The 71,810-nt window shown below is 41.8% G+C and overlaps 2 protein-coding genes across 3 annotated transcripts; one reads left to right on the top strand and one right to left on the bottom strand.

The window, feature by feature from the left end:
* Window positions 1-18,658: 18,658 nt before the first annotated feature.
* CCNE1 (cyclin E1) lies at window positions 18,659-29,955 on the bottom strand. The gene is made up of 11 exons (XM_075715357.1): window positions 29,942-29,955; window positions 29,738-29,828; window positions 29,414-29,482; window positions 22,737-22,879; window positions 22,521-22,656; window positions 21,510-21,656; window positions 20,610-20,705; window positions 20,105-20,239; window positions 19,903-20,014; window positions 19,659-19,816; window positions 18,659-18,831 (listed from the first exon to the last, which is right to left on the bottom strand). Exons 1-11 carry the CDS (start codon window positions 29,953-29,955, stop codon window positions 18,709-18,711), a joined length of 1,224 nt encoding a protein of 407 aa, XP_075571472.1. The 3' UTR covers window positions 18,659-18,708.
* A 918-nt stretch (window positions 29,956-30,873) lies between these two features.
* Window positions 30,874-55,810, top strand: LOC104037990 (uncharacterized protein F13E9.13, mitochondrial). Of its 2 annotated transcripts, none has more exons than XM_075715127.1 (6): window positions 30,874-30,946; window positions 32,116-32,198; window positions 39,337-39,517; window positions 47,136-47,286; window positions 49,473-49,600; window positions 55,600-55,810. In XM_075715127.1, the coding sequence occupies exons 1-6, from the start codon at window positions 30,874-30,876 to the stop codon at window positions 55,788-55,790; spliced, it is 807 nt and encodes a 268-aa protein (XP_075571242.1). In that variant the 3' UTR covers window positions 55,791-55,810. The 2 variants fall into 2 exon arrangements, with proteins under 2 accessions (XP_075571242.1, XP_075571243.1); XM_075715128.1 differs by lacking the exon at window positions 30,874-30,946 and adding an exon at window positions 31,274-31,365.
* The last annotated feature ends 16,000 nt before the right edge of the window (window positions 55,811-71,810 follow it).

Genomic DNA, 71,810 nt, shown 5'->3' with positions numbered 1-71,810 from the left:
CAGAAGCCAGTGGACAATACTTGGAGAATACCACTGCACGCTGGAGTGAACTGCCATGCTGCTAAATGCATTACCTGAAACAACTGGAAAAGCCTGATTCCATCAGAGGCGGGGATTTGCAGGAGGGTGGGTGAGGGGGCTCTTCATTAACACCCCCACGTGCATGCTTGGTGTCACCAAGCCCTCTTACTCACACCACCACCACCGCATCTCCTGGGAAGGTGCCTGGATTTATGGCCTGGAGTCTAAGTGCTTACCGGTTGCACTTCCCCAAAGGTTGGGGTGCTTCACTTGGTGCCTCACCAACCTAATGGCCTTCTGTGATGGAGTGACTACATCAGCGGATAAGGGAAGAGCTATGGATGGCATCTGCCTGGCCTTCTGTAAGGCCTTTGATGCTTTCCCCCACAACACCCTTCTCTCTAAAATGAAGAGATATGGATTTGATGGGTAGACTGTTCAGAGGACGAGGAATTGGTTGGATGATCACGTCCAGAGGGTAGCGATCAACGGCTCTATGTCCAGATGGAGACCAGTGACAAGTGGTGTCCCTCAGGGGTCTGTACTGGGACCAGCACTGTTCCACATCTTCATCGATAACATAGGCAGTGGGATTGAGTGCACCCTCAGCAAGTCTGCAGACAACACCAAGCTGAGCGGTGTGGTTGGCACGCTTGAGGGACGGGATGCCATTCAGAGGGACCTGGACAAGCTCGAGAAGTGAGCCCATGTGAACCTCATGAGGTTCAACAAAGCCAAGTGCAGGGTCCTGCACCTGGGACAGGGCAACCCCTGGTATCAGTACAGGCTGGGGGACAAAGGGATTGAGAGCAGCCCTGTGGAGAAGGACTTGGGGGTACTGGTGGGTGAAAAGCTGGATACAAGCCGGCAATGTGCACTCACAGCCCAGAAGGCCAACTGTATCTGGGCTGCATCAAGGAGCATGGCCAGCAGGTCAAGGGAGGTGATTCTGCCCCTCTACTCTGCTCTTGGTGAGACCTCACCTGCAGTACTGCGTCCAGCTCTGGAGCCCTCAGCACAAAAAGGACATGGGCCTGTTGGAGCAGGTCCAGAGGTGGGCCACAATAATGATCAGAGGGATGGAGCACCTCTCCTATGAAGAAAGGCTGACAGAGTTGGGGTTGTTCAGCCCAGAGAAGAGAAGACGCTGGGGAGACATTATTGCAGCTTTTCAGTACTTAAAGGGGGATTATAAGAAAGATGGGGACAAACTTTTTAGCAGGGCCTGTTGTGATAGGACAAGGGGTAATGGGTTTAAACTGAAAGAGGGTAGATTCAGACTAGACATAAGGAAGAAGTTTTTTATAATGATGGTGGTGAAGCACTGGAACAGGTTGCCCAGAGAGGTAGAGAAGGCTCCATCCCTAGAAACATTCAAGGTCAGGTTGGATGGGGCTCTGAGCAACCTGATCTAAACATGTCCCTTCTCACTGCAGGGGGGTTGGGCTAGATGACCTCTAAAGGTCCCTTCCAACCCAAATTACTCTATGATTTGCAGGTGTTAGCTCAGGAAGCCACGCAGTACCCCATGCATCTGGTGAGCTGAGTGATGTCTGCCTTTGGATACAGTGAACTGCAAAGAATTCAAGCAACTTGTCAGGAGTTATCAGGAGAGCCCAAGGAGCAGCTCAGAACACAGTTGCTGCCCATAGGCTCCTCTGCAGCTATCAAATAATGCCAACCCTCTACGATGCACTAATACTGAAGAGCACATTTCATACACAAATGGATTATTACTGGAATTTTATAGATAAAGCCATTCATCTTCTAAGGCCCTTGGGAGTCTGAGTAGTTAATACACATCACAGCAGAAAGATATATAAAGCACACAATACAAAGACACAGCAAGAAGCGTGTATAGGAGCGTTGAAAGGGAGAGCAGAACTGGAGCAGAAAAGCAAATCTGCACAAGATACGCAGTTCAGCAGATGTGCATGCAAGTTGACCACATAAAACCAGATCTTCAAGCACTTTCAGGTTAGGTCTTCGAAAGTATCAACATGGGCTAAAAACTTCAAAGTCCAGTTGTTCAGCCACCAATTTTCCTAGAAACACTGTCAACAATACAGCAATGATCAGCCCTTATCAGACTTGCACATGTACGGGAGCAGTCACAGGTGGAAGTAGGTGCTGGTGACTCAGGACACCCAGCCCACCTAGCCCTGGTGTTTGTACATCTGTCCCTTTATCCAACCACAGTGACAAAAATCAGAGCAGAAAACCTGATGCCCCATTTTCACCAGCACTCATACCCCATTTTCACCAGCACTCATACCCTGGTGATGAGCCCTCTAAGAATGCATTTCAGGCAGAATAGAAAATTAATGAGGGAATAAAAGAGGTTGAGTCACACATCTTACATCTCAAATATGCCATGCATAAATTGGTCGTGATGAATTGTTGTATGAAGTCTGGGTAAGGCTCCTTGCTGGTCAGAATACAGATAAAGCATGTGTGGGCTTCTCACATGTTAAACAGAGCTCATTAAGGGAAAGATGCTGTTTATCCTTTTAATTCTGACCACATCATTCACTCGTCATCTTATTTAGACCCTATTTTTCCCCAGACTGGCAGGTGATATGATTGCATTGGCCTTGATACAATCACAGCTCGCACTCTGCTCGACAATCCAGCAGCAGTGACCAGAGCTTTTGTGCTGGTGCAGCTGGGAGAGCAGAGTGCCTGCACACGGAGATCCCACCCCATCAAAACCACGCGGCCGGCATAAAAACAAACCCAGGCAACTTTCAGTCCATGAATACACATCTCATTCAAAGGAAAAAGGAGGCTCTCCAGCAGCAATGCCAAACATGCAGATTAATGACAATGCTTTGCCAGTGAAAATGGCCTTGCTGAGTCCAAACACGTTCTCCCAAGATGCCAGATTTTGTAAGTTAGCAAAAATGTTGAGCTGTCTGTTTGTTTTAAACAATTATGTCATCTCTGCAAGTAAAATATGTTCCCTCGCCTGACCTCCCCATGCTGCTAGGTAGGGCAGCATTTGGCTGTCTCTTGCTTTATCACAGCCATCAGGGGGGACAGCTGGAGAGTTTCCTTGGGAAAAGCAGGGCACAGCCAGCGAGGGGACAGGCGGAGGGACCAGAAGCACCGACGGGCTCTTGCAGCAATGTGCTTTATCACCTGTCACCTCACAATGAAGCCCTAATACCCCAACTTAGGTGCAAGCCCTGGTCAGGTGTGGGTTTAAGTCTTAAGTGCCAACTGAAAACTGACCTGTTTTGGGAAGGCTTCCCTTTAAGTAGATGATATCTGGTGCCACGCTTTATTAAAAATATAGCCCTAAAGCAGACAAGATGAAGGTGGCTATTATTGCTGCTCCCACCTCTCTCCCCAAAAAGGGAGCTGCTGCAGAAAGGGAGATTAAATGATTTATCACAGGTCACAGTAGAAGTTTGTGGCAGAACTGGGAATTGCAGAGGCTCCCCTGGGTGCCCGCCCAGTACATTAAGCACAAACTCAACCTTCTTCTCCACAGCACCAGGTCAGAGGCTGGGTCAGGCAGCCTCCGTACTGGAACAGCCTGTCAGCGCCTGGCACTGGGCTGCCCAGCAGAAAAACGCTCCCTGTCAATAGTGGGGGCAGAGCAGCAATATTTATATCGGAGCTAATGGAGGCAAACACCAATTGCTTGCTTGTGATTTACGCTGAACACACCATAGCCAAGCTTAGCCGGAGGAGCCAGTCCCTCCACCACCTTTCCAAAGGATGCTCAGCCGTGCCCAGGGGAGGGAGCTACACCAGCACCCTGTACCAATGGGACTGGGCTAGAGCCAGCCTGCCAGGATATTTTCTCATGTGAGCAAGCACTCACTGGAAATTTTCCCCCATTCAAGTCAAATGAATCACACAAATGTAGTTTACCCTAGGGCTGATACTTGATGTAAGACCACGGCAGGCTCCCAGCCTGGAAGATGCATGGGAGCACTGCACAGACAAACCTGGGCTAGATGGCAACAGCCGTGAGTGAACTGCAATGGAAATAAAACTAGAGGGCAACCTAGTGCCAGTGCTAGCACATACAACATATCCCAGATATTTCATTGTCGTTATCTCCAGAGCCTATCTAGGCAGCCTTCTGGCATGTGGAAGATCAGGTTTGGGAAAGCCAGAAACACTGGGGTTTATGCTGGAACGGTTGATTACAGCACAAGCCGATTTTGAACAAATAGGGGGTAAAAGGAGGAAAAAAAAAGGGGTTCTTCAGTTTTGCCGCTGCGCTGGAGGGACTGTGAGACGGCACATCTGGGAATGCCCAGGCCACACAGCTCCTGGACAATCTGGTATCTCACCTCACGAATGCTCAGCCTGCTCTGCAGGTCTCTGTTCACACAGAGCTGTCTGTCCTGTAGCAGGAACCTCCTGCACCTTTCAACTACTAACCCATAAAAGTGCTTCTCAGGCTACGACTGCATATAAAGCCAATAGCCATCTTGGCTCAAACACAGCAAAAAAAAAATGCGTGCATGAGAGTACACAGTGGTTATAGAAGGTATTTCTCAGGTTATAATCATGTGAAGAGAGAACATAACTGTAACAAATCCAAAAGCTCTGACCCTTTTGTCTCTGATGTTTCCACTTCCAAGCTAGCAGCAGGTGAGAGGACAACACAACTTGCTCTTTCCGATGTTCAGATACAGTTTAGCATCAAAAAATCTTTCAGATTGATCACAATCCAGGAGAATATATCTAATTCCCTCTAAAATAATTTGGAGCTTCACTGGGTAGAAAATTGCTATTTCTGCTCCAATGCTAGAGAATTCTGGTTTTAATTATTGAAATTTCTGTTATGCACAATTATAATATTCTTTCATATTCTCTCTCACTCTTAGTTCAAACATACTATTAGCTTTCTAAACTACTGCTATGCATCGAGCAGACACAGGTCACTCCTGCTGCAGAGGAATGCCGATGTTCATGCCTCTTGAATCAACTCAGACCAAGTAACAGAGGATGAAGCATCTTTTTTGTATGTTCCAGGACAAATTAACCTAACAATCAATGACTGTTTGGATGCAACCTTCAGTCAGATGAAATTAGAACAGAAAAATGTTAAATGCCTTCTCCAAGCATGGATAAATTCTCATGTCCCAAACCAATAAACACAAAATTATCTTTACATAATAATTAATCATCCTGTAGAATTAATCAGCTGAACCAAAAAAACCCCAACCTGTTTCTGAGGAGACAGCTATTCAAGGGCAACAGTTGGAGATTCGCAGCTCAAATTTGTCCCGGTCGGACAAAATGAGAAGGCTCCAAACACAGAGGAGTTGGTCCAGACCCACGGACTGAGGATTAGCATTTGTAAAGATATGAAGATGATAAATCAGTTGCTTTAATCCACGCCTGCATTAAACAGATTGTCTCTGTAAGTTTAGTACCTGCTTTTTCAGTTCTGACTGGAATTTAGTACCTTTGCTCATCAGAATTGATAACTTTAACTGGTAGTTTAGAGTTAGGTGCAAGGTGCATTGACACTAATGAAAATTAGTTGCTTAATTTGCTGGCCACGCAGGGGAGCATGCCAGGGAAGGTGGTGGGAAAACAGAGGAAGGCTGCAGCTCTCTGCACCCCGTTCCTTGGGGCATGGAGGGATGGGATGGGGGCTGACGCAGACAGGCAGCAGCAGGAGGGTGTGCAGGCAGCTGGCTGTGCGTGCCCAGAAGCACAGGCAGTAGCCGCATCACTGCATGAGCGGAGGCAAGGGCACAGAGAAATTACTCACGTGCAAGTGCAGGGGAGAGCCATGTCCCTGCCTGCTGCCCAGGAAGGTCAGAGCACACGGCACAGCCAGGCTGCTCTGTAAGCATCGGGGCTTTAAATGCACCAAGCAGGTCTCTCGCTCCTCGAGGAGGAAACTTTTCCTCGATACCGATCAAACACAAACCACAGCTCCGCAGGCAGGAGAGGAGGCAGGGCTGCACCTGCCTGCACTGGGGGAGTCCAGCAGCGAGCTCCCTGCTGCTGGGACACCCACCCCATCATGCTGGAGACCACCTTTGGTGTCTGCTCTAACAGCGGCCTCTGCTCGCTGAATTGAAGAGGCTGTAGGCATCAAAACCCCCAGTATCTTCCAATTAAGCTCTTTTGGTATGGATCAAAGTTAACACACAGTCACCATGCAGGCACATTTGAAGCCCTCGCTAGCCAGCAACGAAAGGGTCCAGGCTGGCCCTGTTTCCTTTGAAGCATGCCTGCTGGCTGTAGGTTTCTATACTGCTCACTCGCAATTACAGCTCTTTTCAACTTCTCTCTCTGTTTTTTTTTAATTTAAAGAGATTGAGAGGAATTAAAAAACCCTCATCAATCAGATTTATCAAATAAAACTGTAGCGGTAGGGCCAGCTGCAGCTACACATGTCAAACTCAGCTGCAGATATGAAAGGAAAGGCTGTAATTCATAGTTAGGATGCTCAGCTTTTTGAGGGCTTAGCAGCGAATTGCTATATTCCTAAACCTCCAGAGATGTCTGACTCTGAGCTAGGCGAGGACACCCCAGGATAGGTCCCTGCATACGTGGGTTGGGACTCAGTACCCTGTGAAATGGGGTATCTGCGCTGCACTTGCTGCCTGGGCACGCTCCTTCACATTCTGCTGCAATGTCCCCATTCTCAGGGCTCAAGAAGGACTCGAGAGTCATTTGGTTTCTTTCCCTCTCCTTGCACAACATGTGTGGCTGAGCAGCGTGGATACGTTATTTAAGACAGCATGCACAGGTTACTCTGGTCATGAGTTCAAATGAAAGAAGATAATAACGGCAAAAGTTCTCATTGATTTACATGGGTCAGTATTTTATCAGCCTTATCAAGTTTCGCCTCACCAAGGTCTGCTGTTGTTGAACGCTGTTAGCTGAGTTACAATGCAGCCCAAAAAATTCAAAAGCCAGTAACATTTCCAGATGCTCACACAAGGATCTTCAGGGGTGGATGAGAGGTGCCTTGAGGGGGCAGGAGCTGGAAATGATGATGAGGAATAGATGTCACGGGAAGGGATAAAGTCAGAGGTGGAGCAGTCTTCCTTCTTCTGCCTATAATTGCTGTTATGACGTTGTAACCCCCCGAGCGCCACAGTTCTGGGACACAAGCGATGCCCATGATTTTCCTGCAGACCCTGATGACCGCTAAGTCCCTGATCACGACCCTCCTTCTGCTATGGCAAAGTGTCAGGGGAGCACTCAGAAAACACAGGTATCCTCTGTTCTCCCTCTGCTTTGCCACACTGCTGCCCGAATGGCCAGCTCTGTGCAAAGAACATCCCAGCGATCTCTGACACTTGCAAATAACAATCCTCTTCCGGTTAAAAACCCCAGGAAATTCAGGGACAAAGATGTCTGTTTGTGCATAATGAGAGACACTCAGGGATGCAAAAGTGCGGAGGTGCTTCATGATTTTCCTCATAATTATTTTAACAAAGAAGTTGTAACAACTGAGAAGGGATAAGGGGCTTTCCCACCCCACCTGACTGCATGCACAAGCCTCGCACCTGGGCTCTGCCCTGGCCTTTCCTGCATCCAAGCTTCCACGGAGATGCTCTCCGACACAAAACATCGCAGCCTGCCTTTAGACAGACATTATAGCACTGAGCAGTGTCTTGTGTGAAGAGATAAGAGCATGACATTCATTTTCCCTTCAGACCACCCCAGCAGCTTTGCCCTGCAGTGTGGCTGTGCTGCAGGGTGGCTCCCGGAGCCCTCCTGCACCCCAAAACCACCGCCCTGCTCCACCAGGCCGGCAATGCTTGCCCAGCAAGGCTACAGCTTCTGCAAGGCCCAGGGCAGCTGCCGCGCCGGAACCCACCTGCCTGCACCCCGTCGGACGTCCTGGCTCCTGCATTTCTGTGCAGTCGAATGCAAAGCCACTAATGCTGAAAAATACCAGTTGGCTGTGCTGAAGCCGAAGCCTGTTGGTTTTTCCACCATCTAGCACAAAGCGACAGCAATGGTACAAGCAGTCTTTGACTGCTCCCAGCCAAATCCCTTCTACCAGGGGCACAGGATCCATACCGACTCACCCAGGTTCCCAGCAAAGCTGCTTTCCACAAATGCAGATGCTTCGGCATCAACCAACTTCTTCAGCAGAGGTTTCCAGACTGCATCTCACATAGTAAAGGTTTTCAGTCATCACTCGGTTACGAAATTGAGGTGGTTTCTTAGGCTACTGCCAGACCCTCGTGTCCTCCAGCAGTCTCCATCTGCTGGTTTTTTAGACAAGCAACTCCTGCAAGCACAAAAATATATTGAGTTAAACAATATATACTTCATCTTTTGTTTCTCTCAGCAAAACTGTGCAATTTTGGAGATATTTTGTAAATTCAGATTTATGATCATTATTTTTCATACTATGGCTACCACAGTGACCATAGAGAATTATTAAGGTAATAATGTATTTAAATAGCCAATTTTCAAAAAATGGAACCATTGCAATGCATCAACTTTCAACCCATTAATATTCAAACATATTAAGTTACTTAAAGGATTTTTTTGTGTGTACGCACATTTTGGGGTATATTCTCCTCATAATACATGAAGAGAAGATATGCTTTACTGTTGACATTTAGCACATTTTCTTTATTGCTTTTCATTTCATTATGAGTAAAAGTGTTATTTGTCCACCCAGCCTTCCCTAGGACGAATGCCATTATTTCTGTTTGCAGAGGCAACCAAAAATTAAAGGAAATATTTTAGATGTCAACATTAAATGTCAAAAACTGATTTTAAGTAATTACTAATACCCTGGCACATATGCATTTTATTCAGAAAATCCCTGTTAAAAAAATTCATCTGGGGATATTCAAATTTATTATGTAGAACAACACAGCGTTAACGCACTAGCTTCTATTTAATGCTTTGGTTCATAGCAACAAAGATACCAATGGGAAATCATTAAACAAATATGCGATTTTTGCAGCATAATAGGTCTATGTTTGGTATCATTTGAAAAAAACTCACCGAGCTCAAACCAACAGAAAAAATGCAATGATCAGGCAAAGTACAGCAACATTATAAATGTTAACAGATTTCAGAAAGTGATTTTATGTTAATTCAAATGTTAATGCTGTCCGAGGCTGCTGAAAGGAGCGCGGGGCTGAGGGAAGAGATAGATGTTGCTGGCAGGGGAAAGCACAGGGAACACAAAGGGCTGCCTCTTGGTGTGGGTGGGGGAGTTTTATTAATTATATTTTCTTTAGAGCCCTAACAATAACATGTCAGTAATCTACACATTCTGTACTTAATTGACGTTAATAATTTGGCCAGTTCCTGGTTGTTGCCAGCGAGCCTCCCCACGCCGTGAGAATCCCAGCCATCTTGCTTTCCTCCAGCCCCGCAGCGCAGCCCCAATTAAGTCAATGAGCACGGGGAGCCGCTGAGCTGCTCCCGCTATCTTCACAGCTCCTCTCCCAGCCAGGTCCCACCCGGACATCTTCCAGCCCACTCTGCATCCCTGAAGGAGTACACGGCCCCCCCGTGCAGCCCCGCACAAAGGGATGCATTCATGCTCCCCCCACGCCCCAGAAAGATGAACACCCAGCAGAGATGGCTCCCCTGGCTGCAGCGGGCAGAGGCGGAGGTGGAAGAGGTCCACCCGGTTCCCCTCGGGCACCAACAGCTGGGGGAGAGTCGGGGATTTCTCTCACGCTCGTGAGCAACAGGTACCAGAACACACACAGCCATCCCAAACCCAGTGTCCGATGTGCCTGCAGCTGCCCTCGAGGTGACGACCTATCTGTAAGCACACAGCGGAGTCAGATACACAGTTATAAGTGGTGAATTGATGCCTCTCAAAACAACCCCCCAGCTGGGTTGCTCTGGTATCTCTACCCTTGGTGCCAGCCAGCGACGTGTCCCAGACTCCCGTGATTTACATTCTCCAGAGTCGAACCTCTCCGTTACGTCAGTCCCAGGAAATGGGGTTTCGGTTCGGTCAGGCTGCTGGGGAGTAAAGTCCACTGGGCAGCAGGAGGATCCAAACCCGCTGCAGCTGCCAGCACACCCCAGCCCTGTTGCCGCCAGCAGGCATCCCTTAGAAACTGCAGGAGAAACCTGTGGTCTTACCATAGTTCAAGACCACATGCAAGTTATAGCAATGACAAAACCAGGTTGTTCTGGGCTGACACGCAATGGCTTCTTGGTACACTCAACCAATGCATTTCTTGCATCATCCCAGTGCGATGGTACGTACAGAAGTCAACAAATTTCTCCATGAGCACCAGACTAACGGACCTGCTCTTGTGCATGGCATTTCTTCCCTCTTTGGAGCTACTCAGCCTCCAGTCAGCCCCCTTCAATGCCAGATGTACATCACGGCTGCCAGTGCTACACCCCCAATTCCTTCTTCCCCTCTTCCCTGTTGCTTCCCACCTTTCATCCTGCCAGCACGGAGCCCCCGCTGTCGCTTGCCCAGGGATCCGGCCAAGCATGGAGCATGCTGGTGAAGCCTGTGCCTCTCCTTCACATGGAGGATCAGCAGCCTGTCTGACTCCTTTTTCTTCTTACCTATATTAACAGAAGTCAGATCTTCTTGGAATTGTCCAATGGAGGAAGCCAACGGATGGGGGGAAGGGGGAACGACAAAAACCCCCCATAAGTCCTGTTTCGATAGGAAATTAGGCTAAAAAATGAAAAATTAGCACACTGTCAATGCAAGAAAATACCATCCTCTGTTAGGAGGTTTCAGGACCAGCCATCCAGCAAGAGCGCCTCTCCCACTCCCAGCAAAACAGGGTGGCCCAGGCAGTGAAACGTTCAACAAATTGTTCTGTTACTACTTCTCAGGGGAAAACATTTGCTTAGAAACAGTCAGATGAATTTGGAGTGATCTATAGGGCACTTTGTTATGTTAATGACTGTTACCAACTGTCTCTTCTTTATATTAAAGTGTTGACTCATTGTCAGTTGGGGCGAGACAAGACAGCTTGCTTGTGCCTTGCAGTCCTTTTGCACTCACCCAAACTACTCATGTGAAGACACTTTAATATGAAGAGACACTGTCTGTGGCCATTATTAATGTCCTGACTGAAGCCCAGAATACTAATAAAACCACGCAGGATCAGCCAACCTTTCCTCAGCACATTCTTCATTCTGCAAGATTCTGGCCAAAATTAAAACATTTTTCTTTGACCTTGCAAGCCTGTGGCTGACAACCAGACTTCCCAAACCAAGATGTAAAAATGCTTTCACTTGCCCTCTGCTGTGCCCAAATAACATCATCATCATCATTCTGGCATAGGTAAGAGGGGATGCCTCCTGTGAGCCCAGAAACGTCAGCTTTATGAGCATCAGAAAGCAACATTTTGCAGATCTGGTTGAGATGTTTATTCTCAGACAGACCTTAAACCAACGTGTAACAACCAAAACTCAGTGTGATCCGTACAGTCCAAATACTACATTGACGTCTGATAAGAACTTGGAAGATGAATGTTGAAGTAGGAAAAAAAAAAAGGTTTTCTTTTAATTCTTGTCATGGTCAATAACTCTTTAACATACAGAAAAAACTGGGCAGAGGTGCTGAGCTGCAGAGGCTGACATCTTGGTAGAGTACTCCACCACCCCACCACCCCCAAAAAAAAAATTCAAAACACCTTACACGGAATTATAAAATAAAGCACCATATTACTCTTTTTTGTCTGATGTTGTTACTCTGGGATTCAATCCAAGAACACTCAAACCATTTATCCTGGTTACACACAGAGCACGCAATAGGTAAACTCATGTAACTAGAGTCTGAACACGGTAACATGGCAAATCACAGCTGTCCCTACTTCTTCTTTTGCCTGGTGGTGGTGGTGGTGAAACTCAAACCCTTTCCTACACAGCTTTATTACATCTTTACTGTCATTGCAAGTGAGTGCTTAATTTCCAGCCAAGCCACTTATTTTTAGTTCTGCATGAGGACTCTTCCAGCCATATGTAAGAAAAAAGGCAATGATCCGAGATCCAGAGCATAGCAGGGTGTGCTGCCTGCTCATGCTAACCAGCCGCAGTCTCAGCCTTTCAGCTTTAGTGCATTTTGCATCCTTACGCCATCAACGTGTATGGTGGTTTCTTTCTGAAAGCTTTTGTCTGTATGCAAGTTTCTTTGGACCCCTGACCCTACTGAAAATAAAAGAATCTGCCTCCAATGGAAGAAAATATGACATAACAAGATATGCTTTTAGTACCAGGAAAATCATGTCTGTGGTGTGGCCTTTAGCTGTATGATTTTCCAGAAGATGTTTAGGCTTGTTACTTTCTCTGTCAGGAAAATTGTTTAGCTCATGATTCAAACCAGTATCATTTCCATTTCAAGGAACTTTGTTGTAGACAGTTTGTAAAAAACCAAACATTTGATCACTTGGTTTTGCCTTTATAGCTTGAGAGTCCTTTAACATATGTAGCTGAATACTTTTCTTTTTTTAAACAAAGTGAAGACCAACTGAAATACTGCCAGAAAGACAGTAAATGCATTTAGATTTAGAGAACCGTTTCCCCACCAGAGCCACTGTCCCTAAATGCACTAGCTCCTCCGCTTTCCAATGCTCATGGAAATTTAAGCAAGCAACTAAACCCTTATTTCTCCAGCCAAGCCCAAGACAGAAACGTAACATCTGAGACTCATAATACATCACGGGAAAATATGCTGATAAAGGAAACACTTCCCCCTCAAACAAAGCGAAGGTCTTGTCGGGCAACCACAGGCTCTTCTCCATCCCAGGAGCAGAGGCTGGTGCGCATGTCTTGGAGTACAGGCACCAGTCAGCAGAAGTAAGGCCTTAGTCTCATGCCAAGGAGTAGGGGATTTTCACCCCTCTTACATGTTGGTGGCAGTCTCTTCAGTTCAAACAAGCAAATATTTAACTGAAATTCCTGGGAAAAGGAAGAACAGGTCTACCCAGCCTGGGTCCACCAGCAAAAGGAAGGTTAGGGTGAGGCTCTGTGCATCATTTTTCCTTATATCCCAGGTGATCACATATCCTAAGACAAACAGAAATAGGCCTTTGATATTTTTCCTCCTTGAATGTTATTGCAGCCCTGCTGAAACATCAAAAATCAGTACATTATAAAATACATTTGCCGCCTTGCTATTCTTGTGACACAAGAGCATGTTCAGCTCAGTAAAACAAAACCAGTTTGCAAATAGATATGCAGTTCCAATAGACAGTCCGCTCCTCTGAATCGCCAGCAGCTCTAGGACCAGAGCCCCCTGGGATCAGAAAGGTTTTTCTTCCTTCCTTGATAGCCATTTGGTCTAATTTGCCCTCAAACATGCCAGTCTGCAGAACTTTGAAAACCCTGATTTTATTCAGTCTGCAAAGAATACTTTATTTCTTTTTATAATCTCAAGTTCACCGTAAACAGAAATAAAAAGCTTCATATAGAAACTTACCCTTTTGGGCTTGCTTGAACTGCTTATTTCAGGAGACTGAAAGGAGAGAGCTTACACAGTATTGCCGTATTTTGCAGTTTAATTAAATGTTTGATTAAGTATAAGCTGTGTCAGTAGTGGACAATTCAAAACTTGAGAGAAATAGATTTTGTATTTTAAAGGTAAGACATAATGTGACTCATTTGCAGGTAGCACAGCTGAAAGAGCCCATCACCAAAATACTTATCATTCAACAACCCAAGCCAAGTGACTTTTTCGCTGGAGTCTTAACTTCGCAGCAGAGAGGTTTTACAAGTGCTGTAATGGCAAGAAATGGACATTAAAGTCTTCTCCCCATTTGTAGTTAGTCATCACCTCCTGCCATCTCACAGACACAAAAAAATAAAAAATAAAAAGCCCCCTCTCAGTTACTCCATCCTGACTGCCCACCCCACCCTCGGCAGGCCTGCACCCTTGCGGCACAGGCGGTGCTGGCAGGGCGAGGGCAGGAGGAGAAGAGGAAGGAAGAGCCGTGGTGCTTCCTGCCACAGGCATCGCCCCACGGAGCTGCACCCCCTATTTACATGCCAGGTCTGAGCAGGGGATCTCCAGAGAGATTACAAAAGCCCAGGTCAAGCTGATCTCAACCTTGACAGCAAGGAGGAGCTGTGCTTAATCCCCAACAAATTCAAGGCTAGACAAAGCCTAGGTTAACCTGTATTATTTCACAGTATATGCTAGTGGCTGCCTTTTTTTGAGGGGAGAGGGTTGTGGGGCAGGAAGGTTTGGAAGAGGAGGGTATGAGTAATCTGATGCTTTAAATGCATGTTGTTAAATACCTAGAGGAAGCACGTTCCCACAGTGAGATTTATGTATGCCAACAAACAAGGTAAAGAGGGTCCATCCAGTGTCAGCCTGTGCACTTGCCAATTCCCCCGCCGCAGTACACGTTGCCCCCCTGACTATTTCCTAACACACTTTACCTAACCTTGCAGTGCCCTGACTGGGTGTTCCTCTCATTAAAGTCTGGAGGAGAGCCAGTTGTAGCCTTTGGCAATTCCCAAGCTAAAGTTCAGGTGCCCTGATGCCATCCCCTGAGAGACGACGCTGCGGTAAGCCTTGCATGCTCGCCCCAAAATCCCACTTCACAGCCTAGTCGAAGGCAGAGCGTTTTACCCGGCTACCTGAACTCCGGCTGCTACTGCTGTGAGACAAGCCAGCTGCGCTGTGCGTGCAGGAAACAGCACCCGGGAATTGAGAGAAACTCGAGCCAGGCTGCATACTGTGTCCAGTTTTGGGCCCCTCACTACAAGAAAGACATTGAGGTGCTGGAGCGTGTTCAGAGAAGGGCAACGAAGCTGGTGAAGGGTCTGGAGAACAAGTCTTATGAGGAGCGGCTGAGGGAACTGGGGTTGTTTAGCCTGGAAAAGAGGAGGCTGAGGGGAGACCTTATCGCTCTCTACAACTACCTGAAAGGAGGTTGTAGTGAGGTGGGTGTTGGTCTCTTCTCCCAAGTAGCTAGCGATAGGACAAGAGGAAATGGGCTTAAGCTGCGCCAGGGGAGGTTTAGACTGGAAATTAGGAAAAATTTCTTTACGGAAAGGGTGGTCAGGCATTGGAACAGGCTGCCCAGAGAGGTGGTGGAGTCACCATCCCTGGAGGCGTTTAAAAAACGGGTAGATGTGGCACTTCGGGATATGGTTTAGTCTGGTCTACCCTTGATTAGTCTAGAGTAGACTTGGTAGTGTAGGTTAATGGTTGGACTGGATGATCTTAAAGGTCTTTTCCAACCTAGATGATTCTATGATTCTATGATTCTATGATTTACAGGGCCTGGAGCTCCCATGGGATGCCTGGCTGGATATTCGTGCAAGCACTCCACTGAGCTTGCGCCAGCTGCTTACCTCCACCTCGTGCAAGCTGGGATGTAGTAAAACCCCGTGCCCTGAGTCCTGAGAACCAAGAGGAGATGCTGACCTGAGACCTAGAAACTGATAGCCGCAGGCGGACCAGCCTTACTGCTTCATGGGAAGCAAGCTATGCAGCACTATTTCTGTGAACTACTGTTAGGTAATTACAGCATTTTCAACAGCTTAGCATCTGGCAGACTCACAGCGCGGACCCCCGCATCTTCGTCCTTTCTGCGCACCAGCGCTCCCCCTCCCCAACCCCAGCTCACAGCTGCAGCCTCAGCTCAACTCATTTGGGGCTATTTCCTTCAACACAGTCACAGCTACCACCAGCTTTCAATTTTATAGTAGCAGTAATAAAAAATTAGCACTGGGTTCATTTCTCATGTTCAAAGTTTCTCCGATGCCCCCAGCTTTCAGACCAAGGTGAGGTTTTGATACATAGTTATGACAACCCTTTCAGGAGGAGGAAGATAATCACATGCCACCTGGGTTACTGCAGAATTCAATTTACTTTGCAGCATGCTTTATGCTGGTCTGTAGCTATTAAAGGGAGAGGCAGTTTCCAGTCGAGGAGCGTGCAGCAATGCACAGCTAAATTGCTTTCTCCACATTCCGCAGCACCTTTGAGACCCCGCACTCCTGCACCAGGAACAGGAGCCTCGCGCATCGCCTCGGCGCCATCCTCCCCTGGAGCCTTCTCCCCACCTCTCAGGGTAACATGCTTAAAGTCACAGACAGCTTGCAGGAACATATTACTTGATATTAGCTCACCTTTGTTGCACAAACTTCAGCCCCCTCGTAAACTTTTTTCTGTTATCTGGGCAGGCAGAACTGCCCCCTTGCTTCCCCCTGCCTGCCATGAATCTGTCTCAAGATTGATCCAGGACCGGAGAGAATTTAGGGGAATAGGATCCTCAGGCAAAGAAATACAGAGGGAACTCACTCTTGGTTTTAGTTTGTTTTTTTAATAGGGACAACTATCTTCTTTAAAATTAGTTGCACCATTCCTCCCTAAAATGGTTTTCAGCCTGTGCCAACCAGTGCATAATTTTTTCAAGCTACCCTAGGAAGACAGCACACTGAGACACACGTAAGTATCCACATGTGTTGCAAGGCAACCAGAAACAAAGATTCTTAAAACACAAGATAAACATGAGAAAGTAAAAAAAATAGCTCTTAAGGTAAGTTACCCCTGCTGGGAAGTACTGCATCTCTGGCACGTGATTGTGTTCCTATCTGGGAAGCTGCAAAGCCATGATCTCCCTGCTCTGAACAGACTGCTTCCCATCAAAATAAAGCAGGTTGAGCTTTCAGGAAGGGGGGGAAGTTATAAAATTAGTAGGATTACCATCTAAAGCAGAGATCCAATTTAGAAAGAGGCCTGTTACCTGAACAGTTTCATTCATAGATAAATATATCTCTAATACAGGTTTCCCACACAGCTGAGAACACATGGAACACCTGCATTCACTCTTGAATAGGTATTAACCAGAAAGTTATATTTAGCTTAAACTGAAAGTTAGAGTTCATCATATCTGTAATGTTATTACAGAATATTTTCTTGATCAGTTAAAAAAATTAAAAAATAATCTTTAAACTGTAACTGGCCCCTTATAAATGGGGACTGCATTTTCTTTATGACTTTTTTTTTTTAGAAACTCATACTAAGCACTGAAAAGTAACAGAAAAAAGGACTAGTACTGAAGCTTGGCTGGTGATTTAGGAATTAAGCCTAGAGACTACCTTTCAGGAGCGTTACTGTTCCACGACCCCCCGCCCCGGTTTTGTGTTCTAAATTTAAGGACAAAGTACCAAAATGTGTCTTGACAATTCTTCCAATGTTACAAACTTTTTAAATAATAGGCAAATATAACACTCCTTTGCCTGGGAGACATAGTCCTCCAAGAAACTAAAACCTCTCTGAACTGGCACCAGCAAACTTCTTCAGCTAACATTTACACTTGTTTTGTTAGCACAGAACTTACAATCATTCATTGCAAGGGGGAAAAAAAAGCCAGCAGCACCAAATAATTTGTTTACCATTAGTCACCATAGGCATTTTTATTAGATTAAAGCTTTAACATTTATTAGAATACTAGGTCAGGGAAGAGCAAAAGGGAGAATAACTTAAAAAAAAAAAAAAAGGCAGCCTTGCTGGGAACTAATGTTCAGAAAAGTTAACCAACAGCAGAGTAGAAGCCTCCTGAAATATAAGTGGTATAGCATTTATCTACAGGAGGACATGATGAATCCTGGTGGTCTCACAAGTTTTCAGTGTTGTTGAACAGTCCTTCGAAGAGAGCATCATGAGAAAAAACAACCATTTTTCACGTTTACTTCAATTTCCCTTTTCTCCAGAACCATGACTTTCCAGAAGACATCTTACTATGACTTCTCAGACCTTGCAAAGGTCAAGGACAAGTCTTCCTCTAAAAAGGCACACACCATCCCAGAATTCAATTTTGCACAGAAGACGATTAGTTGTCAAAGACTATGCCAAAATCCCAAAGTTTAAATTACTAAGTTTTAAGAAAAGATAGGCTTTTCCTACTGATCACTTCTTGCTATTAAGCATAACAATCCAGACAATCTGATTCAAGAATTTCCTAATACACTGATCATGAGAAAGTGTGCTGTGGAACAATTCCCCATATACCTGTCATGTTTATTATCCCCTCCCTAGCCACCTGCATCTGGCTAAGGGAAATCCAAGTAGCCCAACATGACAATTCTATCTTAATATCCAAAAAAAGGAAGTTTTAATTGATAAGCCAGTAGTGGTAAATAAATAAAACAATAGTTACTACATTATTCATCCCCAACTCCCACACTACTAGTGGTCACAGTCTGAAAAAACCTTAGCTGACCATAATTAAAAGAAAAATAGGAATATACATAAAACCAGCTGTCTTAGACAGCATCTTTATTAAAAATGGATATACAGAGACATAGCAGCATTTACAGTAAAGAGTTTTTAAAAAGGCATCAAGTTGTAAGCCAACCATTTGAAAAAGAGGCTTTGAAATGTTGTCTTCCACAGCACTTTTTGCCTGTTTGACAACAGGTGACAGTATGACTGCAGATTATCCAAAGGACAAACAGGCACAGTAACTAACCAAGCCCTTTTTCTGAAAAGTTGGTCACATCAAGCATCACCCTCCGTAGCAGCATTTGGAGCACTCTTCGGTGTTCTTTTAAGTGGCTGGTGTACTTGATCCATTTCTTTAAAATATCTTAACGTTCAATAAAAATATTTCCAATAGAAAAAATCTTCTGTCACAAAAAAAGTAAGGTTTCCTTTTCAGATTCCATAAAAGCTTATGAACTTCACTGGCAGCATTTCTGTAATGGAGCAGGAGTTAGAACCAGCAGAACAGGCACTTCAGCAAAATTGTCTGTCAACAGTTTCTGTAGTCATATTGGCTTCATTCCAGAAGACTGTTTCTTACTACTTTGTGGTGGTGTAAGGACACCAGTGGGAAAAGGTGAAGTCCTATTTTGCTCAGCCAATATGGCTTGTTTTGCTTGCGCTTTGTCCTGAAAGCACCGGATAAGGAGGAAAAAAAGAAAAACCACACAAATCAACTTTACTTGGGTATATCTATGCAACAGATCAATATAATTCAGTGTTTTGTAACTTGATAGATTGCTAATCTGGAAACGTGTATCGGTATCTAACCCCCCTAACAGGAACTGATAAATCAAGCAGTACACAAGAGTTAGTGAATACAAACCCAAAGAGATCAGTATTAACTTATGGAATCTGGTGATCAGCGTTATGGTACTTGTTATCTTCAAGAAAGTAAAATTCAGAAGCAACTGAACAGGAAGAGCTTTAACTTCTAGTACAATTAAATAACCTAAACAGAAAAAAACCCCGATAGCTTAGATTAACTGTAATTTGTTGGACAAGATTTTGATCCTCTGCAAGTTTCTCATGCTAAAAACCACTCTTGCTCAACTTCTTGTCAACCACTGTCACGTAACAGTCGCACAAGATCAGTCTCAAGTGATCAGTCTTTATTTTCTCTTTTTCATCAGACAAGGTTGTATTACCTGTGTTTCATATAGAGAAAGGTTTAACATACAAGGTTTGAAGTATCCCAAAGGGTAGAAACATGCTTCCAATTTCTAGGGTAACTATTTGCCATTTGAGATGAGAGGCCTAAGTCAAAATCAGCTTTTTAAACTAAATACTGAACAAGTCAGTCCCAAGAATTTTGGAACTGGAGTACAACCTTATGCCTTTTATCATCTGAATACACTCAGTCTGATAATGCTTCACTTAAGTTTACTGTACGTTCTAACCAAAGAAGAAACAAGATTTAGGAGATTTTACAGACAGATTTTGTCTTCATACATACCAGCAAATCCAAGCTGTTTATGTGCGTCTGTATATTGTGCAAGTCTTCAGGAGCTATACCTCTAAAGTGTTTGAGTTTGGAGCTTCCTACTTCCCTTATAGCCATCGCAAATGGAACCATCCATTTTACACATTCCTCTATCTCACACCATTCATAACCTGGAAGACAAGATATATGCTTATCTGTCTGAATGAAGACTTAATGTTTGTAAATACATTAGACTTAAGTTTATAAATGCCAATACCTGAAACTTTCTGCATCAGATCGGATGAGGAGAAATGATACAAAGCAGAAGCTGCAAGTACTCCATATGTATATTCCAAGCAGCCAATATCCAGCACACAGAGATCCAAGAGCTACAAGACAACAGATGTTTAATAAGTCTATCACAAAACCACTTTTTTTTTTTTTCCAGGTGAAATAGCATTTGAAGAAATCAGTCTTACCTCTGCTATTTGTACAAATATTTGCTGTGGATATTGTGGCAGCAATACTTCATAAAGCTCATTTAAATACGCAACTTGCATGTAAATGTTTAGCCATGATACAACTGTCAGTGGATTTAAGTTCCAATTAAGAGCCTGAAAGAGTAGACATGCACAAGACTTCAGTATTAGTAAAGTGTTCCTAACTTAAACCATGCAACTTTATTTACTCCAGATCAGAAGCTGTAATTCCAGTTGGTCAAGGCATCTTTGAAACATGCAGATCTAATCCTCTCCTGTACCTCCTCCTGCTGATAGGGTGGGGGAACGATTCATTTTGTTAATATGCACAGACTGGTGGATGCTTTAAATCACTTGTTACCTAGAGAACACTATGTTCTAATTAGAAAGAGAAATTGTACCTCTTAGCAGCACCTAAGATTAACTGAGGCTCTCTGCTTTTAGTCTGATTATGCCATACGTTTTTAAAAACTAAAGTAGAACTAATTCCACTTTGAAATATTACCTTCATAATGATCAATTCCATACTGAGGATTTCATCTTCTGTACAAGCTCCATCTGTAACATAGGCAAACTGGTGCAACTTTGGTGGATAAATTTCCTGAAAGATAGGAGATCAAGTATTTGATTTGTGGAATAGGTTGTAACTAGTCTCACGTGCTTAAAGAAAAAAAAAAAAAAAAGAATAACCCACCACTACTTTAGCATTTCAAAACGCAGGGGGAGGAAGAAAGAACCAACCCCCCATCATAACTTGTGTTCTCCTCTGCATTTAACATACACAGATTTCTTGTTTAACCTTTCTGCTTGTGGCCTTCACCTCTCACTTTTGATGCATCAGTACAACATGCATTATGTTTGACTACAGCACCACTGAGACAGTATCGTAATTGACGTCAAGATTTTTTTATACATCCAAAAGAAAAGCCCTTTTATCCCTTGTTTGAGAAGAACAGATTGAAGAATAATAGACCTCTTAAAAGACAAACAGTAAGAACTTAAAAAGCACTATGTATTTTAATAGTTCAATTTGTTCCAGTAAATAAAGAATAGCTCAGACTATCATCCAGTAGGTACTCCACTGACAACAGAATTGCAACAAGTAGTCTCTGTATACAGCAGCCAGCCAAAAACTCATTTAGCAACCACAATTAAAAACTTTAGATTTATTCTAACACTGAAAAGACTATACTTTTAATCTTAAAGAGATATACTGTGATGTTAACTAGTCTTAATTTTAGCCACTTCTTTTAAAAAAGGAGGAATTTTGAGAAGAAAAAAAGGATCTTGCTGAAAAGTCATAGCAACAAACTCCATAAAGACTGCCGAAATGCATCTAGTGCACAATAAGTGTGCTGTCCGTCCATTCACATTTTTATGTTTAAGTAAAGCTGGAGATACTTACCTCAAGCTTTGCTGCTATGAATAAAGAAGATATACCAATAAGCTGCAATAGTGTTTTTACAACATTCTGTTGTGTTGCCATAAACCGATCAAAGAAATCTTGTGCTAAATAAAAAGTTTCTCTATGAAGCTTGTAGACTTCACAAACCTGGAGAGACATCAGAGATTACAAAGGTCAAGAACATTGTTAGAGTCAAAAACAGATGCTACAGATGTATTAAAAAAAAGCAAGAGCTAGACATAAAAGTCATATTGGCTTTCTGCTTCACTGCTATTGTGAAGTGGCATGTTAACTAAGAGCATGAGTTAAACAGTTTCCTTTGACACAGGATGACTGCCACTACAGTAACGCCCCCCCCCCCCCCCCCCCCGCCACCCCCCAAAAAAAAGAAAAAAACCCACACAACAAGATCAGAGTGAAAACCCTTTTAGGAAATGCAAGCACATGTTCTAACAATGTCAGAACATCAGTTCCTCATTTTTGCAAAGATGCATCATTCCAACACCTCAGAAGAGAAAATTCTCACAAATACTTTAGAATTAAGAACAGAGACTATGCCACCAAGTCATCCAAACAGCAAAAAAAGAGACTCACATACAGACAGAAGAGTTGTAGTACATTCTACCTGCCAATAATAGATAGGTTGTGAGATGTATCTGGTCTCTAAGCCACCACACCTTCCTTTTTACAGCAACTTTCATAATCACTTGTGCAGCTTTTATCTACAGTGTAACCTTAAAAAGCTTACATCGTGGAGCTTTAGGGACAAATTGATTAATATCCACTATCAACCTAAATGAACATCAGAATATATTGTCAGTTTGTACACCATCAACTCAATCTATTATATATTCTTTTTTAAGTTTGGTGCCATTAATTGACAAGCTTTAAGATGAAGACAAGTGTCTAGTGCTAAATGGGTTATGCAAAGATCATGAAATGTACTCATGACAGTTATTAGTACACCTCAAAAGCACACTTGAAGTACTCACAAGCATGGAAAAATCTTACCTCCATTAGCCAGTCTAGAAGGATTGTTCTCATTTTAGGTTGCAGGAGAGGGTGCCTTTGCATATAAAGTTTATCCCTCACATACGTCTCTTCTTTGTTTATCATGTTTTTCCATACGTCATCTCTGTTTGCCCAGCTAAGACAGATCAATATATTTAGTCTCAAATCATAAGGCTAAAAGAAGGCAGACAAGCAGCAGCAAAATGGCACACTTACCCTAAAACTGGTAATGGTGAAGCTCTAGTTGGAACAACACTTAGATGTATAAAGTGAGAATAATCAACACCAACTGGATCATCATCTTTATCTGGAGTAGGAATCAGCATATGGGCATTTTTGTGAATATTATTCCAGGATGGCTGTTAAATGAAATACAAGATTTTACACTGTGCCTTTTTAAATAATCATTTTAGCTGTAAACAGAAGACAAGACATTGGCAAGAAACTATGACAGAAACCACAATTACCTCTTTAAACTGCACAGAATCATTGAGATGGGAAGGGACGTCTGTAGGTCCTTTTGTCCAAACCCCCTCCCCAAGCAGGGCCACCTAGAGCCAGTGGCCCAGGAACGTGTCTGGGTGGCTTTTGAGTATCTCTAAGGATGGAGGCTCCACAGCCTCTCTGGGCAACATGTGCCAGTGCTCGGTCACCCTCACGCTAAAAAAAAAAGTGTTTCCTGATGTTCAGAGGGAACCTCCTGTGCTTCAGTTTGTGTCCATCTCCTCTTGTCCCATCACTGGGCATCATTGAAAAGAGCCTGGCTCCATCTTCTTTACATCCTCCCTTCAGGTATTTGCATACATTGATACAATCTCCCTGAGCCTTCTTTTCTCCAGGCTAAATAGTCCCAGCTCCCTCAGCCTTTCCTTATAGGAGAGATGTTCTGGTCCCTTAATCATCTTGGCCTTTGCTGGACTCTTTCCAGCATGTTCAAGTCTCTCCTGTACTGGGGAGCCCAGAACTGGACACAGTACTCTAGGTGTGGCCTCACCAGTGCTGAGTAAAGAGGTGTTGCTTATTTTCACAGTAGAGAAAGTTTGCAACTAGAGCTGATCATTTACCCTGTTCTCCTTTTGAAGGACCACAACTGTTTCATGGAAGAATATCCAAATCAGAGTCTCCTATTGTCATGTTACATTTTCTTTTTACCAAAAAATATCTTGCATGAAAGCAAGATGCTTGCCTTCAGGTAAAGAATAAGCAGACAGAACTGTAAAACCCAATTTGTGATTGTAATTATACAAATAGAAGGCCAGGATTTCTGGTAAGGATGTAGATGCAATGCCTGAAGTCATGGTTCCATGCAAAGCAACTTTGACAATGAACACAGCAAAACAGTAGTTTATAGAATTTTTCTTACTCATTCATCTTGCAGTGCTAAGATAAAAAGACCAAAGCACTTATGATCCAATTGTTTTCAGAATAAAGCAAGTACATGTTAAGCAATTGCCACTAAAGTATCAAGTTGACCATTTCATTTACAGAATTTTGCCAAGGTCTGCAAACACCAAACATCCAACATTTCACCCATCATATCCTTTTACTTTTATCTGGAGCAGAACTTAAGTTTAGGTTGACTTTTCTCCAGGCTAACTCTGTTAAACAAGATCTTGGTGAATGCTTCACACAGTTCCACAGGAAAATACTACTTGTTTTATTTTGCGGTAGAATACAAAGCCAGCCCCAGGTCATCATGCCTAAGCAAATTAAAATTTGGCATTTCCGCCTAACAGTGAAGTCAGACATCTTGCTGCAAACTGGTCTGTTCTCTGCAGCACTAAAAGGACAGAACTCCCTAACAAGATTCCCAATGTGCTTCAAAAAAAAAAAAACGTCAGAAGAATCATTAGGTGCTAACAAGTAAAATGCTCTAAATGAAATTTTGCCTCTCGCAAAGAAGCTTCCACACCTAATTTTTTGCCCTGTCCTTGCTACGAATGACTACACTTTCCAGCAAAATGGCTACCTCCTAGCACCAGCTTCAGAAACAGAAACCACCAACTTGATGAAACAAAAAGCACATTTCAGAGTTCACTCACAGCTAAGACTGCTTTGTGCTTTGAGTTACTGACACATAGACGGGTAGTTTGTCTTCTTGGAGTTCTACATGCAAATCTAGCATAGCTATATACCCAGCCATGCCATGATTTCATTTGGGTGGGGGAAGGCAAAAAGAGGGAATAGTATCTTTATCTTAAAAATTGCAGATTCCTTATGAACTGAAAGTTTGAATAAAAGTGTCACATCAGCATTGCTTTAAGTTAACTTTTGTCCTCCCTCAAAACTAGACTTTAGTCACACTTTGTCCTCCAAACTGCACGGCAAGCCCAGCTGTCAACAGCCTTTAGAGAAGTGCTGCCTTATCAGTTAATCAGCAAACCAACAGAAAAGCAGTAGATTATATATCTATTTAAAGGTGCCTACTACACCAGCAGCTTCTGAAGGACAAGGGATCTGCTCCACATAGTTCTCGACCAATGCAGATACCTCACATGCTACATGGCAGCAACAACAATGATTGATGTAGGAGACTTCACCACCCCCAATCTTCTATAACGAAATAGAAATCAAGGGTCAAGAGCCTTTTTGGTGTTTTGAGAAGAAGCGAAAACAAAAAGCTTTTGACTAGATAATGTCACTCACCAAGACGACCGTGGAAAAGATGCAAGCAACAGAAAAAGCATATAGCTTAGCTAGAGGCAAGAAGGAAACAAATGCAAGAAGCTACCAGGAAGGGAGACAGGAGTCTGAATTAGTGCGAGGGAACACCATAGCTCTGGCATGGATTTTGGTTGAGGGAATGAACAGATTAATCAGACTCTTGAGTCGTTAAAGCAGATTTAGCAAGACATTCAACCAAAACTAAGAAACAATATCAAGAAACTGCATTATCTCACCCTGTAACCATAAGGAAATAGGAGCCACCACTGAAAAAAGAAACAGTTTAAGGTGGGGAGGGTGTGAGGAAACCATGAAGAGCTTCCTTTGGGCTTGCACAGAGCCAACCTGAAAGCAGGGAGCTGCCAAAAAGCGACAGATGTTACAGAGAATCTGTGCAGCCTAATGGAGGAAATCCTACAGTCCTGGGCTTAGTTCTGAGGCAAACAGGAGCTGAAGTAGGATGCAAGCCAAAAATCAGTGGGGAAAACTGCCTCTTGAAATCTATATGGAGCCCAGCAAGAAATCTTGGTGACACCCACCGTAATATTCTAGATACAGGAATAGGAACAATTGATACAGATCTGTATCTCAGACCTGAGAACTAGCCACACATTGGAGAAATTGAACTGAGGACATAAGAAGGCTCATTAGGAGAAGGAGCAGCAAGAAGGGCAGAAGGTAGGTGACTGAAGAAGTCCATCAGAGTAGTCAGCTCCAAAGAAAGAACACCCAGGAGTTCGGAGGTCGTGGGTTTTTTTTAAAGCTGAAACGTTTCCACACCTCAGTTTTCTGCAGCATGTCATCATTCACTGATATATCAAAACATTCATTTAAACAGAGCTTTTGGACGTCCTTCAGGCATATAGGCCAGACACAAAATGGAGCAGGTAGCGACCAGTGGGATTATTGGTTACAGGCAGAGCCTTCAGTGAAGCAGCCACACCTAAGAATACAAGCTGCTGAGACACTCATGCATCTTGACATGAGCTGCGAGCCACCAGAACAGGCTTCCACAGACCCCGGGCGATGAGGGCAACAGGAAAGCAGAGGAAGAGGGTGACCCAGAGCTGCATTCAAACAGCAAGGTCAGAAGATTTTCAGCACAGAAATCAAAGGCAGAGGAACAGGAGGGGGATAGACCTGTTTGTCTCACCGTAGAAAGCAACACCTCTTAACAGAGAGACATCGATACCATCTGCTAGACTGCAGCCTTAGTTTGCCCATCAAAAATAGTAAGACCTATAATTCTAGCCATTTTTCACTCACAGAATGCATTAGTTTGAAGTACAGCATTTTTCTCTGCCGTCAGAAGGGGATTCCAGAGTTAATAAATAGGAGAAAAAACAGCAACTCACTTTATCAAGTTGTTCCAATTCTTTCTGAATAACATAGGAGCTTCTACTACTTTTAATCTTCCGAAGAGTCTGATTATTGTCCTGCCCCAGATTTGGGCCAAGTCAAGCTCTCAACCTGGGTATAGCTTACATTCTTTATCTGTTTGTCTGAAGACTTGCAAGTTGTTTTTTGGGGTTTCTGTTTTGTTTTTTTTAAATTGGATGTTCCGAAGATAACCTAGACTAGTTAAAGAACCTTTTTGGAAGCTATTTTCAAACAAGTTAGGAGGAACAGTTTTGCAACAGTAAGAGCAGATTCTGGAAAAATATCTAGCAAGAAATTGATCAAAACTGTTTCCTGAGAGTTTACTCCATCTTCTTTTCACCTGAAAACATTACTTAGTTTCATTTAAAGAAACTAACTTCTGGATTAAATTCTCCACTCTAGATGGAGGTGGCCATATAATTTGTATCACAATTGCATGGATGACTCTAATCTAGTTAGATTAATTTTGTTTTACATGGAACCTTGGAAGTGTATCCGACCACAGAAAGCAGCCAGAATTAATATGAGAATTGCTAGCAGAATTACAGCAGTGCCAGTTCTCTAAAATCAAACACAGAATTTATGCAATATTCTGCTGTCACAAACCTGATGATATAGCCACCCTTTCATCACATAAAGGGTAACGGCATCCTAATTAAGAACTCAGGCCTTATGTTCAACAGAAGCAAACTAATGAATTGACTATGAAGATGCCATAAAGTGGGATGTGACTATGATATTTTGCCTTGTGCATAAACTAGTGTCAGTAAACAATTTATTTAATGTAGAAGTCATGTGGTATAGGCTGTAGTGGATTTATAGCTACTTGCATTTTAGAATTGTTGTGCCTCAACAGAATAACTATCTCACTGGCTATCATACAAGCCTGCTTATACTGCTGCTGGAACCGTAAACATATTCTCATTAGTGGCCCATGGCAATTTATATCAGAGAATAGCTTGTGTCACACCATAGACTGAAGAGCTGCTGCTGTGCAGCCAAATGTTAGCTTTTTTAAACAGATCTGTAACAATCTGGCTACTTTGTCACAACAATTAACCTTCTCTACGTAGGGACGGATACACAGGTACCCATTTTATTTATGGTTTACACAAATCAAAGGGCCAAATCCCACCAGTATCCTAAGCTTAACTTGAAAAATCCCCAAGTAAATATTCTGGATGCCTACCGCATAAATTATCTAAATTTTAATTTACCTATCATTCCTGAAGTAACATTGAATGGCTACCAGGCCAAGAGCACAAACAAGAACAAGAAATTGGAAGTCTTTATCTACTTTCAAAGTTGAAGGTCAATGTATGCAAAATACATTTCAAGTTTCTTTCCACTGTCTTTCTGGAAGAAGGCAAAACTGGGCCCCTGTTGAGGGTTTTTTTAACACTACCTTACTACTATGCAATAAACACGCACAAGAAGTCCTTGCTCAGCTCAAACAGAATGAATCTTTTGGTGAAGGAGAGAGCTGTGGTGAAGGACAGGCAGCTCTTCCTTGTCAAAAGTGAGAAATTAGTTTAATATACTGCACAAAAGAAAGACAGAAGGGAAGGAGAGATCCCCTCATTAAATGCTCACCATTTGAGCCCTGCTTAATATGTTGACTGATAACTAGTATACGCAGTTGCAACAAGCAGAGGCCATTCCAAACAATGATGCCCATCTGTTATGGTAGCACTTTAGTCTTAGAACTTCCAGCTGCCACTTCTGGTTAGATGTGCCACATTATGCATAGCCCTGTGTACCAAATGAGTACGGTCTGTACTCTCCAATCATGACTTTTGCAGCTTAAGTATCACCCTGCATGTGCATTAACAGGCTGAAGTCCTAGTGACAGTGACTGAGCAAGTGTGTGTGTGTGCAGAAAAAAAAAAGAGAGGGAATAAACCTATTTAAGAAAACAGGCTACTCTGTTTTATTTAGAGTGGGCATCTCAATGTACAAAAGCATCATGCTTTCAATACCGTATACCGACATAGCATCCAATGTAGATACCAATAGCATTTCAGGTTCAAAGATTATAGGAAGGCCGCTAAGGGAGCAAAAGGACACTACTAACATTCGTTTTGACTTCGTAACTCGGATCATTTTAAATGTCTTACTGAGAAAACTGGCAATGGCCACTACTGACCTCCACCACAGGCAGGCCTAATTTCCACAGCTAAGGGACTTTGTAGAAATCATCCCTTTGCTCTGCAGGGGAATGAAGCCTATTTTACTACTGCATTCGCATCTAGTATGAACTTCAACGTTCTAATCATGAACCTCGTACTCTCTGTCAGTCTGATAATGACACTTGTCAATAGGAATGGAGGTGATGGTGGAAGGAATGGGAGATCTTTCCTCTCTCCCAGGTGATATGTAAGTAGAAACACGACCGCAAAGAGAATCATCTCAAAAGATGATTCTGCTTGTATGCTTAGGTGCCTTGTGCTTTGGCCTGCAAGGTACAGCATGCGAGCACATGACTGTACTCTCGCAACTCTCTAGAGAAGTCAGTGCAGAGTCCCTCCATGTAGGCCTAAATGCATATTAAAGCTTTTGTAAGGCGCAGCCTTGCAATCCGAGGACAGTTGGATATACTTAAGTATTAACATAACGTTTTAGACCAACACAGGCCTCGTCTCTTGCAAAGACTCCAAAGCAACCTGTATGACATGAAGTGTTTCGCACTCTTCATGAACCAGGGTTGACAGTCCCCCTCGCCCATCGCTATACAGCATGCGGTAGCTGTATAGCTGTTGTACCGTGTTCGTAACAGTAATGAGGTACTGCAAAATAATAATGGAGTTAAGTAAGATTACAGGAGTATGATCTAAAGCCAAATCGGTTACCTGGTTTTCATACTGCTTTTTTCTAGTCATCTCCATTTTAGCAATTTCTTCATCAGGATCCTGTAAGAACTACAAAAAGCAACATATAATTTCAGGAGTACAAACCGCGGGACAAGGGCCCGTTGGCCACCGTGATGTGCACCCGGTCCCTCAGGACCGCAGGCCCGCAGCGGACCACCGCCCGCCCGGCACCCAGACCACCACATGGCCCCCAGCCACCCAACAAAAGGAGGCGAGGGCCCCAAGGCCAAGCCCGGCGGCGGGGCAGGCGCTGGCCTGCGGGCACCAGGGTGGGCCGCCGGGCCGGCCCGGGCCCGCACTCACCGTGGCCACATCGGCTTTCCTCTTGCGGGCTCGCATGGCGCACTCCGCACCCCCGTCCCCCTTGGCGGGAGCCTTCTCCTCCGCGCAGTCGCTGCCAAGAGAGGAGAAGCTGCGGGAGCCCCGGCCGCGGGGAGCCTCCTCAGGGGCGCCCGACCGAGACCTCGGCCTACAGGGCCCCGCGCACGGCGGGGCCGGCGGACTCACCTCTCCCGGCGCATGGTGCCCGCCTGGGCCGGGTCGGGGCGAGCGGAGCGCCGTGCGGGGAGCGGCCGAGCAGGCCCGGGCCCCAGCCCCCACAAAGGGCCGCAGAGGCGCGGGCGCACGGCGCGGAAAGGGCGGCCGCAGCCCCGGGCCGGCCCCGCCGGCTCCCCCCGCCCCGCGGCCGGGCACCCCGGGAGGCGGCAGGGGCGCCCGCCGCCCCCTGCCCGCGCACTCGCTCCCTCAGCGCCGCGCCGGACCTTCCCGGGCGAGAGCAGTGGGTGGGTGCCCGGCGGCGGGCGGGTGGGTGCCCGGCGGCGGCGGCGCTGGCGGGGCGCAGGGCGGGAGCGCGGCGCGGGCGGGCTCCGCTGGGCGCCTCCTGCCTCACGGCGCGGCCGCTCCCGTCCCTGCGCACAGCGCGGCCCGCGCCGAGCGGGACATTTAAACGCGCGGCGCGGGGCCGCCTCCCCGCCCGCCCGCACACGTGGCCCCGCGCGCAGCGCCGGGGGCCGGCGCCCGGCCGGGGCGGGGTCTGCGGGGGGCGCGGCGGGGCGCCGCCGGCCGCCGGCGGGCCCTGGGGGAGCGGCGCAGGGCGCCGCGGGGCGCGGGATCCCGCGCCGGGGCCGGCGGGGCGGGGCCGGGGCCGGGCCGGGGGCGGGGCTGGCGGCGCCGACGCGGAAGCGGCAGCGGCAGCGGCAGCAGCGCGCGCGGCCGCCGCAGGTGGACACCGGCCGGCGGCGGGTGAGCCGAGGTGAGCCGAGCCGAGCTGAGCCGAGCCGAGCGGAGGGGGCTGAGGGGAGGCGCCGGCGCCGGGCGCCCCGCCCGCGAGCGGGAACGGGCCCGGCCTGTCCGCGGCGGGAAGCGGGCCGCCGCCATGGCCGGCCGGGGCCTGCCCGCCCGCCCCGCTGACCCCCTCCCTCCTTCCCGCCCCGCAGGGCATGCGGCGGCCCGGGCTCTTCGGGCGGCTGAAGGCGGCGGTCGTCGGGGTGGTGCACGTGGGAGCGCTGCCAGGTAAGCGGCGGGCGGGCGGCCCGCTGGCCCTGCGCCCGCCCGGCACGGCCACCGGCGGCACCGCGCCCTGCCGCAGGCCTCCCCCGTGAGCCCCCCCTCCCCGGGCAGCCTGTCCCTTCAGCCGCCTCTGCGGGCCCCTCGTGAGGTGCCCCAGGTGTGGGCGTCTCCCCTTTCCAGAGGGAAAAGAGGCGTGAGGCACTTCCATGCGGAGAGCTAGACCGAGGAAACAAGGCTTTGGCTTTGGCGAGCTTTTCGCTGCTGCGTTTTAAGAGGCAGTGCTTACGAAATTACACAGATGAGTGGGACGGGATAGGTGTTGGACAGAGGTGTCGCAGGTCCTGAGCGGCAACAGGAAGCTCGGACAGCAGGCAGCGTCTGTTCCACCTTGACCTCTTCATCCACCTTTCCAGGGGCTCAGGGTAAGCAGAGCTCATTACAGCTGCTGACCTCCCCTTCGCAGGCTGGTGCCCGGAGCTAACCATGCTCCACGTTTTGCCAGAAGCAGCCTCCAGGCAGTATGGCCGCCTTTCCCCACGCTGTGAAGTCAGACCATCTTAACAAAGTTGTCAGAGGGCTCTTCGCAGTCTCCATTTCAGACTCTCAGTGCCTGGCTTGTAAGAGCCCAAGTATCAGAAAAAGCTTTGGAGTCGATCTTAAGGGAAACTCATTGAACTTCAACAAAACCTATGCGTGTTCATTTCTGCCACGAAGCACTTGTACTGAAGATCAGATACAATCAACCTTGCAGATTAAAGACAGCTTTAACATTTTAAACTGACTAGTGCTTAGCATAGGTATTCTGCAGACCTAGAGGTCGGTCTTGCCATAGGTTGTGTTGCGTGGAGCATCACTAATGCAGGATAAGCTATAATAAGTACAGGAATAACAAGCTAAGAGCAGACCTGGTACGATAAGACGTAATAGCAGGTATTCCTCAAGTTTGTGAATTGGATTTAGGAGCTGAATGGTTACGGCAGATCTGTCAAGTTAGCTAAGGAAAGAGATGCCACTAAGGCGTGTCACAAGGAGATACAGCAGCCTTTTAGCAAGTTTATCCTCTTTCTCCCTATTTCAGTATGCCAATCCCTATAGTTATCCTGCCTGGAAGGTGTTACTGTATGTGGTTTTGGTTTGTGCATGCCCTGGGGTAAGCAGCATTATTCTTGCAGGGACACCAAGAAGTTCTCTTCCATTGACCCAGATCATTGATCAAGCTTGTCAAGAGGCAGAAGCTTACAAGGATGCTGGAGTTGTAAGTTTTGGTTTCCTTCTTCCTGTGGCAGCATTTACCCCAATCTGCTTCTGCATAGCTGATATTTTAAATTGAGTCTATAATTCATCAAAAGCATCTTAAACCACACAGTTTTGGAAGATTTTTAAATCCGCATCTTTTATTTCAACATAGTAAGTAGGCCTTCTAGATTACAAAACCTAAAATAAGCATCACATGCACCCAAAACAATTGAAAAAGCTTAGATTCAAATTGTGCAATTCAAGTTGCTTAAGTTGGGTTGCCATCAATTTCTAAGAATCAAGTCGATTTAAGGGGAAAAAGAAAAAAAAAAGGGAAAGTTAACTGCAACACAGATGGTTGCTGGCATTCTACATATCTGGCTGTAGAATGCTTCATCATCCAGTCTGACAAGCCACTGTATTTTTAGCTCTCTACAGCACTCAACACTCTGGTTTCATGAAGTCATGCCATGTGCACAGCTGAGGCACTGCATACATACCTCAGTCACTTGTAGGCTGCAGGATCGCCCCACATTTGTGTTTGTACCAAAACAGCACAGATTATTCAGGGACTGAAAAAAAAAAAAAGGCTTAGGCCCTTTTCTGCCCTCTTTAACACTTCTGTCCTAGCCCCCTGGCAGCAAGCATGCCTGTTCTGCGTATGTAGAAGAGAAGGCCCAAAAGGCCAGTCTCAGCCAGAGGCAAGAAGAGGCAGGTACTACTGACTGAATTGCTGTTGGACCTAAAGTGGTGTAGTAATCTTCATAGGTCAGTGGATTTTAACAGGGTGTATGTCCTTTTGAAAGGTCAGATATGTTTTAAAAATTTCATTGCACCTTGTCTTCTGGTGTTGATGTGCTTTTTCTTTGGCCTGCCTACAGTATTATGTACGTTCTGTGGCACGGTAAGTTGGTGTTCTAATGTCCAAGGTTTGAAAATGTCTTAAATTAACAAGTAGTCACTGTTCTGAGCTGCTGTTTTTTTGCAAAACTTTAATAACAAGCCAGTGGAAACCTTTTTAATGGCATAAATTAGAATGATACTTTACAGACTGAACAAAATTGAATATAAGAGCTTAGTCTAAACTATAGAAGACCAAGGTCAAAATGCAAGGCAAGTCACATAAAGTAGGTTATGGGCAGAGCACTACTAAGGCTAAATTAGGAAAGAATCCTGAGAACAGAATTGTTCAAAGGATAAACAGCAGTGCGGAAGAATGATGTTTACATAGGCGGGCTTCGGTGCCTATGAAATGGATGAGCATGTGCAAGATGTCCGCCCAGTCAGAATAATCTCTAACTGTAAGTTGTACAGAATGAGTAAGTTTTCTTCATTTTCATGCCTGTTGAAAGAACAGGTGTGCAACAGCTCTGTATTCTGTATTGTGATTTTATATTTTGTCTTTACAGTTACAGCATCAACATGAGGTATAAGATGATTTGATCTACATCAGAAGAGTGCCAAGTACTAGTCTCTGTCTTCCTGTGTTAGAGGAAGTGGTTACACAAGGGATCTGTAACTCTTAAAGACACTGCCCCACATTCTAGCGCTTGTTTACGCGTTTCCCTTACGTATTAATTATGCATTGAAACCTTTAGCAGCAGGGAGGAAACACCAAGTATACCTAAAGGTGAGGGAGGGTACAGAAGCAGTTACTTCCGTCACTGCTGACATGCACAAAGCTGGAACAGTTTTAAGACAAACTTTGAAATCAGTACTAACGCAAAATTTTAATTTGGGTTTTATACTTTATTGTCTTTTCAACAGTTGTAAGAAATTCTGCTATTCCAGGTCTAACTGGTTTACCTCTTCTCCTACTGCATTGCTGTCTCTGAATTTGAATATATTTTTAAACCTGCCTCACAGAGGGATGAGGTGAATGCAGTCACTTCTCTACACATTTGTACAAATTCAGGGCTTAAAGTTGCACTTAGTCTATTTCCTGTAGAAGTGACAAGAACATCACTATACATTCCACACCAATCTTCATTCTAAAGGTGTGTACACAATGATGTAGCAGCAATATGACAAACAAATCGTATTTACTAATGCTATAAAAGTCAGAGATAATCAGGAGAGCTTCCATAGATATCAGTATGGTTGCCTAACACTTTCTGCAATTCAGTTGTTTAGTTTTTCCTGGTACTTTAAGAGAAATGCAAGTTTTCATGATAGATACTTCAAGAGCTTCCTGGCTTTTGCACAGAGATCACCACTCTTCCAAACTAGCTATCCTGCTTCTATAATGGGAATATATTTGGGTTTCCCCGCTGAGTACTCCGAATGAACTGTTAAGCTGTCTGTTTTTCTTGTGGAAGAAGAGCTAGAAACTTAAAGGTTTTTTCCACAGATGTTTCTACTGACAGTATTTCCAAATGCTGCCTACAGTGGCCTTTAAGAAGATAGTAACCATCTTGCTGCTACTAGATGTTTACATATTATCTCAAGTTGCTTGAATTGGTGTTAACATTTGAAAATAAAGTATATGGTCTTACTCAATATGCATTGCACTTGGAAGTAAATCCTGGTATATTCAGAAAAAGGTGACTTGTCTGGCACATTAGCAGCTTAACATAATAAATATGAAAGATTTGTGATATTAGAGCACAGTAATGAGAACAAGTGAGTGCTCAGTTAGGAAGCCATCTGTGCTCAAACTGTATATGCTTTGTGCTTGTGTGTTGCCAAACAATGAAATTCCCTAGACAAGATTTTATAAGCAGCAAGCTATGAGACATTATGATCCCTGCAATTTGTATCTGCTTTTGTTTAAGAAAAATGCAAAATATATATTCAAGTTAACTTTTATTCATTCCATTCAGCCTGGGTGATGCTTACTTTGTAGCCAGAAAACAGAGCATGAGTTCACTCTGATTTCATTGATATAGATCACTTTACTACTAGTTGCTGCTATTTAGCTGTAGCTACCTGAGTAGCTGACATTAAAGACAGTTAGAGACACATAAGTAAAACTATTTCTTAAAGAAAAAAATCCCCACATTATAAAGCTACATTGAGTTGCAAATATTATGGTGCTTCTTACCACACAAAATTTTAGGTTTGCTTCTTTTACCAATGCTGTCTCTGGAGATGCATTCATTACTATTCTGATCCTCCTGACCCTTCTTTTGTCTCCGTACCTGGAAGGGTAGTTAGTAGTACCTGTTTTATATTGACATTTTTAAAAAATAAAGAGTTTCAAAACTATTACCCTTATAACTACAATGATAGTTGGAATTCAAATTATTTGGAGTTCAAAAACAGTTGAGACAGAATAAACTAGTATTTCTGGATAGAAACATGTAGGTAGTTATCACTTGGATTACAGAGGTTAACATTTCAAACCTTAGCTATGCTACAGTAGAAAAAAATAGGAGACAAACCTTCCCCACAACTACCTCCTATGGTATATGCAGGAGAAGTTAAGATACCTATTTCCCTATATTAAGGCAGTAATCTCTTGTTCTGGAGGTAGAATTTTTAAAGGAATTGCCAGGAAGCTGTGCCTAGACACAGCAAATAAATGCTCTACAAAGGGGCATGTGACTGTGGTGGTGGGAAAGGCTGTAATTGTCTTAGTGCACACATGAGCCTATATAATAATGAGTGTGGTGCAAAAAACCTCCTTTCTTCCTGTAGGAAAGAGTAGTTGTTTTAAGCTTGCAAAGGTTTGTATTAGTACGTATGTGTTTGTAGGTAAAGCCTTTCTTTTAGGGGAAACGCTAGGGTTAAAGTTGCCCTAGGTAAAAGCTACATTAGGTAGATGCTGAGTTAAAGCTTGTATGATTGTTATACCTGTTGTGGTTTATAGTGTTGTGACTATTTTTGAAGCTTTTCTGCTGTGATATGTGTGCATGCAGCTGAAGTGTTTTAAGAGGTCATTTCTATAAGTGGAATAAAGCTAAGGAAATTATTTTTCTATATAATCAGAGCGCTATTTAAATGACCTGTTTTCTAGTAGCTAACTGTGATACAAGAGGCACTTTGCACATATGTAGCACTTCAGAAGTCATTCAAAGTAAAAAGAAAATACATTGTTTGAGAATTACTTATAATAAGGCTATTATATATAAGCAACACTTAAATCATCTTAATATTCAACGGAAAAGGAACACAAAAGGTATTTGCTAGACTTCTATCTTGTACTATCCAAATAAATTCTGCTTTGGAGGGTGTAATACAGTAGGTGTTCCCGTAGACTTCTAAACTATAAGCTTAAGTTCCAAGAACTTTAATTTAGCATAACTGTTTTCTTTCCACCATTTTAATTAGCTGTCTGATAGTACTGAAGTCTGTTTTATATATATATCAATTCAGTAAACACAGAAATCTGTGGTGTTATATTTTTATATAAAATATGAAAGAAAGCTTTGAGTTAATGCATCTGTAATTCAGCTCTCTGTATTGCAGAACATATGTTGTTCTTTTTTAATTAAACAAAACATAATATGCAAAAGAACATACTCTATCGGATGGTACTGAAAGAATAACACATTATTAAAGTAATACCAAAAATATTCACTGTAACTGTGGACCTTGAGGCCATAGGAAGAGACAACTGCTGAAAAGTGAATATCCTAGGTTTAAGGTGGAAGAGAGAAATATTGGAATCCTCCCATATGCTGGCATTTTGAACTAGAATTCAATCAGATGCTTTTTATGCACTGTAGTATGGCTAGGGTTTTTAATTAAATTTTAAATTAATTAATTCATTAAAGTATCTAATGGAATAATTTGCTTTATGCAAATCCAGAGCTGTGAAAGTAGTAGCAACTCACGAAAAGCTCAGTTTCACTGCACAGTTCCTGTGGAATTCCACCAGCCTGTTCTCCTGCTTTTTTCGCTACTGGCGTGGCTCTTCAGGAGCTGAGCATCTGAAGCCCCATTCCTAGGCGCCTTTCTTCCTGCGTGTCCTGTTGAGGTTGTTTCTTGACTGCCTGAGAGCCTGGGGCTTCTGGTTTGCAGATCCTAGCTCCTTGCCCTGATGATAAGCTTGGAGTTTCCCAGATATCCAGGTTTTGGTGAAGTCTGCCAAGTAGAGCATTCTTGTGCCAAGGGCTTCCAGATTTTGTGGCCTCAAGGAATTACCTGACTTTGAGGGTTCATTGCATTATTTTGAGTTTGTTTTATTTTGTTAAAATATTATAGTTCTATGTTAATCCTTTTGCCACAGACTACTGCTGACCAGCTTTACATTCTTGCTTAGACTGACCTAATGTATTTATGTATACAGAGGGCAAAAGGCTAAGGGATTTCTCTTTCTGTTGGTATGACGAAGGATTCAGTAGTTGTGCCTGAGATACAAGACCATTTGGTCAGTTCGGGTTTGGTGGAACAGTCCTGACCTCATTCCAGAGAAACCAACTAAAAGTTTGTGATTTTTTTTTTTTTTTTTTTTCCTTTCTGAAAATGCTATGGGTTTTCTGAGGACTGGTTGTCATCCTTGTCATATGGCTACCTCCCATCACAGGTAGAGGAGTGAGGATGTTAAAGCATACATTGAATTGGGCGTAGAAACAAAATCAAGGACAGATGTTTTGGTTAGTGGTTATATCTGGTTTTCCTTTGCCTAGTTGGGGTTTTCTTGGACTGGAATTCTGTAGTTAAATATGCTGATGAATGACACCAAATAGTGCGTAGGTCTGATGTTGGGTGCTCATAATATTAGATCATTTTTTCCATTAATAGGTTGTGTCCTTTTGGTTTTAAGGTGGCATTTATTTTGTGTATTTAAATACTCAACTGTAAGTCATCTGGTAAAGGCAGCTGTACCCTGGTGCACTGAACACATGTGGGTCGTGTGCTTGGACTGACCATATTGTTCCACTGGATTAGTTCCATTCTCAGTTTTCCCCATCCTCCATGTTAGGTGTTCATTTATGATGCCTGTGGCTTAGCCTGTAATTCAGCCATTAAATGCTGATTGCATTTTCTATACTGTCTTATCTTTTACTGCCAAAAGGGCTTCTACACTACAACAAAGATTAAAGAAGCATTCCATATGAAAGTTTTTAAAAAAGGAAACCTTTTTTCCCCCTTTCTGATTCTCTACATTATTATTAACCAAACTTCTTTGTTTATTCTGTAGTTGTATTTTTTTTTCCCCCCATATGTTCTTCTTTCTATTCTGGTTCAGTTATAATGTCTTTGAAATGTAAAGCTCTCATTTTAAAGGATTAAGATGTGTGATAAAACTCCAGAAAGCGCAGAATTTATTTTCTATATATACAATTAATTTGTCTATTAAACTTCTTGTATTTTTAGATTGAAGCAGGTGAGAAATTTCTAGCTTCTTCTAATGTTCTCACTGCAAATGCAAAACATCAGGCTTGAAATACGTTTCAAGGCTATACTTTTACTCTTGTTACTAGTCCTTGACAAAATTATATATGATTTGCAGTTGTTGAAAACTTTCTGGTATATACTATACAATGATTAGAAAAGTACAAGGTACCAGATAATGTATAAAGATTTTCAATAAATCGCATAAATTGTATCAGCAGAGTATTTTGTCATCACTCCATTGTTTGCTAGGAGTATGTCTGTGTAGAGTGAGAGGTATAGTAGATAATAAACAGCAATATCTTCCTTCAAGTAATTTTGAATCTGGAATGGGAGAAATATCAATAGTTAATACTATGGTATTAGGCACCCTGCAAATAGGCACAATAATAGTCAAACAAAAAATTCCTTTATTTATCCAAAATAACACTTACTTTCTGACATTAATTGAATTGAAAATTGCCTTGATTATCTCTAAATCCTCCGTTATCCAAACATACTCAATATCCTATATTCCACTTGGATAATTGAAGTTTGACTTTACACTATTTTTAATGAGGTATAAGATTTAACTCATTTGCCTATAGTTCACATTTTAGGATGGATCAAAGGAAACCAAATTGATGAATGTATAATTAAAATCACATTTATTTCTCTTCATGATTTCCCTGCAAATACCATGCTGTTGATGAAAGCAGTTCTATAAGTGGTTGTATGCATCAACACAATTTACTGTAGATAATCCTTCCTTTGAAGGAAAACCTTTAAACTCCTGTGTCCCTTAATACAAAACAGCGGAATGGTAAACTAGCCATGTTTTTTAAGTTCCTTTTTTTTTCCAGTTTAATCCTATTTCTTTATAATAATCTCCACAGGATGGCTTGATAGTAGAAAACATGCATGATCTTCCTTACACGGTGTGTCCTGGGCCTGAAGTAACTGCAGCAATGACAGTCGTCAGTGCTGCAGTGAGACAAACCTGTCCCCATCTTGCGCTGGGTGTCCAGATCCTGTGTGCTGCAAATCAACAGGCGATAGCAGTTGCTCTTGCTGCAGGTAATAGAAATGACTCATCAGTTATTACTGTTGTTTGCTATGGCATTTACTCTCTGCAAGTTGTGCATTGTACTAACATAGATACCATGAAAAATGAGACACGAAAAGCTCACTGTACCCTGAAAAAGCAGAAATTAGATTTTGAGAAAGATGCCTGCTTGATTATAATAGATGATACTTGCGCAATGCTTCAGTAGGAGGCAGCTAAAAATCCCAGGGCTGCTGCTGCAGCTTTCTAGGTGAAACCTGTCTAAATATAATGATTAGTTTAAACCTACTCATGTCTAAAAGCCACCTTTGGTGTAACTCTATTTACTTCAGTTAAATTATATTTGAGGATCAATTTAACCCACTGTGGTTAAGCATCCTGTTTCAGCATCTAATTATATGTTGTTGCTACTACTGTTATCCATTAAAACTAAGTTTTCATTGCCTTTTTTAATGAATGGATGGAATGAAGCTTTTTATATAATAACAAAAAATTGAGTGTACAGCTACCCAAACTACTTAAAATTAAATTGCATTTGGGGAAATTAAATATAAATTAATCTATCTTTATTGCATGAATCCTAGACTTGCTAACCTTTCTGCTCCTACTGCTTGCTGAAGCAATTTTAGTTTTTCGTGTGTAACATTCCCTGGTTTAAAGATGGAGGTTGCTTTAATATGGAAGACTTGTACTTCTTAAATACTTCATAAATTGAGGGTTAATGTCTGTTTTTGTCCAAATTGCATATATGATTACAGTAAGGTTGCACAGTTTTTTGAATGTACAAATTTTATAAACAGGCAGAATTTTGTCCGAATGCAAAACTAAAAGGTGCTGGTGTTAAATGAAAACCATACTTCAGGTAAAATAATGAAGGCTAACTTATCTGCAGTGGCAGTTTTAATTATGTTGAATATGTTCTAAAAGTCTTAAATTCCTTTTTTCTTGGGGGAATTCTTGTTAGTAGATATGTTTTGAACTCAGATTTGTTTTGAATGCTTTAAAATCCAAAGTTGACACTTTCAAGGTATCTAGCTACTTGACAAACTGACAAAATCTATTTTTTATTGCTGCAGTAGAACCTGTATGAAAACCTAAAATAAAAATGCTAACAGAATCCAGTTTTAGTTTTTAGGGGTTGTATGCATGTAGGATACTTGAGGTACATAGGCATTTGCAAAAATATTTATATATCTTATTTTTAAAAGCAATAGTCAAACTGTTAGTGAGTTATGCATCCTTTTAGGAGCAAAATTGATCACTAAATAAGGGATATAGTGTGGGAACAATGTATTTCTCTTACTTCTCAGCAATTATTAATGAGGGGGAGAATTCCTGGAGGGCTTGGGTTTTGCTCAGCTCTACTGTTCTGCACTATTTGGTCTGTAACTGGAGAACACGAGCTAGGAAAGGCCTGTGTTTAATGCATTTCACTGCACTTCTCTAAAAATTATTGTCTCAAGTTCACTGAACAGGAAAGCAAAAATAAAAGAAAATCACTTTAAGCAAAGCCATAATAAAGTGAGTGCTACTTTGTAGGTAGCAAATCTTTGAGTAGTTTTTCAGTAGCAACTTAGCAGTGACTTTAATGTCAATACAGTTTTAATAGGTGGCTATTAATAAAGCAAGCCCTGTATACTTTCACTACCAAAAATACTTGCTGAAGGTGTTTTAGCTAAAAAGCATATGTAGCATCTCCTGCTACTATGCAATCATTTCATTTTCCCTGTGGAAGTTCCTATCTTTGGTAGAAATAACCGTTCTGAAGAGAACTGCACAGGGAAATCGTAAGTGGTTTCTAGGTGAAGGTAATGATTTTGTTTTGTAAAGGGGGAGAAAAAGTCAGCAGGTTTACAATGTGACTAGAAGGAGCTCAACATCAGCAACATGTGGTTATGCTAATAAACATGTTGTGGGTAGCCAAATAGTAACAGATGAAATTACTGAATTTTCCTAGTATATTGACAAGGTATTGGATAAAACTGAAAATAACAGTAATAAATCAGGGGATGAGATGTCTGAGAAGGTGAGATTTTTTTTTTTTTTTTTTAATTTATTTTGTTTATTCAATTAGGCACCTGAAGGAAGGAATGCCAGCAAAAACGTGTTCATGCGGGGTGCTTCAGCACAGGTATGGGGCAGTGGTAGGAAGATAGTGGGGGATCTTGAAGAAAAAGGGAACCACTGTGTCTCCACTCTTCTGACAGAAACAAGGAGTTCCTCATGTTACCAAAAAACAGCGGTTGAGCCAAAACAGTTGTTGTCAACATCCTCCCAGCTCCAAAAGATTATTGCAGACTGTTATACACCAGTGCTGAATGCCCTTGGTTCAGCGCACCGACAGGTCCACCACGGGGGGTTGAAGGAGGCGGCTGCCCAGCATCCATCCGGCAGGCCGTGGCGTTCTCCTGCCGTGGACCTCGCTGCAGGGCTTGTGTTCCCCCTCCATCTGCCCCACAAACCAGCATCACCGTCTGATCTTTTGCTTTCGCTTTTGACTTCAAGAGCTTATGTTGAAAGCTGCCGGATTTCCCTCTGTTCCTAAGGGCAGATATGGCAATGGTAGCCCACTCAAAAATTAGTGTCATTATATACAGAAATAGTGGGGGAGATTCATGTCACACCTTTCTTTAATATTAAAGTCCTCTGCTGCTCAATTTTTATACTCTTCTAAAGTAGGCATATTAATTTAAAATACAGTAATGTCCCTAAGGAACCGTAGACCGCAAAACATAGAGGCAATACAGAATAGTACAGTTTTATATTTATATTTGTGACTGGAAGCCATCTTAATCTTGAATACTTATTCTCAGAAAAACAACCCTTCTTAATAGCTCATTTTAACGACATCCTGCAAAGACTGTATTATCTTCCTTCTTTCCTAAAATGCTCTTTGTGGAGAAGCAAGTCAGAATTTGTTTGCTAGGGTTACTTTTCAATTGGTTCATTATTAACAGGTGTACCATGTGTTTTTTAGAGGTGTATAATTTCCTGTTTGTAGTTTCTGATTTAATTAACTACATCTGCTTGAGGTTGAAACAGAATGATGTATATAAGCAGGTTCTATGAGCATTTGTAGAGGAGTTAAAAATACAAATACTCCCTTATTTGTTTTTGTTTAGCAAATATTGCTGGTTATCATTGCTCAGATATTTCTCAGGAATGTCCACAGTATGGTCACTAAGTTGGGGTCAGATTTAGGCATAGTGTTTGGTTTTCCTTAGCTATGTATCAGTGTTCTGTTTCATGAAGTTAACCATTGTGTTAATTTCATGTGCTCATGTTGGTTGTTGATCTACTTCCAAATTACATGGCTTTTCTTTTATTGAAAGTTTGCTAATTATGAAGCACTATTATAGTAGAGGGGACTGTTGTGTCTAAAGTAATTGCCCAAAAGCCCCCAGCTGCTATTTGTGTTTTCCCTTGTGTTAGTGAGATGTTCTGCTTGGCTCTAATCTACCACTGTAGGTCTTTGCAGAGGAGATGCAGAGCCTTTATTATACAGGGAGTATATGCTGGTGATATTCCCTTTATTATTTTGCACATTCTGCATGCTCTCCATTACCAACATGTGCCAGTGATTGAGAAGAAATAAATAACTGGCCCATCATTAACCTAATGGAGACAAAGTTAATGGTGAAAAGAGGGATTTCAAGAAATATTGCCATTGTGGAATATTGGCCTGGACATCTGCTGATCTTCGAGGTATAAAACAGTCCCCATAGCTGCATCTCTGTAGTGATGCACAGGAACACTTCTGATATTCCAGGTACCCTTCCCTGTTGTATCTTGACTACCCAGGGTGGAAAACCCAGGCACATGAGCCAGAGGCAAGTTATGTGTTCTGACCAGAGCTTCGGTCTGGGTGCCTGGGAGCAAGGGCTGTAGGGTCTACTGTAGAGTACAACTTCCCTACACCTGGGTGAGCCTCTGTTACACTTGTCATGAATCAGGGCTGAGTTTTTAAGTTTATCTTCTCTCATCTCATACATTTTAGAGTAGGATAGTTCAGTTGGAAGGGACTTAAAATAATCATCTAGTCCAACTGCATCTCCACCTGACTGTGAAACTGCCCTTTTTTTCTTTAAGGATGATGTTACTGAAATCCCATTTCTGAATTAGTCTTCATCAATGATAATGACACAGTTGGTAGCTGATTAAGTAAGGCTTCGTATCACAAGATATCCCAGGTACCCAGACATCTCCATTTCTTTTATAAAATACAGTTTTGCTGTCTGTGACTCTTCCTTTCCCTCACCCACCAGCAGAGATATTCTCCACAGGAATTCACTTGCTACAGCCCGTGATACTGTTTAAGGTGGAATAGAATTGGGCAGAATTGTATACTGCTTTTTTTGTTTTCTTTTTAACTGCCACCATGTTAATGCTGTGGTGGGGGGAAAGCAGCTAAGCTGAGAACTGCAGCAGGGGTGTGCGTGCCTTGGGAGTGTGCACGGGTGCTGTGGAGCAAGGCAGCGAGCGCTCCGGACTCTGCTGGAGACGCTTCTCCCAGGCCTGCAATTCCTGCTGAGCATGGAAGGGGCTGCTGTAAGACGATGTCCTGTGTACTAAAGGGTCTTTGCAGCACGGAGACTGTATGCCTCTAGCATCAATAGCAGGCAACATCAATACTCCTCTGAGTTTTCATTTTCAGCACAAAATCAGTATTTCAGATTCTTTTTGAATTAGGAAGGCAAGAAGAGCTAGGAGCCAGGATTTACTGTGCATATAAAACAAGGTATCACCAGTAAAGTTACCTGCAGCACCTTGCCTTTGTGTAAAGGCAAAGATGTTTGCCTGAAGTCTAAAATTCAGAACCAACCAGGAGCTGCTGCCTTGCAGAGGCCAGATCCCATTTCTGTGAAAGCAGTAAATCCTAGCTCCCAGCTCCTTTTAACTTTATAACTCAAGGAAGGAACATACCTGAGAATGGGATTCTCAATGGTTGCATCCAATTCACTGTTTTGTGGTGTTAAAATGCAGTGATATGCACATTTGCAGCATTTAAGATAGATAAAGTAAAAGTACTATTTCCTCCATGATCTCAGTCTTGCAATATTTTCTCACCCAGCAAAAGAAGTGTTTCAGTCATTTTTTTTCCTTTTAATCATGAATTATCATGGGAAGGAAAGGAAAAAAAAAAAAAAGCTTTTCTCTACAGTTGATAGACCTCCACAGCTGTTCAGGTAAAGCTGTTTAAGTAGGTTTAAAGTAAGTGGAGTAACACTAACTTTTGAAAAAGAGACAAGCTCTAGTTCCTTGAACAGGCACTGCAGTGGCTGGTTACTTGATTCCATGTTCTTAATACAGTCTTGAAGTTCTGTTTATTAGGTTTTGTTGGAAATTTCCTGCTCTTGTTTTCCAGTGAGATCACAAAGTTTTTTTGTTCCCATACAAGTCAGAAATGGGGACTGCCTATTAACTATTCAACAGCTATTACTTTTCAACTTGCCAAATGTGAAAGTAAGCAATAGTATCATTCTCACAGTTTTATGAGCGTAAAAATGAATTCATTAGCAGAATCTGATTATGGCTTCATAAAACAGAAGGGTAATGGTTTGATGCCTGCACCTATTACACTTGGTTAAAATATGTATTTTCATAGCCCCCAAAAACCTAGATACAGAGTACAGCCTTGTTAAACTAAGTACAATCTTAATGTTTAGCAGAAAGTCTTAAAATTACTCAGTTAAGGAAACACAAACCCAGCATCAACAAACAACATGTCAGCAGTGACTTCAGTAAATGAAATTACTCAATGAATAGCCCCTGTCCTGAGTTAGACATTGTGATTGCTGTGAAAATGTAACATATCTCTGGACTCATTGATAGTCTTATGATTACAGGAGAAGTAATTTTTCTTATTTAGCTCTGAATTGTACTGTAAACTTGGGTGATTTAAACAGAACCTATAGCTTTCATTCCTAGATGCAAAACTCTCAAGCTAGCTATTTGCACTGTGTTTATTACCCAATGTCTACTAGCACCTGTAACTATACTTGTGGCACACTCTTGTCTTTGGATCCTGAGAACTCCGTGCTTTTCACCCGCTAATCTCAAGGCACAGGACAGCTCATATTTGATTTGGCATCCATCTGTGATGTTTGTTGTTTGCTGGAGTCTGTGTTGCTAAGCAATACAGGCTCTTCTCTATCAGGCATAAGCTTCTGTTTCTGCAACTTCAGGGCTTTTGGAATGAAACTGAAATTTTAAATTAAACAGGCACCTTGTCATTTGGTAAATACATTTTAAAGATCATTTATGTTTATATTTGAAATGCGTCAAGGTGAGGCCTCTGTAACCTAAGCAGTTCTCTGGTGGGTGGGATTGCATTCTTGATGGCTGCTTTTACATGCAGTGGCTTCCTTGGTATGATGTCAGCTCTAAATGTGCAGCTGACTCCAGAGCTGGAGCAGCAGCAGAGCTTCAGAAGGGCCTGGAAGAGACCTCTAAAGTAAACTGGAAGAACAGCAAAAGCTGCACAAGATGAATGCAGAGCTTTTACACGTATGTTAAGTGATGGGTGAAGTAAACTTCAAGGCAATGAATGGCTGGAGAGAAGAGGGGGATACAATAAGGGAGTCAGAATTCAGTCTTGTGCCTCACAGCTGTGGGCTTATTTACACCATGGCTTCAGTATTTCAACACAGATATTTCAGGGCTGTGTAGGGGGTCCCTGAGAGTAGATGAATGGCCTGTGTGAATGGCCATGTAGTAGACAAATGGCCTCCATCCCACAAAACCTTCTTAGTGCAAAAAATGAATTAATATGGTGGAAACTGTGTTGCTAAGACATGGTAGAGTTGATGGTTGGACTAAGTGCAGAATAGAGTGGAAAATGTTTCACTCTTCCTAAACCTTATCTTTTTGTACCTTTGGCACAGCTCTAGAAGTAATTTGTTGATGTGGTACTGTGTAGAAAACACAAGCCAGATTCAGATGGAGAGTCAAACAGGCTGTATATAATGTGTTGTGGGCTGTGTTTTCTTGCCCAGTTTCCTAAAGAAAGAAAACTTAATGCTGTTCCTTTGTCTGTGTCCATGTCCTTGATGCTTTTTGACCTGATGGCCAACTTCAGGCATATATAACAGGGGAATAGATGTTGGGGAAGAAGTAATACGATGAAAGAGTATCTGGAAAGAGGGGAGAGACCCAAGTTAATGACCCTTTTTGGAGAGAAGACACATCATTAGGACAAAGGAGCTGTGTTTTGACCTACCTGCTCCTCTGTTGGCACGTGCCCACTGGCACATCATGGCAAGAGGCAGGGCAGGGTGTGCAGCTCACTGTTCTGAGCCACGCAGGAACAAACTGATAAGGGCTGAGAAAGAGAAGGGAACTGTGGGGATAGGGAGAAAACTGGTGGGCTCTGCGGGAGAGAAGGGCGTTGAAGGTAATAAGATGGAAAGAAGAAGTTGGAGAGAATATGGGTGAAAATAAAGAATGTAAAACTTACATATGTGGAAAAGCAAGATTGGTTAGTCCTAGAGCATATGGAACAACTTGTGTTGAGATCAAATAAGAGGGGCAGTAAGGTGGGGTTTTGTTTAAGTATTTCTGCTTTTCAGTGTTCAGTTTTAGCTAAGATATTGCTGATTTTTTTTTTTTTTTTTTTTTTTTTTTTTTCAGGTCTTGATTTTATCCGGGCTGAAGGGTTTGTGTTTTCTCATGTTGCTGATGAAGGGATTATAAATGCCTGTGCAGGTAACCTGCTACGATACAGAAAACAAGTTGGAGCAGAGAACATTCAGATTTTTGCTGATATTAAAAAGAAACATAGGTAAATATAAGCAATATTTTATGTAAGTATGAATGTAATAATGATCTTATATTTTTCTCCATTTTCTGATTTTTTATTTTAATGCCTAATTAGTGTCAGGAAAGTTAATGATATAGGAACTTTATCGTTCAAGCAAGGTCGTGCAGTGCTATTAGGGGATACGTTTAAAAATAACTTTTCACCTGTAAGTTGCAGATTGCTGCATCTGTGAAATATGCAGTTGTTTAACCTTCAGGATTTATAAATGCAGACTGCAAAAGTTTTGCATCTGGTATTAGGTGAGATTTTGTATACTTGTGTATATGCCTATTACGTTTAAAGAAATTTTGTTTCTGGAGGCTAGGCATCCAAGGTTATTTTTAGTTATGCAAGCAGTTGCCATATAAAAGCATCCAAATCATAATATTTTGGCATTTTAAAAAGCTAGTCTCTTTTTTCCTTCCTGCCAGTAATACTGGTTTCTTCTACTTAAACCAGTGCTGTCTATGTACGGATTATGTTCTATGATTACCAAACAGAAGGAACTTACGACAGATGAATCCAGTTTCTTTTCTGCTGATACTTTATCATATCTGTCACATGATACTTTCAGCTATTTAGATGTCACTCTGGGTTTTTCTCCCCAGAAGAACTGCTCAAGTGTTATGTATTATACATGCTAAATAACCTAATTAAAATGTTTCTGTGTAGTATGTGGGTAATCATGAGAATAACCAAGTCTGGAAGATCTTAAATACCTAATAAACAGGTAATAAATTTCAAAACAGAAAGGAAACAAATGCAGCGTGGCCAAATTAAGCTTTTAAGGTCCTTTCAGAGTTGTTTCTTTCTAATGATTTCTTTATATACATATATGTATGTATGTGTGTATATATATAAAAATAAAATACATTGCATTAGACTTTTTTATAAAAAAATGCATTGCATCATGTGATGATTTTTTTTTTTTCCCCCCTTTGTCTTGACAGTTGATGAATTGGTATTTGCATTATACTTCCTGTTGTTCAAAGGGTTTGCTTTTTAAGAAAGGAAAAGAGGTTTTTGTTTCAGGCAGATTCATAAGCTGAGAAGGAAATGTTAAAGGACTTGTTTGTTGAGTCCTTTAATGTAGAAAAACATGCCTGCCACTGAGAGGTGCTAGTCCTCCTGTTCTTTAAATGGGGAGAAACTATTTTTGTAGTCTACTTGCTGCGTTACAGCTACCCTCCATGTGGTAGTTTTAGGGTGCTTACTACTCTTAAGTCCCGTTTCAACCTCATTTTATGTATTAGGTACTTAGGCCTGCCTTTCTCCAGCTGCAGAAGAGGAGTTAGCGTTCTTCCTTTTGCATCCATCACCATGAGTGGAATGCACTGCACACACATTCTGCCTCTGAATACGGCCATAGCATGGCCCACCACCAAGAGCGTTGTCCATCCAGGCTGATCCAGGAAAGAGGTTGGCTCCATCACCACTCATCAGTGCAACATGTTGGCCATAGCCATTGTTTTCTACTTAAATGGAAATATAGAAACAAGAAAGTCAGGTGTTGAACCAGCAATGGCTGGAATTCTTTCAAAGTTTAGAACCATTTAAATTTAAAGCTGCTATTGACATATGTTTCAGACAAAGTGCACCACCCATATATCAAAGACTGCTGTTGAAAAGCTAGGTTGCAGGTAAGTGATGTTTGTAACTGCTGTGTAAGATGATTCCTGTGATTATATCGTAGGTAATAACTATGCTTTCTGTTAGTTGGACTTTGTGAAATGAAGTGGAGGGTGTTAATTCTGTTCTAGGCAACAGAACCTGATTTATGAATGACTGCACATCCGCAACTCCCACTTGAAGTCAGAGAGCTGTGTGTGCTCAACGTTTCTGAAATACAGGTGCTTGACATGTAAGCAGCTGTCTCAGTTGACACTTTGTAGTTCACACTTAGCAATCACTCTTTAGAGACAGGAGACCCAGAGTGATAGACTGATCAATTATGGTTCCCTGATGGAAAAGGCTGGGCTTTTCCCTCTTGTTTGTATTGCAGTTTTACTTCCCATTTTAAAACAGGACACTTACCCTCTCTCACAAAGCCTGCCTTTGGTTGTTCTGACAGCGGGGAAGATGAAGAAATGCAGTCTAAACATTCAACAAGATGGATAACAAATGTGTGTGCCGACAGTAACCATGGGGTACGTTCCTGCTGTTTACAGTGCTCACGCTCTGACGGCAGATGTCAGCGTGGCCGAGACCGCTTCGGCTGCCGAGCTCTTCCTGGCTGATGGGCTTGTACTGACTGGCACAGCGACCGGATTGCCCGCAGATCCCCAAGAGCTGAAAGGTGAGAGCTGTCATACGAAGGTCGGACAACAGGCAGTGAATCAGCTTCTGGATTAATGTAGAAAGAAATCTATATATCTGCTGTTCCTTAAGGAAAAAAAAAGAGGGAAGAAAAGAAACTCTCACTGTAGGATTTGATTTGATACAGCAGAACTAATGTGATTGAGGTGCTATTCACATTGGCTGTAGTATGTTTCTAAACAACAATTTGGCGGGACAAAAATGAAAATTATTTCGAGCTTTTATAACACTGAATGATGCTAAGCCTAAATGAAAAAAAAAAAGGAAAACACGTATGTAAAATATGTAAAAAAAAAAAAAATCGACTCTTCCATTTCTAAAAAGTCTTAATATAAGAAAAAGCTACTTTAGCCTTATTGGAAAACTGACTAACTATAAATCTTAATATATACACATTAAAATTTTTGCCACTAAGTTATAAATTACTATGCTTCAATCGCCAATGTTAAAATGATAGTTTGGTATGAATATTGAACTCTTGAATTAGTTGGGTCTTTTGGTACAGTAAACTAGAAATGATACATGGAACAGGTGACCCTGAAAGCTAGGCATACTTTTGAGACTACAGAATTTTGTTACTCTAGAGCTCCATCCCTGCCTGCAATTAATGTCTCCACCACCCTTAATGTGGATTAAATAATAAACAAAAAGGATTTGTTAAGTCTTAGGGCAGAATCCTAGGTTAAATTCTGCTTTCACCTACACACATGCAACCTCCATTGATTTCCTGTATCAGAGAGCAAAACCTGACCTCTAGGCCCATAGGTTTTTTTATCACAGGACTCCAACCAGACAGCACCATGGCTTCTGCTTTTCTTTCATGTGAACAAGCATGTCAGTCTCCATCTTGTTCTCTTTCTGGGTCCAAAGAACAAAATGAGTCAGAGCTGGCAGCTGTAATGAGGTACAAACATTAATTTTGTGTTTGGATTTCTGCTATGAAAGCAAGAATCTGTGGATCACAGACTTATTTTACTTAAGTCACAGGATTTTGGATGTTAGGAGGCCCTCTTGTAAGAAGGATGTTGTCTTAAAACAGTTAAGAGAAGAACTTAAAAATCAATATTCCAAGGTATAAGGAAATGACAAATTAGGCATATCTATGTCAGCAGACTCTTAAAAGGAATCAGATATACAGTCTACAAAGTTGGTGTTGATGTGAGTGAAATTTTGCATTTCACGAATTTATGCAGCCCTGGAAGTGCTGTATTACAATGATACACACAATTGGGCACCTTTCATCACATTGCAAAGCATCTCTTGAAAGCAGAACCAAGAGACAGATGAGATTTTTGTCATGTCTTCTTTTCGGCTTTGTTGTGCCGTAATATAGAAGTGTTTTTGCCTTTGTGTCTCTGTGTTGAATTGACTGATTTGTGATGGCGTGTGGGAAATGAGTGTTTCCCTGTCAAGCCAGAGAACTGTGTTCAGTAGGGTTTTGTTTGTAGTTTGTGTCGCTGCCTTCTCGTAGGCAACCATCAGTATCGCTCCTTGCAGCAGCTGGCAGGCTTTGCTCTGGGGCTCTCTGGGCATACCAGGCAGCAGTGGTCGACAGAGTACAAGGACTAAAAGTCAGACTTCAGGTTATTAAGGAGCAGGGATTATAGCTAAGCATTTTGAATTACAATTAATTTATTTAATAAACCATATTTTCATTTAAGAGGTTATAGAAGTTTGTTCCAGTTTGCTACATTGTGAAACGTTCTTTGGTTGGAGAGTGAATCTATCAGGTTTTCTCTTTGGGTATAACTGCTGAAATACCTGCTTCACATCCAGGCTGTATTTTAAGTGATCAAAGCTTTGTGTAATGACTGCTTAGGCTTAGTTATCTGTGTGAACAAAGCAAATGGCCTCAGCTGAGTAAGCAGTGGAAAATGGGGTACATCATGAAACTCAACAGCTGGCTGTGACTGCCACCTCCTTAGTTATTGTCCATAAAAGGGACATCAAGATTGAATCACCCTCTCACCTTTTGATGGTACATTTAGGTCAAAATAGAGGCTGCTGCCTTTGCGGTACCCTCGTAGAGATGAACAGGAGATGTGAGTCTCTGATCTGTACTTTTTATAAGCCCTAGATTTAATGACAGAGAAAAAGTCCTTTGAATTAAAAAACTAAAATGCGTTACAGTGGAGCATTACCATAAACACAGTGTTGTGTATGGTACTGCACACTGCAGTGATTACTGCGTATGAGAAAGCTGTTAAAGAAGAGTAGTCGAGCAAGTTATTGGCACAGTGGTGCTTATTTTTACGCTGCTCTTCGCCATTGTTGTCAAGTTAGGAGCATTTGGCCTTTATTTCATGTAACTTGTGCATGCCATAGTTCAAATGCTTTCATTGTGCTTTGCAACCAAGCACTATTTAATTTGATTTTATTAAAGACATGTCTGCAGATCTACTGTCACAAGAAAGAGCACAGTGCCCTCTAGTTACAGTTTATTGAAATAGAGAAATGTGCAAGTTGTGTAAACTTTAGGATCTTGTTACTGTAACATCACAAAATTGTCTCCTTTTCTCTTTGCGTCAGAAAAAATATAATCAGAAGAAAGCTAAGAAAGCTGGGAGAGATTTAAAGCAAAGCTCTTATGTTTGGAGACATCTTGACAGTGACTAAACATTGCCCTGCAAAAGCTACCTCACCACTGTTGCTATTTTTCTTTTTTTCACAAGTTAGAATTTGTATTAACACAGCCAATAGACAAATCACCTTCTACTAATCAACTTTAGGCCTTGATGTGCTTGGAAATTACTTAAAAGTAGCATCTGCAGCACATTTAATTAAGTAACAGTCTCATTGCAAACTGAGCACTCCCATTGCCATTCTTCACATTGTCAGTCTGAATAAATCTTCAGCACAGGAGATGTGTGTGGGCTCCATGTGTCATGTATGGATCACAGCAGGAGTTGGATACCTTGCTACTTTGGAAAGCTTTGGGGTTTTTTTAGTGTTAGAGCAGTCTCAGGTTTCACTGGTTTTTACTCTGCCTAGTAGGGCTAAGCTATTGTCTTACACCCATGTGATCATGCTCTGTTTAATTATTTGGCTCTTGATTTTTCCTGCTGATGTGAAATAATTGTAAAACAACTACCTGTTAATGTGCCTTATGCACTTGCCATAAAAACAAATACTGACTTGGAAGGAAGTTCCTCTGGGAATACAGTAAAGTACTGTTGCACAAATCTCTGGTCAGTTGTAGCACCTTAATTATGCATTGGCATCTATGTAAAGCAGATATATTTCTAAGAGCACGTAGATACTATATAAATAAAATTCTGATTTTTCTAGAATAGGATTTCAGTAGTAATGCTATAAATAACTAAAAATTAATTATTTTTTTGCCATAAACAGGATGACTATAAGAATATAAAATATGCATAGAAATAACTATAGTTGTAATCATATATGCATGATCCATCCGATTTGTTTAAAATTTTCAATAAGGACTATGTGGAATGGTTTTATTTTTGTGTTAAAATGTTTACAAGAAGGAGTTATTGTTCCTAGATGGAAAAAATGGTAGGGCATGTGACCTAAAAAGAGAGTCAAGAGCATTTTAATTGATCCCCTTTCTTCGGTGAAGTAGGAAGGTGATAAATAATTAGTCTTCCCTGAAGTATTATTAATAAGTTAGGCTTCTGATGAAACTTTATTTAAACAAACAGTGTTTTGAAGCAGTCTTTTATATGTTGCGTATATGCTTTCCCTAGTTACTTCAAGCTCTAACCATCTTACATCAGCTTATCACCAGTTACAGCAATTCATATGTTTTTAAAAGCCAGAAATAATGCCTCACAACACTTCTCTAAGTAAGGGATGAAGCATCCAGTCCTATGAGTGACTTTTAGGATGGTCAATTTCAAATGAAAGGATGAGAAGGATGCTTAGTCATTCTTGAACTGGGATTTAATTTTTTTTTTTTTTCCAGAGCTAGTACTGACCCAAGTTCTGCAGAAAATACTCTAATAACCTTTTATTTATCTGTGGGGAACCTTTCCATGATCAAAACAGCCATCATCTTTTGTTTTTATTATAAAAAATTTGAACTACAGTAACTGAGCTGTAAATCAGTTTCTGCACAATCAGGTCTGTCAGAATGCATGCATTTCACAGTGACCGTGATCACCTGAACCATGGACTGAAATCCACCCCTGTGCGTGAGGGATGAAATGGATCTGTAATATTTTGAGCCCTGTTTTGATATTTTGTCTATTTCTCCTTTTGGAACCAGGTAAAAGGTGAGATAATTAAGTAACAAGAAGGACATGGACCTGTTGGAGCTGGTCCAGAGGAGGGCCACAAAAATGATCTGAGCGCTGGAGCACCTCTCCTACGAGGCCAGGCTGAGAGAGTTGGGGTTGTTCAGCCTGGAGAAGAGAAGGCTGCGGGGAGACCTTATTGCGGTCTTTCAGTACTTAAAGGGGGTCTATAGGAAGGATGGGGGCAATCTTTTTAGCAAGGCCTGTTGTGACAGGACAAGGAATAATGGATTTAAACTAAAGAAGAATAGATTTAGACTAGACGTAAGAAATAGTTTTTTTACAATGGGGGTGGTCAAGCACTGGAACAGGTTGCCCAGAGAGGTAGTGGAGGCCCCATCCCTGGCAACATTCAAGGTCAGGTTGGATGGGGCTCTGAGCAACCTGATCTGGTTGAAGATGTCCCTGCTCACTGCAGGGGGCTTGGGCTAGATGACCTCTAAAGGTCCCTTCCAACCCAAAGCATTCTATGATTCTATGATTCATTCTATGATTCTAACACATGCTGTATATAGAAAAAATAATTGGCTTTTTTGTTCCATTGCCTTTCATAGAAAGAGAACTAGTCTTTATCAGTGCTATCTTTTGCTTTCTGGTAAACTACCTGGAGCTATCAATGTAGTCTATATGACCACTGCTTGCTTTCCTACTTCCAAGTCCCTGAAATTTATCATGAAGTAGAGAGCACGTTCCTTTTCCATTCCCTGTGAATAAGGCCCTTCTTGTTTCTTCACTGAAGATCTTCAACTAGTTGTCAACATAGCATAAATTCAGCAAGGAGACCTGGCAGAAATACACACCAGTCCAACTACCATTATTGTGATTTAAACTGATGACTGAAGAATTGTAATGAGCACAGCTCTGCTGAATAGTTCTGCCACTGTAATGATCTCACCAGACTTGCAAAAAAGAATCTGAGCTGATATAATGAATGGAAGCAAGAATGGCATCTTATTCTTGTAGCGGTATTTTGATTACTTCGTGGAAAGATTGGGGGAGGTGATTATTCACATCTTAAGGTGAGGGAAATTGAGAATACAGTTAAGACTCCACATGGGGCATGGGAGACCACATGGTCACTCCAGCATCAGTAAATCCTTTGTCAAGGCAATGGACCTGATTGCATGGAATCTATACTGGGCGCTACTGCGACGCAGTAGTAAATGTGTACAGTACCTCAAGCACAACGGAGCCTGTAAGTGTGATGGTAACAGTCACAGTAAGTAAAAGGGTCTGGTCCTGCTGTGCAAAAACTTCCTGCATCCAGCATCTCTTCTTACCAGGGATGTGGGATAAAAATGAATTTTTGAGGGAATATAGTAAAATGCAGTACATTCTCTGCCAGCCAGTTCAACTTTAACTTGCTTAAATCTTGTTCCTTGAGAAAAAAGAGGGGTGCAGGTATGGTACCAAGACCTGACTTTCATATCTTCCATAGCACTGAAACCATCCTCTGATATGGGGCCATGAATATTCTTCTGCAGCGTTTCATATGACAACAGAATGCAAAATAAAATAAAAGCGAGATTTTTCTTAACAGCTGTCCAGAGCTAAAGGTGTTTTTTTCTAGAGAAGTTGTTTCATTCTGTAGTAGAAATAAGAAATACTGTGAGTTTCTTGATACTCACCTTTCTTTATTGTTGAAAAATTATGCAAATTAGAGTCTTGATAGAGTTTCAAAGATGGGACATAACCGTAATTTTGGTTTTCTTCTCTTCAGAGGTTAAACATGCTGTGAAGATTCCTGTGTTGATTGGGTCTGGAGTGACTCTGGAGAATGTGAGGAATTACTTGGATGCAAACGCTCTAATAATTGGTTCGTATTTCAAGAAAGAAGGTTATTGGGCAAATGCTGTTGATCCTGACCGAGTAAAGAAGTTTATGGAACACATAAATAAACTGAGAGAATGAGTTTGTCAGCAAACGGTATTTTTGTGTGTGTGTGTGTTTAAGCGCAGTATGATACATCGTACAGAATTAAAGCACAAATGTGTGCTTGAATGGCTTATCACATTAAATGAAAATGCACATCATCTCCATAACTAGTTGGGAAACATGGTGACAGTTTACAATAAACTGGTGCTCTGATGTTTGTTTCTAGGCAGCACATTTCTGTGGTACTCAGAGCCATCACCAATGCAAAACCAACTCTCCCAAGACTTGTGTATTGTATTTTCTCCTATAAGTAAAATGCTTATGGAGTTTAAGAATTTGTAGTAAATATTCATCACAGGTGAGCTGAGCTTTGTTTTGCCTGTGAGTACAATATGATGCCCTAAGTTTACAGCTAAGAGTATTGTAAATTGGACAAGTTAATTAGCCTTTCAGTTTCCCCATCTGTAAAATGATGATAATAGTACCTACATCACACGGGGGTGGTAAGACATAATAAATGAATGAATGTACAGCACTTTCATCTCCTCAAATGAAGGGCTCTATTAAAGTTCAAGATCATTATTTTTTCATTAGAATTGTGCATTTATTACAAAAATGTAGTAATTGGATACCATACAAAAAATTAAGATAATTGGGAAATTGATTTACTTACAATACTTATTAGAGAATAAATGTAAATATTTAATTACATTTTAAGTAGAGTTGGAATTTAGTCAAAATGTTTTTGCAAAAATTGGAAATTTTAATAAAGGTTTATTGTTATTTTTCAGCAAGCTCATACAGTGTTGTACCTCTCCAGACTAGTATTAGTGATGTTAAAAACTGCCAGATTCCTTCCAATACACAAGGTGTAATTATGATGGAAACCTTTCTACCAAATCTGACAAGTAAACACAGGTTTTCATTTTTCCTGTAACATGTAGAGGAAAAATGTGACAGTCTCACTGTGTATGTTGGAAGAGATTTCTCTTGAATTTGATCCTTTAGCTCTAAGGAAGTTTAAAATAACCCAAAGAATACCTGTTACGTCATGGCTGTATAAAATGTGGGCATATGTTTTCATTCCTTGGGACTGGGAGCTGTGTCCATCCTCTGGGAACATTCTTTGTGTCAGCTGGCAGAGTGCCAATGCTTCTCTGAGCAAAAGATACATCCTCCTTCCAAAGGCAAGATGATTTTCAGTAAATTAGTTTCGTTAACATGATGGTGATTCCAGAACATCACAGTATGAGATTAAGTCTTCTCAGGTTTCTTTTTTTCTGGACTAGTCTGTCTCCCACATGACTCCCTCAAAAGCAGTGAAATGTCTTTGGTGTGCTGGCCTCCTGGAAAAAAGATTCTTTAGACCCTATGACAACCTTGGCATTCTTCTGCTTTTCTCCCTTTTCCTCCTAAATATGTTGACAAAGTTTCAATGCATAGAAATCCTTTCAGGTGCCTATTTATTGTGGCCAGCACTACTTTGTCAAAGTCCACGTTTCCACAGGCATTTTAATCTACTGTGTTTGGACTTCCATCAAAACCAACAGTGCCATCCCAACCACTTGTCCCCACCATTTATCTTGTGCCAGCAGGAGCATTCATGTGGCCTCTTAGGGATCAGGAAACTGATTCTGTCTGAAAGCTAAACCAGTCTTGTACCAGCCACACTCAGGGGGGAAAAAAAATTTAGGTCATCTTCCTCATTCCTTGCATCTGCAGCTCTAACTCCAAGCTGCTGGTATAGGCAGTGCAGAATTAGTCGAGGATCGTGAAGATGCTTTCTAAATCTGTCTTCCACACTCTCATTCATCCACAGCATATTTACCAGGTAAAGTATTGTATCAGAAATAGTGTGGCAAGCAGGACTAGGGAAGTGATTGTGCCCCTGTACTCAGCACTGGAGAGGCCGCACCTCGACTACTGTGTCCAGTTTTGGGCCCCTCAGTACAAGAAAGACATTGAGGTGCTGGAGTGTGTCCAGAGAAGGGCAACAAAGCTGGTGAAGGGTCTGGAGCACAGGCCTTATGAGGAGCAGCTGAGGGAACTGGGGTTGTTTAGCCTGGAGAAGAGGAGGCTGAGGGGAGACCTTACCGCTCTCTACAACTCCCTGAAAGGAGGGTGTAGTGAGGTGGGTGTTGGTCTCTTCTCCCAAGTAACGAGGGATAGGATGAGAGGAAATGGCCTCAAGTTGTGCCAGGGGAGGTTTAGATTGGATATTAGGAAAAGTTCTTTCACTGAAAGTGTTATCAAGCACTAGAACAGGCTGCCCAGGGAAGTGGTGCAGTCACCATCCTTGGAGGTAGTTAGAAGAAGAATATATGCGGTGCTTAGGGACATGGTTTGTGGTGGACTTGACAGTGTTAGGTTAACAGTTGGACTTGATGATCTTAAAGGTCTTTTCCAACCTAAATGATCCTATGATTCTGTGATCTGGTTTAGGCTTTAAGTTCTTAGCCTGAGTAATGAGTTCCATCTTATGTCCTCTTTATTGTGAAAAACACCACATTAAATAAAAAAGAATTAATTTGGATATCAGTGTGCTTAAATCAGTACCTGTTTTTCACCTTTGTGCATTTAGGACTGTTTTCAGGCCTTTCACAAGTTGCATGTGTTTCCATACGTCATTGCACAGAAGACTTAATGATGGTTGTCCCAACAGATATTTTCTAATACAATTGTTACCAACTTTGAAAGTTTTTTTCAGTAAACCTGTAAGCTAGAAAGGCCGACATGTAAGCAATGAGCACTAGCCAGTGCTCTAGTGCCATAAGAACAGTAAACATCTTCAAGTAGTCAGCTGAAAACTACAACCAATACACTGATAAGGATTGTTCAGTGATGATGATACTTTTTAAAGAAAGTGATTACAGTTACCAAAAGTCATATTCATCACTGTGAGTGTGAAAATATAATGTGTTACCAGCATGTTTCTTGATTTGGTTTCTACTCATTCACGTCCTAAAAACTCAGAAGTGACTGGAACTCAAATGGGCTTTCATCTGAATAAAAGGGGTGGTCAGGGAGAACTATTTCAATGCTTTATGCAAGGTCTAAATGAAGTAGTCATACGCAGTAGTTTTTGTAAGACAAAAGCCTTAATGAGTTGGTGTAATACTCATAACATGCAACGAATACTGTAGATAGCAGTTTCACTGTCAGGATGTCATTTAACACACCACTGTGCAACATTTATGGAAGGAACAGGCCATAATTTGGGTCCATATTGTTACATATGAATGGTAAGCACAGAATTTAGGGAACAGAAGTAAAGGAAAGCTGATTTTAAAGCCTGGAAATGTGACTGATCGCCAACTCTTTATCATTCTTTGTGCTGAAAGTATTTGTCTAGCAGCATTAAGCATCTGCTTGCCTGTTTCACACAGATGCTGTAAGTAGAATTTGACCTTTTGTTCAGAAAGTGTTTGAATATTTAATGTAAAAATATTAAGTTATCAGAAAGGCTGTCTCTTTTGGGAAGACTGTTCAATTTTTATACAGCCCAAGTTGTTAAAGTACTTTGGAGCATGAACAACTTCAGAGCAGAACAAAGCAGGCAGTGCTAATGTGTAGAAACTCCAGAAGTAAATAACAGCTGTTCAAGAAGACTTCTATTAAATATGTATTAATTAATTTGAAGTGCATCACTTAAATATGTGAAGAGATTATCTTGTGTTAATTTACATTAAAACACACAGCACTTGTTAGCCTCATTACAGTATCCTAAGTATATCCTAAGCTATCACCTCATCCTACATGGAGCATTTTGTTGGGTGTTGATTGCTTTCGATTTGCCCTTTTAAAATGTCAGATACTGGCCTCCCTTCCTTGTTGGATCTCTTCTTTCTCTCAGGTTTTGCTCTTGCATAGTTGCTGTACTTACTCGTGTCCGGTCTGTGCCGAGCAGAAAAAACTTGAAAATAGATTGTGAAAATATAACAGTAATTGCCCACAGCTCAGTTCCTTAATGTGCCCACCTCAACTTCATGTGTGGTTCTCACTTTTAAGTTATGAACCAGCAGAGAGAATGTAAGTGTCCATTTGTGTAGCACAATGACTTTACATGAAGATTCAGTAACGCCTTTAGTACAGGAAAGATACTTAGTAAAATGGGGGTCTCTAGCGAAATTAGAGATAAATAAAACTCACTGGTAATAATAGACTTTGTGGTCTAAATCAATGTATAAATCTTAATAAACCCTCATTCAATTCATAAAACTTAAATATCTTTATCTGGACCTAATAAGAAAATGGTTTTTTTTACCTATTTTGGTGCTGAAAATATGTAAGCTTGTAAGATTTACGGATAATTTTCAGAGATTTTCTTCCCTGTGTCATTTAGGCAGCTGATCAAGCTGCTAGGCTGTTCTTTCATCCCATTATTTTGACTCTGCAGACTCCTTGATTACAAGTTGGAGTCCAGTTCTTGTTTCCTGCACCTGTTCGACAAACTTGTCACTGGGGGAAAACTGAGGAATATAAAGGACTTGCAGGTAGGTCCTGGCAGAGCAGGAAGGGGGAAGGAAACCAAAATATTTAGCTTTAGCAAAATCTCAAAGTCCATGACAAATTGCTACATTGCATGGTTCTCTTGAGAAGTGCATGGGGATGTTTGCTGTAGTTTCAGGTTGTTTGCAGCCTCTTCAGTTAAGACTTTGTGAGTTCACACCTAGGTTATGTTTCCAAGATCATCTCTGCTGGTATGTGTGCTTAGGGAGACATTTCTTCTGAAATGAAAACTGAAGTTTTGCAATATAATGATGGCAATAAGGGGTGATATCTGTAGCAAAATCCAGGCTTGGAATTCACAGCTCCTTGGTTTAAAAGCAGATTTAGATGTATGTATCTTCAAAAAGAAACCATTAAAGAGCAAATTTAGATGTATCTTCTAAAAGAAACCATTAAATGTTTGCATTACAAAAACTTCACTTAATTCCTGCACCTTTGCCCTAACATCCACTCAGTGTTTGCTGTGCTGAGGAACTTAGAAGTTGAGCTTAGAAACAGAACTGTGTATGGCTTTCTTGCACATTTGTGGTACTTACCTGTGTGACCTAAATAATATATTGTTCAGAAAGGGTGGAGAATTGGGCTGGGATATTCTTTTTGTGGGCTAACATGCCATGGTGTGTAGTAGAATTGACCCTCCCCTCCACTCAACAGTCCCTGCTGCAGAAATACCATCAGAACTTAAAATCCTTCAGAGAGAGACAGAGCTGGATTCCTGCCTTAGAGGTGTCAGGGAAACCTACCCAATTGGCTCCGTGCTTTTGTAAGAACCAGTGCTTGTACTGGGGCTTACAAGAAGTTGTTCATGATGAGGTATTATGGAACTTCTCTCCATTTTCTTCTCCCCTACTCTTAACCATTGTTTGACTCTTAGTGCCAAGGATTATTTGATCCTTTAAACACTTGTTTTAGGGATAAAAAGCTTATTTCCCTTAGGATGTCTGTTAAAGACCTGTGTTAGGACTAATAACTTTGGTCACATTGTTCTCATATGGTGACTGGTTAGGAATCTTCTATTGAAATGTCCATACTTGGTCAGTACTAAGTTGAAAATGTTGCATAGTTTCCTGACTGCATTCATATTCCTGACTTCATTTGTCAAAAAGACTGACACTCACTCCGGTCCAGACAGACCTATTAAATACTTTCCTTGGATTATTCTTCAGCTGGCAAAGTTACTACTTGTCTATGCACTATCTCGGACCAATGCCTTTGGGGCACTGAAGCATTCCAGCCTTCATAGATGACTCCCTTTCTCCCCTGTGCTTTGCTCACAGATGGAAAACCATCGCTCCTTCCTGTCAGCCTCTGTAGGTCTGCAGCAAATAGAGGAAACAGAGGCAGCAGCTGAACTAAAAGTAAGGCCAGATGGTTTCTAATGAAATGGTGAGAGTAATAGATGCTTTTTCACCTCAATCTTTAAATGCACAGATAATTTTAGGGAGAAAAAAGTCTTTCACATGAGGCAAAAGGGTTGCAATTCACAACATAGTCTGTTTCTTTGCTTACAGTTTGAAGCTTTAGAAGTAGTAAAGGTAAGGAGAGCCTAAGATGTTTCTTGTTAAACACTTAAGGGTAGGAAAAGATGTGTGAGGGTAATTATCTTGATTAAAAATCTGTTGATCTTAGGTAGGTTTCTTTCAAGATGTCAAAAATGGATTTTGCTGATTTGGGGTGAAACTGCTACTCTGTCTATGTTTAACTTCCCTCTTTCCTGTCACTGTCAAATTTTCATTGTTTCACAAAGTAAATTCAGTGTCAGACAGAAAATGTTAGTGTTTCATAATTTTTTTTTCCAGAGGATGTCACTCTCCTTGAAACGAATGGGACAGAGATGCTGTTTGGTTGTGTGGATCGCTGGGTTACTGGGTGTTTTGTATATGAAAATGCAACTTCTACTTCTGTCCTACTACCTGTGCAAAGGGAGATGGAATATCCAGTGTAGGGGGTAGGAGCTGATGAATCAGTAGGTACTTAGGACCTTTTTATTACTTAGTGAACAACATTAAGTGTAAAAGTGTAAGGTAAGTGTACAAGAAATTTTAAATATCTAAATGTGCCAAATCTGATACAAAATTAAGTGTTCAAAATAGCAGTTAAACTCAGAATTGTTTGACTTCGTGCTGCAGTCACTGTATTAGCTGCGCCATGTCATACTGCTATCAGAATGAGGTCACAAAACAGGACATTGAAACCATGTTTCATACAAATGTAGGCGGAATCCCAAATTCAGCAGTAAACAATGGTGAAAAAGAAGGCAGCACAGTAAGGGCAAGAAAAGATGCTCAAGTTTCCTGCAGTTCCTGCCTCATTGTTTATTCCAGCTTCCTGCTTTTTCAGTTTGCCTCTCAAGCCTTTCTTGTGCATATACATAGATTATAGTATGCAGAAGACTAAGAATAAGCTGAAGGCAGAAACTGACTTAATGAAGACATTCTTGTGATAGAGAAAAGATTTTGTTGTCCACAGATGCGCAAAGAAAAATAGAAAAGCAGCTGCCCTTAGAAATGGAGTAAAAGTAGAGACAAGTGCCACGTCATGATGCTTTAGTCAAAATCTGATGTGTTGAAAGTCTTTGAGAGGATCTGTACTGTTGTACAGGGATATAACCAAGAGGACAAACAATAAGCTTCTGCTGGAAAAATACTGCAAGTCTCATGTCTTAGATACTGTCCTGAATAGTGCTGACTTTTTGTCAACTTTCAGCTGGAGAATAAGGATAAAAGGAAATAGCTTTCAACCATTCTGTTATGGATGAGAATATTAATAATCAGTTTCATGCCAAAAACTTCTGTTTCCTTAACACCAAGCCATAGAGGTATAGTCATGTGCTGTCATCTTCCGAGGAAAATGGAAAATGGTCATCTCATTAGTTTCCATCTCCCCTGTGCGGGAAGTTAGTTTGTCCCTTCTGAAAGCCTTTGTGGGCAGAGACAGCATAAAGGTGATGGAAGAAGTTTGTGGCAAGTGGGTGGGTAGATGAGATGAAGTGGAGCTGAGATACAGCAATCAAGTGAAGGCTTCCTGGGTCACCTGGCCTGCAGAATTAAGAGACTAGGGATGTAGTTGGTCAGTAATGAGTTATTAAATTACAGAGTATCTGCGCTACACCCATGAGGTGGTGAGCACTAGAGTTTGGGTGAGCTGGGATGGCTTATTTTACTCTTTGCACTGTCTGTTTAAAGTATCAGCTGAAGCATCATGAGAGCAAATGCAGCTGGTGGCATTTGGGCTGTGGAAATTATAGTTTGTAATACTTTTCTAATAGTAATTTGAGAGCTTAAAGAATTATATGACTAATATTTCAACTGGGCATTGAAAACCTTCAAGTTTCAGGAAAGAATTTTTTTTAAACAGCCTTGATCGAGTAGCCAAAAATATTATAGGATTCCTCTGAAGCACTAGCCATGGCTGCAGCAACATACCGGGTGAAATAGATCAGTGGTCCAATCTGCTTTGACAACTCCTGTGTAACTAAAAATAGGAGAAATAGAAGAGAAAATTTGTAGGGCTGGTAGTGGCTTGTATTTTTCAATAATTTATCAAGATTCGAGAGCACAGATTTCCTTTGGGAAATATTAGTTCTTAGGTTTACAAAGTGCCTCAGTTGTAAATACCCATAAAAATGACAATTTGGTAGGTCGTATTTATTCTTAAGCGGGTCAAAGGACATTAGTGTATTCCTACTATATAAATCTGTCAAGTACAAAATTTCTTTATGCTCCCAAATCACAAAAGCGCCTCTTACAGTCAAGGAGAGAAAGTCGCATTATTGCCAATCAAGGACAACAAGCAAGCATATCGATCTCTACCCAATAACTTTTGCCCTGCTCGCTAAGTTTTTATCACTGAAACTGGACACATCAAGGGATTGGATTTAATATATACATATAGTGCTGATTTATTACAGGAGGAGAAATACAGTCTGGCCTTACTTCTAGCTCAGTATTTTAACACATTTTATTTCTTGCATGGAAGTTTGCAATGACTTCCAGATATCCCTGGATGTTCACAATTCTTCAGCTTGCATAGGTACAATTGACTGTTATAGGTGTACATGCATCCTGCATTTGGTGGTCTTACAGTCTTGAGTCTTGATTTTAAGAGTTTATGTATGTGGAAGTCTGTAGCAGGATTGCTGTTTCAGAGAGGCATTACTAAAGATAAGCTTGGGGAGAGGGGAGATTGGAGGGCATATGGGCACAGAAGGTCTGGCTGCTGCTTGCTGAGCCTGGTCTGAAGATGCATTGGCTTTCATCTCATCTGTGGACCTCTGTATGTAAAGCCTTATGTATAAGGGCTGTTTACCAGTCACAGATATTCGAATGCAGCAGAGGGCTAGCATCGTCCTTCTTGGTCTCTTTTGTTGGCAAAACTTCAGATTTTTTGGTCATTTTTTGTTGATAATTGCAGATCAGTGCAGAGGATTTGGCCCGCTCCACAAACGCAGCATCTTTGAACTCTCTGTATACAGTCATAACCATGGCTTATGGTAGAGGTATGATCAATGAATTACATCTTGGAAGACAAGTGTATCTACAAAACTGAAGGGAAAGATCTTCACCACAGAATTGCAGAACAGTGGAGGCCGGAAGGAGCATCATCTAGTCCAACCCCCCGGCTCAAAGCACAGTCAGCTAGAACAGGATCTTGTCAAGACAGGTTTTGAATTATCTGCAAGGATGGAGTTTCCACAACCTCTCTGGGTAACCTGTTCCAGTATTTCAGTGGTCAAAGATCAGCAACTGAGTTAAAAATACAGGCCATGTAAGTCAGCAGGAGCAGATATCTACTAATTTTGTTATGATAAATGTATGAAACGAGTATCCTAGAGAGCAGCCAGCTCTCTGTTGTTGTGTAATTATAAGTCCTGCTGGCTTTTTTACCTATCTGGGCAAAAGATGTGAGTTTTGATTGCTTTTTGGCCTCTTAAGAGCTGGGCAACCCTTCCATAGAATAAATGGATGCAGAAGTAGCTAAAGGATTTGCTGCTTATGTTCATAATGATGTGGAGAGAGCTGGAAAGGCCAAACCCTACTCTGCATTATTTCCTGATGAAGTGGGCAGAGGGATATATGTTGAATTTCTCCAGACGTGTCCTTCCCCAGCTAGACATTTTGTCGAGAGGTTATATTCAAGGATTATGTATGTTTGTCAAGATTTCCAGATGTCTAGTAATCTCAGCCTTTTCTCGGCACATAAGTCCTTTCTACTGTGCATGTATAGCAAATCTGACACTTACTGGAAATGCCCACTGCACATGGTGTGCATACTCGCAGTAAATCTGATGTGGCTGGGGCTCTTGTGCATGTGCCCTCCTGTGGATTTTCACAAGCACAACAAATTGGATGTGTCCCAAACATTTTGGATTTACTGTGCATGTTCGGACCATCTGTGCAACACGTGTACCACAGGTCTAGTGATGCTTTAAGGGTTTGACACAATGCATACACTGCACAGCTCCTGGTGATCCATTTCAGTACAGAAGGAATTCAGAACAGGATCATGGCACACTCAGAAATCATGCTTTTCACTAGGAACCTCTAGGAAGAATTCTGCCATAGGAAGAAGTCTTCAGTCTCCTGACTTGTCACAGATATTGTCCAGTAAGCCTTGTCCTACCTTCAGTGTGCTTTCCTATTGCACAGATTTCGAAAGGATCTGAGAAGGCAAGTGGTTTTTGATTTTGGGGGTGTGTGTGTCTTGACTGGAACATATTTTCTTCACCAATGTGAATTCAAGCCAGAAGAGGAGAGAAAAAGAGGGTGAACAACTTGGAGTTGACAGGAAAATATGACCCAGGGTATGCATTATCCATTTCCAGTGTCAGATGGAAATGTTGAGCTTTGCCAGCTGCCTTCAAATCACCTCCCAGAATCGGGCCCAGAATGAGAAAGTTACAACTGCTTCCATACCATTTTCACCTTTCCAGGTAAGTACAGAAAGCTGTAGTTGCCAGAGCAGTGATGAATCATGACTTCCTTCCATCCAAAAAGCCTTGGGCTTTTTCCCCCTCCGAACATTTAACTTACTTGCAGGGCTGACAGAAAAGCTGTAGATTTTTTTTTTTTTTCCAAATATCCATTTGCCTTTCCATTTATCTACTTTGATCTAAAGTATAGAGCCTGATGGATGCCCTAGGTAAATCAAACATTTTCTGTCTGCCATAAACGGTTTTGCAAATGCTTATTTCATGCCATTACCATTTTCCTGTTTCTAGCAGTAAATCAAAAAGTATCAGCCATTCATCCACTTTAAAAGTAATGCCTTTCCTTTGCATAATTACACATACCCAGTGGAGATCTGTATGCACAGTAAATCTATTCCTTTAAAAGGTTTCGCCTTAAGTACCACAGTGACATAAATTGGTGTAGCGCAAATTTATTTATTTAAAAGGTTTATTCTCTTAACTGATCGGGTAACTGTTATACTTCCATTGTTTGATTTGGGGGGGAGGGCTTTTATTAATGTATCAGATTTAATTCTGCAGCAGATGTTTATGTAGAAAGGTCTCACTCCTTACAGGACTTGTAGCAATTAATATGTGTGGGTAATTTATTCTCATTACAGGTTTATTCTTAACTGGTGTTCAGGGGGTCTTCACTGTATCTCCAGTAGATCCTTGAGAATTAAATAGTTTAACAAATGTAATGAGCAAACCTGAAAGAAGTACACATAGGGAAGTGTACGTATTTGGACATTACCTCTCCAAAGTTGCAAATAACATAAGTACGGTATTAAAAGTGATCAAGAAATTGCCAAGAATAAATGTCTTCCAGTAATAAGTGCCCTGGACGGTATTTTGGCAAAGTAAAGATTAAAAAAAAATGGATCTCTTCATTGTTCTCATGTAAACTTGCTCCTCTTTGTAAGTTGTGCTTGTAGCTCTCAAAGGTGTCAATCCTAAAGCAGACAAGCCCAGCTGGTGGAAGTCTGGGAGTGAAATGATGAATTTTTTAGCAGATCTAAGTTTATTTTAGGCTTTATAGAATTATCTTTCACTTCCCTGTGAGTGAAATTGTAGGACGTATCTTAAAAAAAAAAAAAATTAAATTAAGAAACTTTGCCAGAATGGCAAAAAGTAGCAAAACACCAGAACCTAACTACCATTGAGCATGTAAGCATATCTGGATTGCATTTGAAATTGTGGATACAGTATAATCCTGCAGATATTTACATATATGTTCAGTTTAATGCATGTGAGAATTCTTCAGATATGCACAGAGTCTGAGGATACACCAGATTGCAGGTTAGGTTGTGACATGAGTAATATCATGGAAAACTGATCTAAATTCCTAGTGGGAATGTATTTTCTGTGGATATATTTTCCATGGTACTGGATGTGAAAGTGAAATTCAAGGTTGGCTGTATTTTGTTAGGTTATGCAATAAAAACATGCAGAAACCTTTTTGAGGATAGGACAGTTCATAAGAAAGCTTTACATCTTGAATGTCGTTTGGTTAATAAAAGTAGTTTCATTACACAATCAAAATATCCAGCCCTATAATTTCACACTATCCATTTTGAAATGTTATCTTTTTTTCTGGCATTACAGAGCTGTCGACAGCCTTTCCTACAGTTGGAAAGGAAAAACTGCTTTAGGGCCCAAGGCAAGCCTGGGAAAATGCCATGGGCCTGGGATGAGAAGATGCATATGATAATTATAGATCTAGCAAGGGCTGTATATTGGAGGGATGGAGTTTATTACATGCAGCTCCACATCCCGTGTCCATTAAGGTCACTCTTTTGAGATTTCATTTAAAGTGGATCTGGCTTTTGGGGGTCTTTTTCTAATACAGTAAGTAGATCAAAGGTTGCCAGCTGTCCTTTTTGATCAGAATTGATTGTGGTGGTTGCAATCATACAGCTTCACAGTCGTACTGGGGAAGAGTAACAAATGCTGGGAAAGGGGTGCTTGGGGAAGCAAGGGAAATAGCCCACTCAGACATTAGGGAGCAGGTTTGGTACTGGTGTTTTGACTTCAGTTCATTTACACACTCTGGAATTCTGACTTATTCTTGGTTTAGGTCAACTCCAGCCATTGCATTTCATGCTAATACTGATCTATGACAGCAAATAGCAGGCTTTCTTTAGTATTTAGGTTGATGCATAGATACACAGTCTAACCCACCTGTTGCAGCCAACCTGCTATGTCTTCAGAGAGATTTATGCCCTGAGTAGGAAGAAAAAGCACTCAACTGGTTTGTAATGGTTCTCAGTAATTTTAAGGGCAGGATGTGTGATGTAGTTGCCCGTGATAGAGACTGGATTAGTAACTGACAAAGATGCCTCTCTGAATCCTGTGTCCTAGAATGTGCTCCTGGGAGCTGCTAACCAGGAGCACTGGAGACTGCAGCCTTCCCCACTGAAACAGCCTCCCGTCTGTTCTGCATTTGGGAACCAGAGGAGCCACCTTAAAGGGTGAGAGAGTACCTCAGCTCCCAAACTGGCTCAATCTTTGTCTTCCCATGCTGTTTGCATTGATGCTAATCAGTGTTAATTATGGTAGTGGGGCTTGTGATGTACTCATTATAAAAGCCATCCTATTTTTCTGTGCTTATACAGTCTGTAACACAATAGAGCCCTGATTGGGGTTCCCTAGATGCTGCAAATAGTAATACAAATTGTTATAATAATGAATACGTGGTTCATGGTGTAAGACTACCAAACTCAGTTCATACAGCCTGCTGAAGCATCACTTGATAATTCTGTTTGCTGTTACCACTAACTATGGCATAGTGGATATGTCTTGACAGTTGGGGCCAGCGCAGCAAACCATTTAAGCTTTTAAGCATTTAAGCATCCCCAGACCTTACTCTTGTGAGTTCCAGTGACTTAAGTAGTCTCATAATTTTTTTTCAAAGAAAGTTTTCCACAAAGAGTCTGTCATTGCTTGTTACCTGGTTTGTTAGGGATGTTCGTTCTAGTGCCATTTTTTCAATTCCCACCAGACTGCGTGCCTGGATTCTAGTTATCTATGTGCAGTTTAGGTGTGTGATTATCTGCCTGACCTTACTTAGTTCTCTGTTGTGTACCACAGTGTTTACCAAGCCTGTGTAACCAATATGTTTTAAATTGTTAAGGTGTTATATTACCTCTCTTGAGTGTGCATGTTGTTTGAAAAGGAATTTGAGTCAGTGTTGAGTTGCTTCTATGTTTGTAATTAATTTAAAATATTTAGTATAGCAGCTAGATTTTTCCCTGTTAACTGTGCTTTACTGAAATTTCATGATCTACAGCACACCCTAGTGCTATCTGGAAATCATGAAGTTAGATCCAGTCAATTTTAACTCCTGTGTGGTGAAGCAAAACTTAGGACTCCACTAAGCAAAATCCAGGAAAGTAAATGCCTTCGTATCCAAGATGGGAAGCAGGTTGAATCCCTTGGTTTATAAAACAAAAAACAGCCTTAGAAATTGAGACTACAGGATATTCTTCTGTGAAAAGAACATCTGTATAATGAGTTCATCTGGTTTGCATCTAATGTTGGATGTATTTTGCAACAGACCATGGGCAAAACCAGCCCAGGATTGTGTGAGAAGAGAGGAGAATATTTGTTGGGTTCCCTTTTAGACTGGAGAGAGCATGGAGAGAGCAACCAGATGTAAATAAAGCTTTGTGGAGGAAACCTGCAGGCAGTCTTCACAGGTCAGAAGCCCAAATGATCATCTACTATCTTCTGGCCAGAACATTAAAATTTATGCTAGATATTCTATTCCTCCTTTTGCAGGTGGTTAAGTCACTTGGTTTTTCAGGTGACAGTACCTGTATTTAGTCTTCAGTGACCAACAGGCCCCGCATGATCCTGCAGAGGGATGTACACGTACCTAACTGTTTAGGCTACCTTGCACTCATCTTTTTCTGGATCAGGATCCATATTTCAATCATTTTATTTCTTTTTAATTCTGTGAATGCAAGGGTTCTGAATTGGATGCTGTTGACACCACCCCACCCCACCCCACCCCTGACAGGGTGAGAGGAGAAAGCAGGTTTGAGAAGGACTCTGAGAGGGAAGTTTAATTATATAGTCAGGAAGGGAGGCAAATATTTATCAGAGGTGAGATCAAATTGGTGATGTGTGGATAACAATGAATGGAAGTGAAAACAATATGAGCATCAGAGAAGAAGAGTGTAGGCCTTGTAAGTTATGGTGGTTGAAGTTAAATCGCATGAATTCTCAAAGAGAAATGGAGAATTCATCAGAGCTGTGCATTAACAGTGTCCTAACCTCCCAGCGTGTGAAAGCTGTAGCGAGTATCCACTGCAGATGCTGTCGAGCACTGAAGCGGCTTGTGCGAGTTCAGTATGCCTGTAGAGTTGTTGTTGTCATTGTTTGCTGTGTGTGCTTAAGCCCCAAACAACTAAGCTACCCCAGAAAAAGCAGATATGGCCAGTGAACAGTGTATGCCAGCAGACAAGCAGTGCTGAGGCTGTTCTTATTTTCACAAAGGGCCATGAAGACCTGACAAGTGCAAGGCAGCATATACCAGTACCCTCCACCAGCTTGCAGCTCCAGCTTGGCTCAACTGAAAGATCCAGTTCTGTATCTCTGTTACATTTACAGAGCATTAGTTGTCTACGTAAGGCAAAGCTAAAGGTGGGGGCCTCCTTTCTAGCTCACCCATGCATGAAACATCTCTAATATTTTGGGGAGAGACAAGTTTCCTCTCAGAACTCCACATTTCACTCTTGTCAGGTAATCCAAACAATAATGGAAATGGGCATTTTATTTTATGTAAATAAAAACAAAAAGTTTGCAATAATTTATGGTATTTATTTAAATGACATGCAAATTACTTTGTGAAACTTAGGGGGGAAAGCAGCACAACTGAAACAGCACAATTGTTTCCAAGAACATTCATTTCAAATCCACATACAATATTTCATTCATGCTTAATTATTTCCCCAATGCTAGTCTAAGCATTACTAGTTCCCTTTGTCTTTTTGCTTTTGCATGCAGTGTGATTAGCAAAACTGCTTGTGCTCTACCAACTCCTGCACATATGGGGTTTAGCCTCATTGTTCAAGGGGTGGAGCAACAAGCAATATGAACACTCATGCTGCCAAATTTGGCACACGTGAGCCCTGCAAAGTATACAGATATCACCCGTTTCATTTAAATCCCTGTCCATATTTTGCATTGCTACCATAATGGCAACTCCATTGTCTGGGTGTATTATTTGAAGCAGCTTTTCTCCCATTGTTTGTGCACTGTAATCCTTGAGGTTTCTGTAGTCATCGTGAGCAGCTTACTTGAAAGAAATCACTTAGCTCTCACAGATCACTCTCGCTGAACCTGCTGGCAAAGGAATGGGCCATGACTAAAGCTTGAGACCTGTGATCTTTCTGAAGAAAATCTCTTCAGTAGAGTTTATAATTTGTTGCTTTCATGGGGCTCTGTTCTCAGGGTTTGGACTCAGTGTTATCTTTCATCCCCCGTGGATTTTTCTACGAGGCATGATGGGAATGGAGGCTGAAAAAAAGAGTAATAATGCTGGCTGTGGATGTGTAGCCTAACAACATTTTACACACGTTTCAAATACTGGC

The sequence above is a fragment of the Pelecanus crispus genome, chromosome 8 (genome assembly GCF_030463565.1).
Source record: "Pelecanus crispus isolate bPelCri1 chromosome 8, bPelCri1.pri, whole genome shotgun sequence".
Classification (NCBI taxonomy): Eukaryota; Metazoa; Chordata; class Aves; order Pelecaniformes; family Pelecanidae; genus Pelecanus; species Pelecanus crispus.
This window is presented reverse-complemented; position numbering and strand designations above follow the sequence as displayed.

Bases quoted from the DNA above. Each gene is read 5' to 3' on its own strand.
- CCNE1 (XM_075715357.1), bottom strand. The intron at 21,657-22,520 runs GTAAGATTTTTC...ATGTCTCTCCAG, and splicing joins TTCTAGACTGGCTAATGGAG to GTTTGTGAAGTCTACAAGCT. The intron at 18,832-19,658 runs GTATGTATGAAG...CGGTGCTTTCAG, and splicing joins TAAACAGCTTGGATTTGCTG to GACAAAGCGCAAGCAAAACA.
- LOC104037990 (XM_075715127.1), top strand. From the start codon at position 30,874: ATGCGGCGGCCCGGGCTCTTCGGGCGGCTGAAGGCGGCGGTCGTCGGG. The intron at 30,947-32,115 runs GTAAGCGGCGGG...TTATTCTTGCAG, and splicing joins GCACGTGGGAGCGCTGCCAG to GGACACCAAGAAGTTCTCTT. The intron at 49,601-55,599 runs GTGAGAGCTGTC...TCTTCTCTTCAG, and splicing joins AGATCCCCAAGAGCTGAAAG to AGGTTAAACATGCTGTGAAG.